Here is a 72,089-nt window from a genome sequence, read left to right on the forward strand (position 1 = left end):
GGGGATACAAAGCAGCCCTGGAAAAAAAATCTATGCCAGCCCCATAAGTCATTGCGCCATATATTGCCGCATGTAATATGTAGGGCTATGTCTTGCCACCCCAGATGATTGAGTTATATATATATATATATATATATATATATATATATATATATATATATATATACGGTCACTGGAGGCGCTTCCTGTGTCAGTGCAGATTGGCTGAGATCATCAAGCTTGATGATCTCAGTCATAGAGGCAGAGACCAGCACAACGTTGGAAAAAAATAAAGGTGATTAAAACACTATTTTGAAAAACACACACAGACACCACAACTGACACACACACACACCACGACACACACACACACACCACGACAGACACACACACACCATGACAGACACACACACACACACACCATGACAGACACACACACACACCATGACAGACACACCATGACACAGACCATGACAAAAGACAGACACACACACCATGACACCATGACAGACACACACACACCGTGACACAGACAGACAAACACACACCATGATACAGACACACTGTGACCCAGACACACACACAACACAGACAGACACACACACCATGACCCAGACAGACACACACAGCATGACACAGACAGACACACACACACACACACCATGACCCAGACAGACACACACAGCATGACACAGACAGACACACACACCATGACACAGACAGACACACATCATGACACAGACAGACACACACAGCATGATGCACACACCATGACACAGACACACACACACGACACAGACAGACATACACACACACACCATGACCCAGACAGACACACACAGCATGACACAGACAGACACACACACACACCATGACACATACAGACACACAGCATGACACAGACAGACACACACAGCATGAAACACACACCATGACACAGACACACACACGACACAGACAGACACACACACATACCATGACACCATGACAGACACACACACACCGTGACACAGACAGACAAACACACACCATGATACAGACACACTGTGACCCAGACACACACACGACACAGACAGACACACACACCATGACCCAGACAGACACACACAGCATGACACAGACAGACACACACACACACACCATGACCCAGACAGACACACACAGCATGACACAGACAGACACACACACCATGACACAGACAGACACACATCATGACACAGACAGACACACACAGCATGATGCACACACCATGACACAGACACACACACGACACAGACAGACAGACACACACACACCATGACCCAGACAGACACACACAGCATGACACAGACAGACACACACACACACCATGACACATACAGACACACAGCATGACACAGACAGACACACACAGCATGAAACACACACCATGACACAGACACACACACGACACAGACAGACAGACACACACACACACACACACACCATGACCCAGACAGACACACACAGCATGACACAGACAGACACACAGCATGATACAGACAGACACACACACACCATGACCCAGACAGACACACACAGCATGACACAGACAGACAGACACACACACACACACACACACCATGACAGACACACCATGATAGACAGACACACACAGCATGACACACACACAGCATGACACACACACACTCCCACTGACATACATACTTTTTGGTACCTGTGGGTGGGCAGACTGTCTGATAGCTGTGCTGGCGGCAGCAGGGGAAGCTCTTCTTGCGACCGCTGGGGGAAGCAGGCTGTTCTGTCTCTGCTCCCCCTCCCTCGCGTGCAGCTTAATGAGACCGGGGCCGGAATATGACGTCATATTCCTGCCCCGGTCTCTTTCTAGCGCGCGAGGTAGGGGGAGCAGAGACAGAACAGCCTGCTCCCCCAGCGGCCGCAAGAAGAGCTTCCCCTGCGGCCGCCATCCAAGCTTTCCATGCGGCCGCAGGACACCCACATGGCCTACCGGCCCCAGGTGCCGACGGCCCACCGGGAAATTTCCCGGTATCCCGGTGGGCCAGTCCGGCCCTGCACACATGACACAGACACCCACACCATGACACAGACACACACCCTGACACAGACAGACAGACACACACACACCATGACACAGACACACACCATGACACAGACAGACTGACACACACACAGCATGACAGACAGACACACACACAGCATGACACAGACAGACAGACACACACACACACACACCATGACACAGACACACACCATGACATAGACAGACAGACACACACACAGCATGACATACAGCTAAAAACTATAGCTTTCAGGATGCCTCCCTGAAACTTCATAACTTGCTTTTGCTCCTTTTCAAGTGTATGAGAGCAAAATAAATTATCTGGACATCCAATAAGCTTTAAGGTTGTGGATTTGGACAGAGCATAACAAAGATGCATTTACTGAGTATCAAACTCTGTGCTGTATTAATGGTCACTAGTGATCATATTTGGGGGGGGGGGAGCACACAGTTATAGTCAAGAAAGAGGCAAATGGCCCTTTGGTGATACTTAAATATAAAAAAGTACAGTATGTGCCAGCATAAGTTGGTTGTAATGTCAAGTAATCTAGTTACATGCATTGTAGATGGCCCAAAATTGCAGTATTTGTGCCGATACTCAACATTATCGAAAAGAAACTGACTCCAAGGTTGCAACCAACAGATGGGTAAATGTGAGAGCAGGTTTGTTTTTTTCTAATTACATTACTTTTTCCAAGTTATTTTGCACACCTAGAATTAAAACTACAATACACCTTTTGTAACAAAATAACTTTTACATTTCTCGTAAGTGCCTATATTTGTAATATTCAACGATAAATGGCACCACACGCATCATTACGTTAAAGTACTTTTAACACGCTGTTATTATAGTACAAGAAGAAACGGAGTGTAAATGTATTAATTGCAACACTGTTGATTTGAATTACAGCTCAATGTGTTCAATTTGCATAATAAGGTTTAAATATTTTACCGCTGACTTCTTCTTAACCTCCAAGCAGTTCAACAGAGTTCTTAATGCTAATAATGAATACTTTATTTTAATTTCAAATGGTGGCTAATGAAGTGATTAAATTCTGTCACAAAATAACATTTTATCTATGTGGCTAGTTAGAACTCCTATGTTAAATCCCCACAGTAAGGACTAGTGCATAGTGTGGAACTTTGCAGAATTTTTTATGAGCTTATTATTTCATCTTTATTCAAAGTTTTCTTTACTCAAGTGCTCCATTTATAAGTGCTGTAATAGTATATTCACAGAGGAACTAATCAGAATGACAAATGAATTGGAGAATACAGTATAATGAGTGCACAGAAGGTCCTAAACACAGGGATTCCGACACTTACGGCAGAATGACCTTATAAATAATCAGTTTGACAGCCTTTTGTTTCCAGCCCACTCAAGAAAGCGCTGTTATTACACAGAGAGAATAACTATTTGTTTTGTTACAGGTTTTGTATATTCATAAATATTGCACAAGGGTGTTGGTAATGTGTAAATGTCTGATGAAATATGTTTGAGATTCCAAATAATTAGATACTTTAGTAAATAACAGTTGTCTGCGGTGAAAAGATTTGGTTCATCCAAGTTTTTGTTTTTGTTTCTGGTGGTTTGAGATTAGTCCATGTACTGTTTTCGTCAAGCTAATTTTGTTCATGCAACCTTTTTCGGGAAAAACTATTAGAATTAACCAAAATGGCAAGATAGGCCAATGAGTGTACTGCAAAATATAAATAATAAATGCAAATTCTCGGATTATGTTGTTCACAGATCTAAGAGTAATAAATGGAAGGAAAAGGTGGAGAAGCAGTAAAATAAAAACATATATATATCTCAAAAACTAAAAAGGTTATGGTGGGGAAAGAATTGTGATTGAAAACCCCTTCCACCTGAAGTCTGTGGATAGTCAATACATTGTTAAACACAGATCAGCCCACCAGTCAAGCCATAAGACTTGCTTTTCCCACAAATTTTCAGTTATGTTACTACCACAAAGGATTCTGGGTGGGATTGATGATTTGCATTAACAATGAAACAGCTGTCCATGAGTGGTTCACTGATTTTGCATCTTTACCTAAGTTGTGTTTCAAAGCTGTTGTATACAGCAAACACAGACTCAAAGGAATCCATGTTTAAAATGGAATAAGGCAAAAATGTGATTCTTTGTTAAACTAATTTGCATATGCCCACCCAGAATCCTTTGCGGTAGTAACATCACTGCAAATTTGTGATTTCTGTGGGAAAAGCAAGTCTTATGGCAGATTTTTGTTTAACATTGTATTTTATATGTATATATATATATATATATATATATGTGTGTCCAAAAAAACCCGAATGCACTCCAGGGTCTTTGTAAAGTAAAATGTAATTATTTTGTTTTGTTATATATATATATATGGTTATATTTATGATATATTTATATAGTTATATTAATTATATATTCATATTGAATATAGGATATATAAATATATATATAGTTATATTAATTATATATTCATATTGAATATAGGATATATAAATATATAATTTATTTTATTTTGACACAGATGGTTTCATGCATTATCTGTTTTGTTTATTTCGTAGGTCGTCCATACAGCATTTTGGATTATAGACAAAACCACTGATGAACTGAAATTCAGCTGAATCACAATCCATGAGAAACTGAATATACAAGTCTAGTGAATGATTGTATTTATTTACCAAATGATATACACATATGATGTATTTATTTACCAAATGATATACACATAGGAAAAAAAAATAATTTATTCATAACATTGGAAAGTTGGTGAATCCCCTGGTCTCTCTCAGTCTAAAAAATAGTTTACTTTTCTTTTTTTTCAGGTCATCATCCACAGCACCTTTAGCATAGGGTTAGCTTTTCCTCTTCAGCCTAGGACAGAATATAAGATTAATCAATTTATCCTATTATACAAGTAGCCCTCTCCCCTAGTGTTTTCAGTTTTTTATGAAGCTAGAAGGGAGGGAATTAATGATGCCATGGATGGAAAAAAAAATTCTGGTGTATGCCTGACCTTAGAGTAATAACAAAGCTAAGAAGGTGAAAAGTCAGGAACCATTTTTAGTATCGCCCTGTCTGGATAGATCTTCATTAACGGTTCTTGGCAGGATAAGGCTTGTAGTTCTGATATTCATCATGGTGAGGTAATTGCTTCCAAAAATGTTTTCAGCCCATATGGAGCTTGTGAGTGTGGAAATAGGAGACACCTGAATCCAGAGAGAAATAAGGCTTAATTCTTCTCTACAAAATAACATAAATTCTTCTCTAATTCTGTTGTATGAAGTTGAAAGCTCATTATCAATATATTTTTCAACCTTTAACCAGTCACATAATATATTCCATCAGGGCCAGATTAAGAGTCAGTCGGGCCTGGTGGTGACAATTATGGTGGACCTAATTATCGAACCTTGAACCTTGAATAAAATGTCATGATCCCTTTATACTTTCAACTTTCCATTATATCTGTCTGAAGAACCCTTTACTGGTCTAATGCAAGCCTGTTGGTAAAATATGCTTTGGTGTTTTCCTTCATCTTGAAGGTACATAAACTTTACATTTTTTAGAAGCCACAGGAAGAACTCTCATATGAGTTGTGTGAAGAATGAGGTGAGCCTTAGCAAACCAGAAAAAAGGGAAAACAGGAGAGATCAGAGATCATGAAGAGGAATGTGTCAGGGTACCTTGTATATTGCATGCTTGCAGGGGGAGGCCTGCATGCTGTTTGAGAACTTCCTCGTGGTCCTCCTTCCCCCTTCAGACTTCCAAATGCCATCCGCTGTGACTCTGCCCCCTTTTTTGACGTGGCATGTGAGCTGACGTCATTGTGGCGAAAGTAACCTCGCCACTGGATTTTAGAGAGGCCTGCTTGCCAGCCTCTTGCCCTGTGACTATGGCCCTTGGGGTGTGTGAAGAAAACCCCTGTTTTATGGACTTAGTTCAACTATTTTATTCCCCCCCCCCAGAACACCAGTTAAACCCTTAATACCTTGTTACATTCAAACACCGTCTGACCCAATAACTCATATTTTCAAACACTGTCTGACCTTTTTAACTGTCATTTTTGTTTTCCTCAGAGCAGGAGTGGTTTTACTGCATGAATACTATTGCTTTGTGTGCCATTAAACAGATCTCTACCCAGCATTAAGCCTTGGCTCATGCTTGGGGGATGGGATAACTACACTCTTGGGGATTGCTATAACACAATACTCCCCTGAGTATAAGCTCCTGTAAGAGCTTGTTCCTGATACGCTCTCTGGATTAGGTCCAGGGTGGGTGAAAGATGGCGAGACCCCGGCACAGCTGCATCGCTGGAAGTGGGGTCTGCAGTGATTATGGTGTCTGGTGGAGTGCTCGGAGTCCTCGGCAAGCACTAGGAGCATCGATTGGCGGAGGTACTCGGTCTGAGTGCAAGCGGTTCATCACAGTCATGACTGACGATGTCACTCACTGCGAAAATCTGAACATTTTAACATTTTGGGGGCACGGCTACCTAGTTAAATTGCCATACTTTAAATGGTTTGTTGTTGAGGTTCTGTTTTGCTTCCCAATAGCACGTTCTGCACCTCTTATTGTTTCTCTGGTTTTGATCTAGGTATTAGTGACTATTCTCCTATTTATACTCCTTGACTCAGCTATCGTATCTTGCTATTTCTGATTTCTGGGTTCCCTGACTCTGGCTTGCCCCTGACCATTCTCTTTCTTCTGTACATTAAGGCCGGCCACTGTGAGATCCGGTATACGTTTATACCTGTTTCATAATTTACACACTGCATGTTGGGTCTCCTATTATTCCTAGCAGAATGACAACCATGGATGAAGGAGAAAAGGCCCCAACACTACTTGCCTGCCAGTTGGTCTATGCTGAACTGAATATCCTTAAATATTTACCATTGATACACCTATGTTCTGATTAAACAAAAAACTTTATTTTCTTACAGTTTCTGTGGTGAACTATATGTATAGCTCACCACAGGAAATTTCATATGAGGAAATAACGTTTTATATATATTGGTCACCACATGAACAGTTATTGTATGAGAAAATAAAGTTTTATGTTTGATCAGAACATAGATGTTCTGATTAAACATAACTTCCGTGCAGTACAACAGTGTTCTTAATGCTAATAATTAATACTATGTTATAATTTCAAATGATGGCTAACGAAGTGATTAAATTCTGTCACAAAATAATATTTTAGCTATGTGGCTAGTTACAACTGTATGATTTCAAATACTATATATATATATATAGTTCAACACAGGAACTGTTGTTGTATGAAAACATTTTTTTTTATGTTTAATCAGAAAATAGATATATATGTGCTAGCGCACATCCAGTACATAGTTGCTGGATGCTATATGTTAGAAGGAGCAGCATACACCGAGAGAGACAACCAAGTTGCTGTAATTGTGTACCGAAACATATGCTCAGAATATGGGCTGGACCTGCTGAAGTCCAGATGTGAGATACGACAAAGGCTTTTTGAGAATGACAGGGCTAAGATCCTGTGGGACTTCCAGATCTAGACAAGCAAGTACTGACCAACCAACCTGACATCGTGGTGGTAAACAAGAAACAGAAGACTCCAGTGGTGGATGTGGCAATACAAGTAACTACAACATCAGGAAGAAGTAACATGAGTAGATGAACAAATACCAAAGACTGAAAGAAGAGCTATAACGATGTGGGAAGTGAAGGCAGTAATAGTCCCAATTTTGATAGGAGCACTCGGGATTGTGAGGCTTCAACAGATTCCAGGTGGGACATCTGAGATCGCTGTCCAGAAAAGTACAGTTAAGATACTGCACAGAACCCTCAGACTCCCAGGCCAAGAGAATGGAATAAATATACCACCCAGGAGGGGTGAGAAAATGTGTGTGTGTGTATATATATATATATATGTGTGTGTATATATATCCAAGAGCCAAGAGGCTGCACTTGAACATGTATAAATTATAGGGTGCTGCTGGGGCCAATTCATACAACATACAAGATTCAGCGCACTCGCTCATTTACTAAACAGCGATTTCAAGTCTCACAGAATGTAATAGTTTTATTTAAAAACACCTCAACAAAGCAAAAAATAATGGGGTTTAGTTACAGTATATGATCATACATTGCATAAGCCTGAAACAACTTCAATGTACCCCATCCTATTCTAGCAACCTAATGCCTGCTCCTATTAATACAATTACTTGGGAAATACTTCCTCCTGGGGCTCTCTGCAGGTCAAGGTTAATTAGGACCCTGGAATGAGGCACAGGGAGGGGTGCAAAGCCGGGGAGTTGGCCCTTACCCCCAAATAAATATAAAACCAAGACGCTGCACTCACCGGAACATGGGTTGCCTAGGTGAGGAATATAAAACAAATTTAAAAGGGTGTATGGTAGACTTTGCAGGTTGTATCACTCAAATTAGTAATATTGAATAATATTGGACATATAGGCAAATTAACAAGCCATTTCACAAGTTTTAAAGCATATCATCCCAGATCATTGTTGTCAGATGTCAAAAACGAACATCTTGATATAAATCCCTCACACAGAAAGATCAAAAGCATTGTGCCAATGCATCATTTATTTGTACCATGTTTGAGATTTGTGCAGATTTTCAAAGTGATCTATTATTTTATATTGAGGCTACTTATGTCTACAATCTTAAATGTGCAATGAAAAAAAAGAAGTGGCAATACATAGGAAAAATAATATAATACACTGTGAACAGAAACTACATTTGTTATTACTAAGGACAAGTGAGAAAGGTTATCATTTGTGACATTTCTTCCAGAATGGCTTATAGAGTGACCTACTGTACAAGACAGAAACATAGTTCTGTAGCTAGCAGTATCCTTGTTCTTTATTACTTGCTCGTTTTCCATTAGTTTGGAAAGCTTTCTGTTTGTTCTTTCTTATCAAGGCGTTTGTTATATCGTAACTCCATTGTTGCGTCATCTCCAATCCCTTTAATTATTTTACAGAGATTTTCAATAGGAAATCTAGAACACAGATTTAGATGGCAGATTATTGCACATTCCCAATCTAATAAACTAAAGCTTTGTTTATTTTGTTTCCAGCTGAAGGTAACACAGTATCTATGATTTTATTTTCAACTGAAGGTAGCAGAGTTTCTTCTTCAAGGAGTGTGTGAATGTGTGCATTTGTGTACAAGTAAATCAGCGATTTTAATGCAGGCTAAAGTAATGTTAATTTAGAGAAACATAATATACTGCTAAACTAATCTATAGCTATGTATACGTTTACTGATACAAAATCATAAAAAATTATAAATAATTGAAATGTATGGATAAAATAGAAAATATAATGGCTATGGGACTGAGCAAATATTTTAATTATTATTCATTTGTTAGATTTAAGTTGTTGTTGCTGTGAGTAATTGTGCTTGATGCACAGCTAACATATACTTTTTGATACTGGTTGTATATTAATTTGGCTTCAAAACATGTATTTTGTAATATGATATATCTAAAATTTTGATTAATATTTTATTTGTCACCAAAAGAGTTTTGCTTGAATGTATGATACACGAGTTTTAGGTAAGAGATGCCGTGTGATTTTGGTGATGAAGTATATGTTATCTGTGCATTTACAGATTAGCTTATTTTAGATGTTATTCCTGGTGTGGATAGCAGCAGTCTGGATATTATTTCATTGTTGTGACATTAGGAGTATACGTGTATGCTAATGATGATAGTAGGGGCACAAGGAGCTCTAGTGTTGGCAGAAGATGTGCTAGCGTTCCATGTAAATAATTATTAACATATCATATTAAACAGAATTTCTGACTTACAGTGGCTTTTTAGGACATGACAAGTCCATAGGAATTTACGGACTTTGAGTGGAAGTCAGCCTGCTAAAAGCACTTTGCAATTACAATTACTTATAGAGCACCAACATATTTTAATGCACTGTAAATAAATATAGTCAACAAGACAAATACTAAATTCTAACAACACATGAGTGACATACTGGAACAGTAGGTGAAGATATATAGCTCTTTAGTATGTTCAATAAGAGAAGGATTCCAAGCCTACATGGGCACACAATACCCAAACTAACCATGATACACATGCTCACCAAGAATGTCAAGGACCAATGAATCAGTTTACTGATAATTATCGATTGCAAGCAGGCTGCAATGATATTTACTTTGTCATACCGCCTTTGTTTAATTCAGTTACATTGAAGGGCTAACAAAAAATCGAATGACAATGAATACGCCATGGCAACGTGGTCTTATGTATCCATCTAACACATAGAGTGACTTAAGAATAATATGTCTATCTACCACACCATGACTCAGGATGGGAACCAGACTTGAGAATGGGGGAAAAAATGGTTTGTCCAAATCAATTCGTACAACATCAATAAAAAAAATAGATAAAAAAGTTCTGGCGACTTGGGATTGATCTATGTGTCATTTCACTTCTGACAAATGTCATCCATACGACTGTTTCAGGAAAAATAATTCAGACGAACTAAAATAGTGTGAAAATTTGCCATTCAGTGTTCGGCAAAATATAATTAATTAAAAATAAATGTACTAATATATTATATAAATATAGTTTTTGTACTGCTTCTCTTTTTCCCCTCTATTGTTCACTTGTCCCTTGATCTGTGAACAAAAACAACATTTAGTAGCCACCCCCTAACCATTGTCCATTGTCCATTATGTATTTTTCCATATTGCTTCATGAAGTTCAAGATTTCGGACCAATTGTCGATTGATCAAAATTCAGCCCAATTGCATTATCATTGAAACCAAATTCACGCGTCCAGTAGGAGCATGGATCTCACAAAGACAAAACAACACACAACAAAAAAAAGTATCTTTCTCTCCTAGTATGTCATCTAGTTTAATGAGTTTATACTTACTTTCTGACTATTAACTTCACAATGTATTAACATATGTTTAACCCATATGGTGAGATTAATTGAAGAATGCAAATATTCATCTTCTACAGACATTAGACATTTTATTTGGTAATAATAACACAAATAATGATTTGGTTATTAACAAGTTCAGGTATAGGCTGACTTGAAGTAAAATAACTTTATTTTGTATGTAAGTGATGAAGAATGTAGCAACAATTGTACTCAAGTTTGTATGATAACAAATGAGGGAGAGATTCATCCAAGGTGGAGCAGAAAGAAGAATGAAAAAAAAAAAGGAAACACATTAAACATAGGAAAAGTCCCCCCAAAAATAAAAATTACAGAGTTAATCACAGTGTTTGTTGCAACAAGGGTTGCTAGATATTAAATAAGCAAGAAGATCCCCATCTGTATTTAAGGCTTATGGTAGTGAAGATAGATGTTATAGGTCATAGAGTCTTCCTCCATTGCAGAGTTGTGCCGGAGAGATCAGAGAAAAAGTTGAGGCGCAGCTCTTCAAAGTAGTACGGGGTCTTCCCCCTAGTTGCATTCAGGAAAGCAGCCTTATTCTGCCCATTCTGTAGCGGATGCCGTGTTTGGTTGAGGTTTAGGCAAGCGAACCATGCATCAAGTATTATGCCCTTCACTTATTTTAGGGATAGCCACAAACAGCCTGCATAGGAAATGTGGCAACTCTGCTGTAGTGCTGCTATCAGACAGGCCTCTGATCTCAATGTGTTTCCACCTATCCTCCAATGCAGTTAATTTGTGATTCATGTTAACCTTGGCTGATGTAATGTCCTGGATCTGCTTCTGTAGCTCAGATATCTGTGAAGTATGTGACTCTCAGGTCTGTTCCACAGTCAGATGTGCAGTAAACTGACATCTTCCTTTGTGCAGAGAGCGTCTGCCTGAGATCCTCCAGAAGACTAGTGAGTATGGCTGTTGGGACAGGTGGAAAGATTCCTTTTTTCGGTGGAGAAGGCTTGGATGAACCCTTATAGCCCAAGTCCTACATACTGTGCAGAGGTAAGTCATCAAAGGCATCTTAAAAAATCATTGAGGTGGGCCACCATGTGGGCCTACCCTTGCTATGTGGCCTCCTTAGCAGATTGCTTTATCAGCAGAGAACCTGGGTCATTCCAGTCTCGGCTTGTTGGTCTTCCTCCCCATCGAGGTCTGAGCTAATGCAGACACAAAGTGTGTTTTGGGTGCCCCCTGTGTAGCCAGTATCTGGTCAGTTTTAGTCCGTGTGCAAGCCACAGACTTGTGAGCTCTCACATTGGGACTTAGCTCTGCCCCTGCCCTCACCTTCCATTTTATAATTTTTGCAGCTTTAAAAGTGGTGAATATATATCTGTGATGTAACCCAATAATGTTTAGAGAAAAGCAAGTGCTTTGAGGTCAGGGGTGTATACAGAATTTCACATTCTGGAAAATATTTTCTGTTTAAAGTAACCTCAAGCTAATTAATTCCTTGTGGAACTATAGTCTCAATGGCTTGGTTTATAAATGACTGTAAATCTGGACACCAGAGAGTGGAGATATCATATATATATATGTTGTTTATTATATATATATATATATATATATATATATATATATATATACTGGAAAGACTAGAGGAAGGAGTGATAGACGACAAAGTCTATTTTTTCTTAAACCCTTTATTTAGAGTACAGCTAGTGGTACTATACTATATCAAAGTGTCATCTGCGTCAAGATACAGTAAAACATCTCACCCCTGCTTGCGTTTTAAAATAACTAGCAAAAGTAAATTAAATTAAATTAAGAGTGAAAAAGAATGCAGAGGAACATGTCGAAGATAATAGATGGCTGGTAGGTATCAAACAGAGTCCTATCTAAGGCAACTGGAAAAATCATTTTTTTTTTTTTTTTTTTAATAGAGTCTCTTTATGCCAAATTCTTCAATATAAGTTGAGTTTAGGAATGTGGTCCCCCCAATAAAGCTTGTTGACATGGTTCAATCAATTAAGATTCAGATAATCAAAGTTCATAGAGAATCCAAATGGAATCATTTGTCTGTGTTAGACAGAGTGATAGGAATTTCCTACCAACAGGTAAAGTTTAAAGAAACACTATAGGATCAGAAACACAAACATGTATTCCTGACCCTATAGTGTTTTTAACACCCCCCTTAACCGTTATTCCAGTCTGCTACTGCTGGCTCTGACTCTGATCTGCCTGCTTGGCTGACATCATCAGAAATGATTGTCTCAGCCAATCACATAGAAAAGAATTGGATGAGAATGTCAAGGAGGCAGATCAGGGGAAGAGCCAACACAAGTCAAACACAGCCCTGGCCAATCATCACCTCCTCATAGAGATGCATTGAATCAAGGAAAGTACAGTGTTGCAGATGGTGGAGACATTGAATGGCAGTGCTGCACACTCTGCAGCACTACCCCAGCAAGCACCTCTAGTAGTCCTATGAGGAGTGGCCAGTTGAGGTATCCCTAGGCTGTAATGTAAACACTGTTTATTCTAAGAAAGGGAATGATTATACTGACCAGAACAAATATCATAACCTGTAGTTGTTCTGGTGACTATAGTGATGTTTTAAACTTCATCAGTAACCAGAATGTAGGAAAAAAAATAGCAAGCAAACGTAGCTGCTTCATGGAAGGTTGATGTAGACTACATGCAGGAAGATAGACGTTTAGAGAACCACTATTGCACTATAGGATACGTGTAAAGTAATTTCTCAGTGGCATTCAAGGGTCATAGGCAGTTTTTAGGAACTCCATGTTGCAAGACAGATATCAAATATTTATAGGTTTTTAGGTTAAGTCCAATGCTGTAACACAATACAAAGGCACCAAAGTTTGTGACAAGTAGGAGACTAATCTGAGCTGCTAAAACCCAGGCCCAATAGAACAACAAACAAAAAATAAATGGTATGAAAGAAAATCCTTGGTGATTGACAGAAAAAGAGCACTTGAAGAATAAACAATTTAATCAAGTGTTTAATTCATGATTTCTCAATAGTAGCATACAATTTTAGTTTTTTTTGGCTTCGGATTTTCATTGTGTCTGATTGTGTCTAAAAGTATTCAAATATAGTTTTAATTCTATTGTTATTATGAGTAAACAAACGTATTTTTTTTTAATATTCTGTGAAATAGACATATATCTATAAATTGCATTAGCTGGCGTACTGGTCGCTACATAGTATAATTATTAATTTTACATATATTATTTTCTCATTTTCTTCAGATGTTCTATCTTTGATTATGTGTGATCTATTTGTCAGTTTTGTCAGTCAATACACATATGTATCTTGAACACACACACATACACACACTCTCCTTCCCAAGCGTTTTCCCCCAACTCGGCAAGACATGCATCAGTAACAAGCAGAGTCTTGCTCACAATATATGCTATTCATGTCAAATTAACCTGCTTTAAGCGTTTATGTGTCCCTGTCAAGTATTGGAAGTGAATAATGCTGCTTAGCAAGGTTGTATGGTCTTTCAATTGTGTTAAACCACACTCATGAAAATGACTGGCTGTGCTATTTTAGTACAAGTATCTTAACGCTTTTTTTAAATTGTAATTTTCCTGCGCTGCTATGTGTAAAGGTGACCGCTCGACAGTGGACCCTGTGCAGTATCTACTCGACAGCTAATCAGGTTGATTCATTTGGTGAGGTGGGTTACATGATCTGTGTGTTCTTTGAAAGGAGCACTGACATTGTACACTCTTTGCGATCTATAAAGGAAGAGTTAATATATACCATTTCCTTTTACATCTTGACACTTTTTTATTGTTTACATAGATGTATGGATGCTTGACAGCACTTTACTTTTTGAAATGTATTTTAATGTTTTATTAAAACTGGAAAACTATGCTTGACGTTTCTAGTGTTCTAATGCTTTTATTTGTTTTAAAAAGGCACTCATTAAAACTCATGAATTTAACATCTCAAATAAAAGTGCAGATGCACCAGAGCTTATACAAAACAATCTGTCAGGCTGATAATATACAGGTAGATAATTTAATATATCTATATAATATTATTTCTCCAGAACATTGCATTGTTTTACCATAATACATGATTTATGATATTTATTGGAAAATAACATGCCTCCAGAACACCAAAATAGCATTATTTTATCCTAATACATACTACACCATCATGTAAAGGGACACTATAGTCACCAAAACAACTTTAGTGGCTTACACAGCCTTCCTAAACACTTCATGTAAAGAAAGATCTCACGTTTAAACTTTCTTTATTGCACATTCTGTTTAATTTAGAAAGTCTTATCTTCTGCTCTAATAGCCTTCTAGACCCTACAGGAGCCTCCTGTGTGTGATTAAAAGTTCAATTTACAGAGCAAGAGATAATTACTTCTGAAGCTTAACCCCTCAAGGATGGCAGTCGTCCTTGGGGACCTGGCAATAAAAGCCGGCGGGCTGCATAGCACGTCCACACCGCCCTTTTCACTTGGAAAAAAAAATCAGAGTTAAGGGTCAGCGCTAATTTGCCACAGGGAATAATAATACAAAGGGTGTAGGTATTCCACCTATGGAGAGAAGGGTCCCCTCTAGTCCCCTCACAATAAGTGTGATTAAAAAAAAGATAAGAAGAAAAAAGGTGTGCCATAAAAGAATAATATAATATGTAACAATACTTATTTTAAGTGAATTATATGATAAAGTCCAAGTAACTCAACAATAGTCCAGAGTAAGGTAATCCACGGCAGTAGGGAGAGATCTTTGTGGAACAACAGGTAGGGTTGATGGTCACGAGTGTAGACTGGTTGTCCGATGGAACATGTAAGGAAGAAGCAGAAAAGGACTCCAATGGTTAAATATGTAAGTATGAGCAATTTTAGGTTATATTAATAAGGAACTACTCACAATATCCAGAGCTTAAATCCAGCTCTGGTTTGGAATGCGTGAAGTGGAATGATCCCCACTCAAGGATATGTAGGATTCCTCTGGTTTTTAGATATATGTGACACCAGATTAATCCAACTCGGAAAGAGAGGAAATAAAATATAGGGCTCAATGTATCTCTATTTTAAAAAGATAAAAAGTCTAAAATATACTCACAGTATATTGAGCAGGCTCACTGCTCGATGTACAGCGTATGGGTGGTACAATCCCCACCTTTGGATTCTTTGAGCTTCTTATAGATGATAAAAACAATGATGTCAGGCCAGGATATTAAAATAGCGTAAAATAAAATAAAATTGAATAAAATAAGAAAGTGAAAAAAGGGAATATGTCAACAGTATTGTATATAGCCAAAAATGTATTTATTATCACAAAATATAAAAGGTTTCTAGACGCGTTTCGCCTCAACAGGCTTCTTCAAGTACCAGTTTCTAGAAACCTTTTAGATTTTGTGATAATTAAGGGATTTTGGGTTCTTTTTGTCATATTTGTCCAGTTCATGTTCAGTAAGACCACTTCAGGCTTAAGAGGTAATTTTATTTAAGTTATTTGATATATTATCTTAATTACTTCTTTCCAAAATTTGTCTATGGGTGTGCACTGCCACCAGATGTGGATCAAATTACCTTCATTAATATTGCATTTCCAGTATATGTCTGATACTTCTGGGAAGATTTTCTTTAAGTGTTTCGGTGTTAGGTACCATCTATTTGATAGTTTAAATTGGGTTTCTGTAAGGTTTAAGCAGCGTATATTTTTATTTAGTTTGTTTAAAGAGCTTATCCATTCTTCTTCTTCTGTATGTACTTGTAGTTCTTTTTTCACATTTATTAATTAGTGCTATCAATTTGTCATGTCTCCATCTATATACAACTTTAGCACATTTTGCCAGTAGATTTTTACAATTCTTTAGTCCAAATAGGTGTATAAGATTTATGGTATCCCCCCACCCCCTTTTGTTTTTATAGAGGTGTTCTGCTGAGAAACTCTTAATTCGCAGATAATTGAACGTTTCACTGGGGGGGAACATTAAATTCCTTCATAATTTGGTTGAAGGGTTTGAGATTATGTTCCACTACTATATTTTTAAATTCCCTTATCCCCCCATGGCATCCAAATGTCTGTTTTCATATTTTCTAACATATCTGAAATACTTAAGAATGGGAGCGCATCTAATTTTATCCTTTGTTGTTTGTTAATTTATCCCACCATCTCGTTAACTCTTTGAGTATCTGGGATTTAGTTGGTGCCTCTCTAACACATTTTTTATTCACCTCTACAACTCAAAATAATGAGGAAGTGCTATATATTAACCCCTTCATGACAAAGTTATAGACAAATCATGTTATATCATGAAGTGGTTAATATATCATGTGAATACGTATTGTTATATATACATTTTAAAAGATAGGCTCAGGCTCCTGAATGTCAGTTTCATTTGACGTAGATTTTAAAGAAAACTGTAAATATTCTTTAGAGATCTAATTATGTACCGTTCAAACTGTCCACATGGGGGCAACCATAAGTTATATTTGAAAAAAAACTGCTAATGTTTACTAGTTAAACCAGTGGTAGTCAACCTTTTTCTAACTACCGCCCACTAATGCATCTTTTTGGTTGAAAAAATTTCCTTACCGCCCACCAGTTTTCGCGCAAGTGCGGAATATTTTTTTCGAAAGGAGGGTGTTTTAAAAAAAATAAATGTACGTACATTTATCTTTTTATTTGCAATTAATGCATGTTTATAATGTTTTTAACTTTATAAAAAGTTTAATGAGAAAACAATAAAGTAAATTGAAATTACCTTTACTAGTGATTAATGAGATCCTTGAGGTTGTAAGGAACAAACGAAGGTCTCCTCTTTCGGTGATATTCAGACGACTTCTCTGTTTGCGCATAATATGATTTCTCATCTGTGCGTCAGCTCCCCCTCTTCTCCCTCCTCAATTCCCCTCCCCACCTTTTTTTCCCCCCTTTTTTTAACCTTCCTTATAGCAATGCCCAGTAGGAAGGCTGAGCTAGGTATCCCACTATAACAGACTGGCACACATACATACAGACATACATACAGACATACAGACAGACAGGCACACACACACACACAAAGACATACATACAAAGACACATACACATACAGACAGACACAAGAAACAGACACACATACATACACACATATATACAGACAGACACACACACGACACATACAGACAGACACACACACACGACACATACAAAGACATACATACAAAGACACACACACACACACACACACACAAGACATACATACAAAGACACACACACACACAAAACATACATACAAACACACACACACAAAACATGCATACAAAGACACACACACGACATACATACAAAGACAAGACACACATATATACAGACATACACACAGACACAAACAAGACATACATACAAAGACAAGACACATGTATACAGACACACACACACAAGACACATACATAAGACACACATACAGACACACACACAAGACATACATACAAACACAAGACACATGTATACAGACATACACACAAGACACATACATAAGACACACATACAGACACACACACACAAGACATACATACAAACACAAGACACATGTATACAGACATACACACAAGACACATACATAAGACACACACAAGACATACATACAAAGACAAGACACACATATATACAGACATACACACACACACATAAGACACACACAAGACATACATACAAAGACAAGACACATGTATACAGACATACACACACACACATAAGACACACACAAGACATACATACAAAGACAAGACACATGTATACAGACATACACACACAAGACACTTACATAAGACACACACAAGACATACATACAGACACACACAAGACATACATACAAAGACACATACACAAACAAACACACATATTTAAGTCACCCTCCTGTTTCCTACCTTTAAGGTGCAGGAGGGTGACTTTCCCTGGGGTCCAGTGGTGGCTCAGGTGCATGGGAGTCAGAGTTCCCACTCTGACTCCCTCCTCCTCCTTCCTCCCGCGCGGCTCTCTGTATGCTGGGAGGAGTGACCGGGGAATCACTTCCTCCCAGCAGATTTGATGTCATCACAGGGGGCCCGGTCGCGCTGTTAAAGCGCCCAGCGCTGACCGGGCCCCCTCACAATCCACATCCATCGGGTGGCCCTGACAGCATGGGCCACCCGATGGACCCCTCCATATGCGGCCCCGGCGGTTTGCCGCCGGGGCCGCAAGTGGTGATGGCGGTACCCAGTCACAGTGGTACCGCCGGCTCGCGCCCGCCCGCCCGCCTGCCCAATTTATAAAAAAAAAATTGAAAATCCCTACCGCCCACCTGGAATCCTGAAACGCCCACTAGTGGGCGGTAGGGACCAGGTTGACGACCCATGAGTTAAACATTAGTAAGATTATATTGCATTTCAAAAATTCATCAACTTCTTTACTTCATAGCAGTCATTACCGACATGATATGCCAACTGTATGATAAACCTTCTAAAATAATGTATTGTTTCTATAATAATGATAAAAAATGTTTTCAATATGAAAGCAGTCTCTTATTCTGTTATTTACAAGAAAGTATTTCAATATAAAAATGTATGAAATAATATCTATGAAGACCTCCACAACTCTGATTTTGATTGCATTCTATATTGCTTGCTGCGAAGATTATAAAATATTGTATTAAATGAAACCTAAAGGCGATTCTTTTGTTAAGCTTGCCCGCTTTCTTGAGAACGGGATAAATCGTGATGAATTTCTGTGATTGCTATCTATGGTATTAGCAATATCCTTTTCACAGGAAATGGGTAAAGTAGACATTTATGATAAAGATTGATTTAACCCTTGAGCAATAAATAAAATCTCGTTAGCAATGCATTTTCCCATTGTTTGATATTAGTGTCAAATGCTGTGTTTTTAAGTCATGATATCATAAAACATGGTCCCATAAATGATTATGTCTTCATAATCTTTAGCACCTTCATAATGTGTAAACGGGATGTGTTTTGTGGCCCCAGGCTATGTGATTACAAAATGTGAAACAATATAGTAGTTTTTGAAGGTTCTGGGTTTCTTAACAATGTGTGTTACAAAAAGAGTCAACATTTTGATAGTTAACTTTTTGTGTGCCAATGCAGTGTTAATAATAAGAATAAGTAAGTAAGTAAAAAACTAAACATTATAAGAAGCTATGTCAATGCAAGTAGCTGTAAACTACTTAAAATATTATCTTCAACAATTGTTTGTCTTTGTTAATGACAACTCAGCCTGTAACATGTAAGGACAGATTTATAAAATACACAGTGGAATTAGTAACATTTTGCAATTGTCTCCATTTATAATATTGTAAAGCGCTGCGGAATAAGTTGGTGCGATATAAATACTAATAATAGTATATTTTAAAATTAATTGCATATGATAAAAGTGATATATCCTGAGCTCACTGCAGCACAAGACATGTTCAGGCCTCAAGATCACTATCTTGAAAAATAAATTTTTTTTTGTTTTTTTTTTAAGTAACACCATATTTCATCCTATTCGAAAATGTTACACCCAAAAAAGGTAAAATTACTTATTTTCTTTTTATGTTCTTACTATTATTTTTAATGAAATATGATCTAATTAAATTATAATTAAAATAATCGAATATTTCGATTTTAGAGGTTAGCATTTTGGTGATGCTAAAACCCCTTTACCAATTTTATTGGAAAACATAAAACAAGCTCAACAGTTAAGAGTGGCCTAGTGATGATACAGGGGAAAAGATCAAAAGATCAATTAGTGTATATTAAATTCATATTATTCATTCCTAAAAATGTTTTTTTTTAAACCAAATATATGCAAAAAAGTTAACTTTCAAGCATAACAAAATATAATGAAGATTATGTACAAAGAGATAATAGGCGCTCACTATAGTATTAAACAAAAGATACAAAACATGCAGTAGTAAACAATACAAGGATTCCCGGACCTTGAAGATGAATACAATACAGGAGAAAAACGAGTAAACCTTGCCCAAGGTGTATGTACAGAATGTTATACGTACATAGGTCTTCAAAGGATAATACACCATGGGCCTCAAAAAAACAAAAACAAAATGATAGTGAAATACAGTATAACTGAATGTGTAAATGATAGATAATCTTGTGTCACTTCCACTCACATTTTTTGAGCTAGCTTAGAGCTCTGTTGTGTTGTGCATGGACGGAACAATCCCCGTCTAAGGATATATGATGATGTAGTTAGAATAAGGTACAGAATGCAGGGCGTATGTGGAAGTAAATACAGGGAAAAAAAGGAAATACAAATGGAAGTACAAATAAAAAATTGTATCCATCGATTGCTTCCTGGCACCATCACATCCTCAGATTGGGATTATGCCACCAACGCTGTTTACACTAGAGCAGGTTCTGCTCTAGCAAATGTGATGACAATACTTTACTTATCCATCTGACCTTCCATTTGTACTTACTTCACTATTGGAGCTTCCTTTTTTCCGCCTGTATTTACTTCCATATACGCCCTGCATACTGCACTTTATTTGAAGTACCTGGGTTGACTAATCATCATATATCCATGCGCAACACAGCAGAGCTCTAAGCTCTGAGCTCTAAAAAATGTGAGTGGAAGTGACACAAGATTATCACTTACACATTCAATTATACTGTATTGCACATTTTGTTTTTCTTTAGTTTTTTGAGGTCCATTGTATATTATCCTTTGAAGACCTGTGTACGTTTAATATTCTGTACATACACCTTTAATATTCTGTACATACACCGGTTTACCCTGATTTTTCTTGTAGAATGAAGATTATACAGCAAAGATTTCTAATATTTAAAACAATAGATTAATGTTTGTGGTCAGGGTCGCAGGCTATGTGGGAATGAAAAATTAATCTATATGAAAGCTCTCAGAATATGCAGGCATATGTTATACTCAATAGTTTCTACATTAGCTCTTGGTACAAGTTTAAAAAGGTGTAAACATGTATAAAAAGCTTGTCACTCAATATACTAAGTAATACATAGTGGGTGACCCAAAACCTGTGTAATAAGACACGCCACATTACTTTACTGTTAACTATAAATGTCAAAAAAGATATATTTCATTGCTGCACTGCTAACGAGGGATTGGGATTTTTCTTAGTTACACTATACCAAAATTAACCTCTGCTAATTTGTATCAATATCGCATGATAACTAAAAGCACTTATAATATACTTTAACATTTCAGATCTGTTCCCGCAGTCCAAGAATTTTGCAGGCAGTAATTAACAACAATGTTAAATTAAGCCAAGACTCTGCCACTTGGACTTAGCTTCAATTGCTTATAGCAATAGGTAGCAACTGACAGAATAAAAGGGGCTTATATATAGCCACAGTTTCCCATTTCGGTTCTTGTAGTGTAAGAATATGTGTCACTCAATGCATTTAAGATATACTTTAAAATGTATATCCTTCTAACTTATTTTCAGTAAGACCATTCAATATTAACCTTTAAATCTTATGTCTCTGACAAACGGTATTGTAATCTGGACTTTGATTCTTATTCGCCATGAGATGGAAGTCCCTCTTGTTTGAGTTAGCACATACTAGATTTTATAGCTCGGCAGAATCAACAAAATCTATTTGTTTCCTGTCTTAGCTAAAGTGGTTTAAGTGTTTTGAAGTCGTAAATTGAATTAGATCAATGTTTAATCAGGCATTTGGGTGTCAATGAACAACTTGCTATGTCAACTTTTCTCAATGTCTGAATTTGTTCCCCCACTATTTGGTTTTAAATAGCTAAAAAAAAATGGCTGTGATCCCATTTTTCTTAATTGTCACCCGTAGTGTGTGTTTTAGAATAATCTTCATATTTTCTGGAATAACATTGTCAAACAATTATCCCTACACAGCTCAGCCTGTGTTTCACTCAGAGGTGTCATGTATATCTTCTGTTTATCTTCCCTATTTACACAAATTGTCGACACTCCCTTTTTGGGTAACTTACTCCTAGATTGTGTGACTAGTGTCTCCATGATGGAATTCACAGATGATTCATGATATGACAAGTATTGGCCTCATGCTCATGCTGTATTTTTTGTCAATATTCATTGTGCAATTGCAACTCCACTATAATGGAGTCATATCAGTGGTATTAACAGTAACAAATAATCTTATATCCTGTGATGATGCCGTGGGATATAGAATTGTTTCTCTTGTTAGTCTTTTTAAATTTGAATTGTAAATTCTAAAGTTGTGTGGGTGATTATTGTGTTAGTAAAGACAAAAGGAAATTGGGAGCACACCTAAAAACATGCATTTTTCAGGAATGGTGTTGCCTTAGTGACCACAATTTATACAAAATACAGAGTAAGGAACAGCACACACATAACACTGTTAACATTTTTATAAGGCTACTTAAAATCACCTATCTCAGCAAACAAATATGGGGCGTCAGTTCTACCATATGGCCATATTGTGATAAGCCCACCACCGCTTCACAGTACCAATACCACAATATTGGTGGGTCTTACACTAATTCCATCGTGGGAGAAAAATTAAATAATGCTAGTGCTAATGCTAAGGTGTTTTTTTTTATAATCTGTTGTAAGAGCATTGTGAATATATACGATACAACATTAATGTGATAAACACAATTCAAAAATGCAGTGTCAAAACTATACAATTAAAGTGATAGTGTTTTGATGACAGCTGCATTTTTTTGAATTGTGTTTGTGTGAGGGGCAAATAAGGCCGTATAGGAAGTAAAAGGGAAATAAGTCGGTTGAGGTGTGCCGGAACCAACGTCGTGGTAGGCCTGTAATAAAAGAGGGCCCACCCATAAGTAGTAATGAAAGTATAGAGGGAGTGGAGGGTGGGGACAAGCGAGTCGCTAAAAAACGGACGGGATGGAGGAAGGTGAGTAGGGGGGTTTAAATAGGCACCATGCCCCTCCCACAACTGCAGGCCAAGCCTTTACATTTGTGTGAGGGGCAAATAAGGCCGTATAGGAAGTAAAAGGCCTGTAATAAAAGAGGGCAAAAATTGGGTACCTGTCAGAAACAAAAACAATCAACAAAACCTAATTGCCTAGCTGTATGGTAAATGCCGAGCAAGGAAATAGTTGCCCCGCACTTTAACCGGCACTCTTAATTGTGCAGGGGAAGTAAGGTATATTAAACGTGTTGGCCCCCTAGGGTAGACTAAATGTGGGGTAGAGAAGGTAATCAATAGACTGCATGAATAGGTGAGACTTCCTAAGAAAATGCTGCAATAAGGACATGGTGGCTGTGGGAAAGTATGTGAGACCCAAGAAACTGTGGAAGCGGAATAGTGGCTCAACAACTAGATTACAAAGTTAAAGTGACTAGTGCCCATCAAGTACAGCCTTCCTCACATTTGTGTTTAAATGGTTGATCCAAAAGAAGGCGAAAAACCCAGTTTGAAGCACTGCCAATTTGCAACAAGCTGGGAAAAAATTCCTTCGTGACCCCATAACGGCAGTCAGATTTTCCTTGGATCAAGCAGTTATTGCCCTACATTGAAGGTTGATGCCCGGTTCATAGTGACAGGCATTTAATAAGTCTGATAGTGAATGAGATACTTGATGTGAAATCTGTAAAAATTCCCTGGAACCTGAAATGCCTTGAGTATGCTAATATTCTGGAATGAGGACATGAAACTGCGTATGAATGGTAAACCTGTACAACATGTGGAGTTGTGAATTGGATAGGTAGGGGTAATGCAAGTTAGAGGTGGCTAAAGAAGCAAAACAAAAATGCAGACAACATAGCTACAGGAACAGTATCGGTATACGTGAAGAAGGAGCCTCAAAGGGGAAGAAGGCCCGAGCATAGGAAAAGAGCCAGACGTGAAAAACGACGACCACGCGCTAACCAGGCTGGCTGCCCATGGTCGGGACCCCGAAAGGTGCTTGAAGCCTGGATCGGATCCAACCAAAGTGGTAGATGCCAGTTACCCCAAACTGCCATCCGACACTGCCCCGTAGACGACAGCAGTGAAGACAACCAGGAGGCGAAACGGAGAAGTAAAAGCGAACTCGGGGGCCCCAACCAGCAACAGCGTTACCCCACCCATACTCCGCAGCAAGCGCCACCCATACTCCGCAGCAAGCGCCACCCATGTCCCGCCTCCATGCACCACCTCCAGCCGCACCCTACACAATCTTTAGACACAAGGAACAAAAGTGCAATAATCCCTTCAAGGCCCCAGTAGAGACTACAATTGAGGGTTAATGGGCCATGGAGGGGGGTCTTTCTAGCAGAGGCTATCTCAGTGTCCTTTAGAGAGTGTGTTAGAAAGAATACCCTCCAGGCCCTATTAGAGACTACAATGGAGTCTAATTGGCTTGGAAGGGGTTCTTTCTAACAGAGGCCATCTCAGTGTCCCTGCTGGAAACAGTCGCCTCCAGGCCCCAGTAGAGACTACAATTGAGGGCTAATGGGCCATAGAGGGGGGGAGCATTCTAGCAGAGGCTATCTCAGTGTCCTTTAGAGAGTGTGTTAGAAAGAATTTCCTCCAGGTCCCATTAGAGACTACAATGGAGTCTAATGGGGCCTGGAAGGGGGTCTCTCCAACACTCTGGTTCCTATTCACAATATAGCAACACAACATAGCTCGCTGATACCTAGGCCAAGTTGGCTCCTTTTACCTTAAATACTGTTGCTGGCTGGCAGTCTGTGGGCTTGCTGGAAGGCTGTGGGCTTACTGGCTGCGGCTGGCAGGCTGTGGGCTTGCTGGCAGGCTGTGGGCTTGCTGCTACTGCCGGCAGGCTGTGGGCTTGCTGGCTACTGCCGGCAGGCTGTGGGCTTGCTGGCTGCGGCTGGCAGGCTGTGGGCTTGCTGGCTGCGGCTGGCAGGCTGTGGCTTGCTGGCTGTGGCTTGCTGGCTGGCAGGCTGTGGCTTGCTGGCTGCGGTTGGCAGGCTGTGGGTTTGCTGGCTTTAAGCCTAACTGGTGGCCTGTGGGCTGGCTGGCTGGCTGGCCTGTGGGCTGGCTGGCTTGCTGGATACTGGGGCACTCGTGTACTGGGGCGTGTGTATGGGTGGGCAGTGTATGTGTGTGTGTGAGGCAATGTGTGTAAATGTGTATGGTCTGTGTGGGGGCAGTGTGTATGTATGGGGGGCAGTGTGTGAATGTGTATGGTGTGTGGGGGCAGTGTGTTTATTGGGCTAGAGTGCACTCTCACCACTGCGACCACCAGGAATACCTGGTGGTCACAGTGTTGAGAGTGAACTCTAGCCCGTAGCTCCAGGGCTAGAGTTTACTCTCGCAAGAGCCGTAACGTTGCCGTGGTAACCGCGGCAACGATCTGTGCTCGCGCAAGAAGGACCCAGAGGAGCTGCAGGCTGAGCTCCCGGGTCCTCTCTTCCTCCATCCCTGCCGGCTGCCCGCACGGTGCCTGCGGAAAGGGAAGGGGGCAATTGCCCTCCTCTTACTCCCCCCTCCCCCTCTTCTTACCCCCCTCCCCCTCTTCTTACCCCCTTCTTACTCCCACTCTCTTCTTACCCCCCTTCTTACACCCCCCTCCCCCTCTTCTTACTCCCCCCTCCCTCTCTTCTTACTCCCCCCTCTTCTTACTCTTCCCTCCCCCCCTCTTCTTACTCCCTCCTCCCCCTCTTCTTACTCCCCCCTTCCTCTTTTACTCCCCCCTCCCCCTCTTCTTACCCCCTTCTTACTCCCCCCTCCCTTCTTACTCCCCCTCTCTTCTTACCCCCCTCTCTCTCTTCTTACTCCCCTCCCCCTTTTTTTTACCCCCTCCCCCTCTTTTTACCCTCCCTCCCTCTCTTCTTACCCCCTCCCTCTCTTCTTACCCCCCTCCTCTTACCCCCCTCCCTCTCTCTTCTTACCCCCCCTCTTCTTACCCCCCCCTCTCTTCTTACCCCCTCTCTCTCTTCTTACCCCCCTCTCTTCTTACCCCCTCCCTCTCTTCTTACCCCCCCTCTCTTCTTACACCCCCTCCCTCTCTCTTCTTACACCCCCCCTCCCTCTCTCTTCTTACCCCCCTCCCTCTCTCTTCTTACCCCCCTCCCTCTCTCTTCTTACCCCCCTCCCTCTCTCTTCTTACCCCCTCCCTCTCTCTTCTTACCCCCCTCTCTCTTCTTACCCCCCTCTCTTCTTACCCCCCCTCCCTCTCTCTTTTTACCCCCTCTCTTTTAACCCCCCTCTCTCTTTTAACCCCCCTCTCTCTTTTAATCCCCCTCTCTCTTTTACCCCCCTCTCTTTTAACCCCCCCTCTTTTAACCCCCTCTCTCTTTTAACCCCCCTCTCTCTTTTAACCCCCCCTCTCTCTTTTAACCCCCTCTCTCTTTTAACCCCCCTCCCTCTCTCTTTTATCCCTCTCTTTTTACCCCCTCTCTCTTTTTACCCCCTCTCTCTTTTTACCCCCTCTCTTTTAACCCCCCTCTCTCTTTTAACCCCCTCTCTCTTTTAACCCCCCTCTCTCTTTTACCCCCCTCTCTTTTAACCCCCTCTCTTTTACCCCCTCTCTCTTTTAACCCCCCTCTCTCTTTTAACCCCCCTCTCTCTTTTAACCCCCCTCTCTTTTAACCCCCCCTCCCTCTCTCTTTTACCCCCCTCTTTTTTTACCACCCCCTCTCTTTTTACCCCCCCTCTCTTTTTATCCCCCCCTCTCTTTTTACCCCCCTCTCTTTACCCCCTCCCTCTCTTTTTACCCCCTCCCTTGTAGCGTGGCCGAGCTGCTGTGCGGTCCGCGGTGCCCGGCCGGAGTTTCTGTTTCCTGTACCCGGCCGGACTGACAGGAAGGTGCACACTCAGTGTGCACCTTCCTATCACTCCGGCCGGGCACCGCGGACCGCACAGCAGCTACAAGGGAGGGGAGGTGAGAAGCTGCAGCCGCCTGAGCACTCTTAAGAGAGCGCTCAGGCGGCTGAAGCATTTAAAGGGGCGGCCGGGCCCCCTGATGGCGGGCCCCCCTCCCGGCCGGGCCCTCGGACCATGTCCGAAGTGCCCGACCGGTCAGTCCGCCCCTGACTGCCACTGTATATTTTTTCCCATGTTGGAATTAGTGTAGGACATTCCAATATTGGGATACTATGAAGTAGTGATGCGCTTAACTCAATATGGCCATATGGTGAAACTGAATCCCCATATTTGTTTTTATGTGTGCGCTGTTCCTTAATCTGTATTAGAGTGTTACTTGACAGATAGTAAAACACACATGCCAATACACATTTAGTGTCACCGGGGTGGAGGAATGAATTCTATTTTCTACGGGTCATTCTTGGACTAATTTTTTGCCAGGTGGTGGGTCATCCCTCACTGGTTCTGTTCTTTTTGTTGTATAATTATTTTAGGAATGCAAGTGCAACATTCAAGCCAATGTATCCACAATTAGCGCACTGTTTAGCAGTGTACTTGTTTGGAAAATAGAAATCTGATCAGAGAACCATCACTGTACTGCAAACCACACCACTGAATAAAACATTAAAAAACTTTTTTTTTTTTGTTATTCTGTTTTTATTGTCAGTCAAAAGGTAAACCATGCATGACAGAAAAGAAAACAGCAATGCATGACAAAACCAGCATAGCATATCATATATGACTTATGGGTTGCAACTGGACTGATGGTTTTACAGTAAGATACACTGAAGAAAATTATAAACGCAACACTTTTGTTTTTGCCCCCATTTTTCATGAGCTGAACTCAAAGATCTAAGGCTTTTTCTATGTATACAAATGTCTATTTCTCTCAAATATTGTTCACAAATCTGTGTTAGTGAGCACTTCTCCTTTGCCGAAATAATCCATCCACCTCTAAGGTGTGGCATATCAAGATGCTGATAAGACAGCATGATTATTGCACAGGTGTGCCTTAGGTTGGCCACAATAAAAGGCCACTCTAAAATGTGCAGTTTTATCACACAGCACAATGCCACAGATGTCACAAGTTTTGAAGTAGCATGCAATTGGCATGCTGACTGCAAGAATGTCCACCAGAGCTGTTGCCCGTTAATTGAATCTTCATTTCTCTACCATAAGCCGTCTCCAAAGGCGTTTAAGAGAATTTGGCAGTACATCTAACTGGCCTCACAACCGCAGACCACGTGTAACCATACCAGCCCAGGACCTCAACATCCAGCTGCTGCAAAAATTGGTTTGCATAACCAAAGAAATTCTGCACAAACTGTCAGAAACCGTCTCAGGGATGCTCTTCCGCATGCTCGTCGTCCTCATCGGGGTCTCGACCTGACTGCAGTTTGTCATTGTAACCGACTTGAGTGGGCAAATGCTCACATTCAATGGTGTCTGACACTTTGGAGAGTTGTCTTCTTCACAGATGAATCCCTATTTTCACTGTACAGGGCATATGGCAGAGAGTGTGTATGGCATTGTGTGGGTGAGCCGTTTGCTGATGTCAACATTGTGGATCAAGTGGCCATGGTGGCGGTGGGGTTATGGTATGGGTAGGCGTATGTTATGGACAATGAACATTGAACATTGATGGCATTTTGAATGCATAGAGGCATTTTGAATGTGACGAGATCCTGGGCCCGCTGATGTGCCATTCATCCATGACCATAACCTCATGTTGCAACATGATAATGCATGGCCCCATGTTGCAAGGATCTGTACACAATTCCTGAGAGCTGAAAACATCTTAGTTCTTGCATGACCAGCATACTCACCGGACATGTCACACATTGAGCATGCTTGGGATCAGGGGCGTATTAGCCGCGAGGCAAACAAGGCATTTGCCTTGGGCGGCATTTGCCTTGGGCGGCATTTTCCAGGGGGCGGCAAAAAACGCCGCCCCCAAATGCCCAAGGCAAATGTCTTGTTAGCCTTGCGGCTAACAGACATGCTGGGCTGGTTGCTGGGCGGCCGGCGAGGGAGCTCTTCCCCTGAGCTCTCTGCTCAGCTCCCTCGCGCGCCGCCCGCAGAGTGAGACTGGGAGCCGGAATATGACGTCATATTCCGGCTCCGCCTCCCAGCCTCACTCTGCGGGCACGCGCGAGGGAGCTGAGCAGAGAGCTCAGGGGAAGAGCTCCCTCGCCGGCCGCCCAGCCTGCCCGCCAGTGCCGTCCTGCAGCCACTGGACCACCAGGGAATGGGAGAACCCCCCCACCCCCAGCATTCCCAAAGGTAGGGGGGGGGGAGTAAATTAAAAAAAAAATGTGTTAATGTGAGTGTGTGTGTTTGTCTGACTGTGTGTGTCTGATAGTGTGTGAGTGTGTGTGTGTTAGTGTGTGTGTGTGTGTCTGTTAGTGTGTGTGTGTGTGTCTGTTAGTGTGTGTCTGTGACTGTGTGTGTTAGTGTGTGTGTGTCTGTTAGTGTGTGTGTGTCTGTTAGTGTGTGTGTCTGACTGTGTGTCCGACAGTGTGTGTCTGTTAGTGTGTGTGTGTCCGACTGTGTGTTTGTTAGTGTGTGTGTCTCACTGTGTGTGTCTGTTAGTGTGTGTGTGTGTCCGACTGTGTGTGTTTGTTAGTGTGTGTGTCCGAGCTCTCCCGGTGGTTACGGAGTTGTTCCGTTGGGTAGCTTGGACAAACGGGTGGATTGTGGCCAGGTCCCATGTTGTCAACTGTGGCCTGGACGCTGGTGGTTGCGACCCCATCTCAGCTGGTGGGAGCCCAAGTTGTTGGAGAATGTTGCCCAGTTCAGAAACCTTTGAAAGTCCCAGACTTGCGAGGGATCAGAACGCATCTAGGGCATCTTGTGCTGTATCAACATAGTGGTCAAAGGTCTCAGGGACCTCCACCAGTCCATGGTGGCTCGAGATATATGAGGCTACAACAACAAGGAATGTTCCTCAAATTGGTATGGAGAGGTGTTGCGAACTGCAGACAGGAAAGCTTGCTTGTCTGGACCGTGTTAAAAAAGTATAATAACATCCCTGCTGGTTTGCTGGGAGGTTGCCTGAGGTTGTGATAGCCTGTAGCACCCATCCAGAATCATTTGGGAGAAAATAGACTGGAGTACAGTCTCCGAATGAGGTGGGGGATTTCAGCCAAAGTAACACTCTCAGCCAGTCCCATTATTTTGACATTTTTCTATCGCCTGCGATCCTCCATGGCTGTGACTTGTCTCCGGGTTTGGGTCAGATCTTTCTTAATCGCTGTCAGCTTGTTCTCGAGGCCTATAATGCGGGCCTCATGTGCTGCAGTGCTGATTTCTTTGTCAGCACTACAGCACATGAGGTCATCTAGGAGGGCCTTCAGTCTATCTTCAGTGACTATAGGGCTTCCCTGCACCAAAGACTTGCCTGCTCTCCGTGTCTAAGCCATCAGTTCCAGAGAGAGATTCTTCACTAAACGTCCGGTAGGGTGCATCAGAGAGCGGCGCCATGACAGGCCTCAAGGATGCCATGCGGCCTCCACAATAGTTCACCGATATCAGGCTTTTCCACACAGTATTTTTTACTCTTGTGCCCCATTACCTCGGCAAGGCAGGATGTGCAGGATGTGTGAGCTGATGTGATACGTATAATAGGAGATATCAGCGTTTTTATCCCCGGCTAGAATGGAGTGCACAAGAGACACGTCCATTCCGTGTGGCTGCTGAATCCGCACCCAGTGTTAATATTTTTTATGTGATGCTGCATTTCATTTTAAATATAGACATGCAATATACACCCCACACATATATGTGCAACCATGGGATAGAATATCTTTCTCTGTGACATATTTGAGTTTGTATTAAAGCTTATTAGGGTATAAGGACAAGTGACCTTCTCTTTCCATATCATATCAGAGGATCTCAATTAACCTTTAACCATGCACCAACCTGATGTTTTTTTTTATTTTTAACTATTTATATAGAAATAAAACCCACTTACAGAAAAGATTATGGGACACTCCACACACCTAAAGCAGTTTATGTGATAAGTGTGTTCTCTCCTTTTTTTCATTTTTTACAAGAAAGTTCAGATTTCAATAAAACTTGAGAAATGTATAAATTAACCTTGTTACAACCCACTGGCTGTCAACCAGACAACTGGTTCTTTTACATTTTGGTAGTTTCGCTCAGTGGCGCCAACAGTGCACTTTGAGATGAGCATTGTTGGTGACAGAGATGGTCTAGTTGAATGTAGATGAGCTCTGTACATGGTGTGGGGAATTGATGAGGGCAGAAGGCCAATCATCCAAGCCAAATCCTGTAGTGTGATCTATGACCCCCAGAAGCATGTGACAAGTTTCTTTCCTGATTGCTGCAGTCGTTGAGGATGGAAGTTAGAGAACCATTAGCACCAAATCCATGATAAACCCTAGGAACTGAACCGACTGAGATTGCTCAGCTCTGATTGTTTTTCATAGATCACAAATCCAAGATCCTGCAGCAGACAAACCATCATGGTAGTTTTCCTCCAGAGTGTTACATGATCCTGACCCATCAGGCGATGTCATCAGAAAAATGGTGAACTGGACCCTCCAAGCTCTCAGACATGCAATAACAGGTTTTAGTAGCTTTGTAAAGAAACAAGGGGTTAACCTGAGGCCAAAGTGAAGGCATGTGAATTTTAATAGTTGGATGTTCTTCTAAAAGGAAGTGTCTGTCATCCTGATAAATTGGGAGCATCAGATAGGCATCCTTTAAGTATAAACAAGATAACCAATCACAGTTGTATAGTAAGTCTCGGAGGAGATGATCTCCCTCAAGTCCAAAGTGTCTTTTGATGCCTTTTGATGCCTTTACATTTTGGTAGTTTCGCTCAGTGGCGCCAACAGTGCACTTTGAGATGAGCATTGTTGGTGACAGAGATGGTCTAGTTGAATGTAGATGAGCTCTGTACATGGTGTGGGGAATTGATGAGGGCAGAAGGCCAATCATCCAAGCCAAATCCTGTAGTGTGATCTATGACCCCCAGAAGCATGTGACAAGTTTCTTTCCTGATTGCTGCAGTCGTTGAGGATGGAAGTTAGAGAACCATTAGCACCAAATCCATGATAAACCCTAGGAACTGAACCGACTGAGATTGCTCAGCTCTGATTGTTTTTCATAGATCACAAATCCAAGATCCTGCAGCAGACAAACCATCATGGTAGTTTTCCTCCAGAGTGTTACATGATCCTGACCCATCAGGCGATGTCATCAGAAAAATGGTGAACTGGACCCTCCAAGCTCTCAGACATGCAATAACAGGTTTTTGTAGCTTTGTAAAGAAACAAGGGGTTAACCTGAGGCCAAAGTGAAGGCATGTGAATTTTAATAGTTGGATGTTCTTCTAAAAGGAAGTGTCTGTCATCCTGATAAATTGGGAGCATCAGATAGGCATCCTTTAAGTATAAACAAGATAACCAATCACAGTTGTATAGTAAGTCTCGGAGGAGATGATCTCCCTCATGTCCAAAGTGTCTTTTGATGCCTTTCTTCCTCTCTCATATATCCTACAAAAAGCCTTTGGGATTGCGAATCTCCTCCACAAAGTTTTAGAAAACTCTGCAATCTGTTCTTGGTCATGTGTTCCCTTTCTTTGTATTTTCCTAGATAGCTTGTGGTGAGACCTGGGCCCCGGAAAAGGGGTGCTGATTTGGATGGCATGGAATGCGGTGATTATAGTCTTCAAGGAGAAGATGACTGGGAGTCCTGTGCCTGTCATTAGAATAATAATGTGGGGAAAATATAATCAAGCAGTTTCTGGGACCAGGCCAATAGTCTTTGGGCAGGAGGCTAGCATTCACACCTCTCCAGTGGACGCTGGAATTAGTAGCACAGGAATTGTGCAATATGGCCAGGAATGGCCCGTAGGATGCATCGATCGAATAGGGGTTGACCCCTAGAATCCAGGATCTCCACTAAATCATCCCTTCTCGAGGCCAAAGTAGCGGGTTGGTTTGTGTAGGATCCCCCACTACCGTCTTTCATATATATTTGGAGTTGTGGACATCAGTGGCCACCTTTCCCCAGGGAAATTTAGCATAGGAGTTGCCAGAGTAGTATTTGTCCACAACATCATAATCAGGATCCCCAAAGAAACTGTCCTTGTCACCTTGAAGAGAGTTTTCCTTATTCATTGAGACACTATGGCCCTTCCAAGGGCATTTGTGACTGGAGCCCGCTTCTGAGAAACCCGTCAGAATCCAAACCCCTTTGTCTGGGTGTGGGGGGTGGCGTCCAGAGAGAGTGCAGCCAATGCTTTAGGAAGGAAATCAGGCAGGGCTGCGGGTACGTTGAAATCCATATCTTCTGACATTTTCAGCAGAGAACTGAAAAAGATAGAGAATCCAGGTTTTGTCTTTCATTGCACTTCATCTAAATTTCTATGTCACTTTCTCTATATATGATGCAATATTTTATATTTTATAACATTAATCTTATCTTAGGTTAGTTATGATATTCGTCTTTCCTATGTCTGTATGTTTGTCTGCCTTTCTGTTATAACCTAATGACAAATAAAATATTGCGTAATGCAATGTCTACAATTTTTAAAGCTGCGTAGAAATAAAGATGACTTGATAAAAGGAAGTAAAGTGTAACAAATTGCTCTTTGAATGTGTGAAGATAATATATCATTATTATAGGGAAGTTTGTTAAGATGTATAATAAGGAGTAAAAAGTGTTTGGTCTTGCTTTCAGTGATGACCCATGCTGACCTTTTATTTTCTCTGCAGGCACTGATGCAAAGTGTGTCCTTGAGTAGGTGTGAGTCGTTGATCGTTCGGGGAAAAAAAATCAAATATATCGTCTATAAGTGCTGTCATTTCCATGGCTTTCAGAGTAAAAAGAACGTGAATTGGGTCATCAAGTTCATTGACTCTTGCTTTCATCTTTTTTATAGTTTATGTAAAAAATATGAAACATGAATTATTTATGTCAGCAATATACTGTACAAAGGGATGTCGGCTACAGCTGTGATTGGATTTATGCTTATTTCTCAAGAGAAGTGCGCTATAAGAAAATCACTTCTTTGTGAGTGTTATAAGTCCAGGCAATCATATGTCTCATTGTTGCCTTGAAAGAAAAAAAATCAAAAACCATGTTTACTCAATAAAATATATATGTTGTGTACACAGAGAAAATCATTACATATCACTTTCTTAGAGGTGAGTCTATTGACAGAATCTAGAAAAGCTGAGTTTAGGTGTTTCCTTATCTCCCACCGAGCAATCGATCTGTGATTTCACTTAAGATGTTATTTAATTGCATGTGCACCTTGAAGAAAAGTTTTTGGTCAATTTGTATTTCTATTGCAACTGTATGTATGTGTGTGCTTTGTGTGTGTACACTGTTATATGATTTAGAATTCTTCTAATAATCTAATTTTGAAATTGTATTGTACATTTTATACATTGCTTGATAGTAGAGTGATAGTAACATCATCACTTAAATCGAGGCATTTATTTGAAATATCTGGAGATAAGTTAATAAAGGAATACAGGACAATCTGCAGGAGGACAACAGCCTCGGTCATTGCTTATAAAATGTAACTCCCGAATCGTGACATTTTTGAAAAGTTTTAAAGATTAATCAATCCCTAAAAGGTCACACATGTTTGCAAACTTTTATCATGATTGAGGCATTCCAATAAATGCATGATTCCCTGCAGCCTGTTAAATGTCGATTTTTACAAAAATCCAGTGCATTGTGCTAGACTTAGAATAATGGTATATATTACATCTCTTCCACATCTCATCCAACAATGGTCCATCTGTCCATGTGGAAAACACAAGTTTGAAAAATGTCAGCGAAACTGGCATAGAAACACATATTTCTCACATTATTAAAAACTTTAATTCATCCCACTGCTGGGGGGCACGTGGCAAAGCAGCAATCAAAATAAATCTACATGTTTTGTTTATTCTATACTTTCTTAAGACACTCTGAAGAATATTAAAGGGACACTATAGTCACCAAAACAACTTTTGGCTTAGAAAGTTTGGCTTAGATTATGTCTCTGCAGGCTCACTGCTCAATTCTCTACCATTTTATGAATTAAATCACTTTGTTTATCCAGGTCTTGGCACACCTCCCTGCATGTGACTTGTACAGATTTCCTAAACACTTCCTGTAAAGTGAGATCTAAAAGATAAAATCTCTCAAAGTAACGTGACATCTGATTGAAAATGAAACAATTTTTTCCTGCATTCTGCCAGCCAGGGAAGGTGTGGCTAGGGCTGTATAAACATAAGCAAATTTAACTCATAAATGACAGAGAATTGAGCAGTGACACAGAATCATGATCTTTGCAACAAAACTTCTTCAGGAAGTTAAAGTTGTTTTGGTGACTATAGTGTCCGTTTTGGAAAATATACACTACACACAATGTGTTGATCGATTTGGATTGTAGGTTTGCTATATCTGCTAGGAAGTGGAGCTTGTATGGTATATTTGGGCTGCAGATTTTATGGGCTAATAGAGGACAAGTATACATTATTGTGTCAGTGTCTTTGACATTTTTTAACGTTGCAAAGCTTAGATTGAGGTCAGTGTCTTTGCAGTCCTACATTAATCTTTTTTACCTGAGCAATGGGCATTTAGTCAAAGACAAAAAATAGACTTACAATGCAAAAAACAACAGTTAGTACATAAAATCCAAATATAATAAAAAGCCACACTTTACATGTTTCACCTTGCGGTTTCATTTAGAAGTGTGAAGGTTCTGTTCACAAAGTTAGTTTATATAGGTTGAACAGCTATACAAAAATGATATCAGCCGTTGCTTCAAGTTCCTGATTGACTAAAAAATCTATAAGAAAAGAAATGAGATCGAGCCAATATTCAAACTGGTACACTAGAGATGGGGGGTAACCCCAGATAAGAAACTAATATGAGTGTACAAAGAGTAGTGTACCAGTGGGGACTGGGATATAATGTACTTGAATTAGACTGCCCGCTAACTTCCAGACTAGGAACAGTTAAATGACTTCCAGACTAGGAACAGTTAAAAATAAAAAATAAATAAATTGTATTAAATAATATAATGTAAAGCTCATTATATATAAGGTACTCATGTACAAAAAGTGCATGAACCAACAGGTGTGTGATAGATAGATCAAACAACCAGCTACTTTAGTAACGTAAAATTCTGCTATTCATGTAAAGTTAGTCTCAACATATCAAAATTGCCTGTTTGCAATGATATTGAACGGCCTCTTACTGGTAGTATGAGGATAGGTATGTGAATAGCAATTTGCTAATAACGCGTTAATACTGGTTGATGCAAATGTGCTAGGTAACAAAACAACCTGTTAAGGGATCATAATATGTGATTGAACAAAAACTGATATCGATATTACCTTGCACACGTCTGTGCCAGGGTTATATCTCAGTTAAATTCAGCAAGAGGGTAATACATATCAATAGGAATATACGTGGGGGGAGAATTCGGGAGTAGTAAACTAAGTGATTAGTCAGAGTAGATGCTGAATCTATAAACCAGCAGAGTGGCTATCTGACTATGCGAGAGGAAGATAACCAGTGTAACCAAGGCCATATACACAAATTTTCTGACCGATAGCTTTCATTTGTATTGCCGATTTGAATAGATATTCGAGTTGTGCTATTGGAACGGAATAATAAGTACTAAGATCTTTGCTGCTTTAGTGAGCTCTATGAATTCCCTTCCATGCCTAAACCAGCACCTCTCTCTATTCCCACACTCGATGTAAGGTTGTCAAATTAATTATCCCGTGCTTACAAGCGTGGTCACCACGCCACTCTTTGCCAGCCTCCTACCCTGTGACTATGGGTCCAGGGTTGGTGGAGGATGGCAAGTTCCCAGCCAAGCTGTAACACTGGACGTAGGGACATTACTGATTCTCTTTAGGTGCAGTCTATTTTTTGTGTAATTGTTTATAATGTGCATGTTTATTCTGTTCAATGTTTTGCCTGCTCTCCTGTACTGCTAAGGATTGCTACCAAGTAGGTGAATTTGGCTATGGAGCCTGTGTAGTGCCCTCTGTTGGTAGCAACAGCAATATGCACTGCCTGAATAGCAAGGCAGGAGAGATATTTCTGCAGGCAGGAGATATATTTTCTGTTAATTATTGTCTTCCCCACCTCTTTATAAATATGTCACTGTGTTATAATAGGTTGCTGTATGTTGTTTGCTATGATTTGACTATTTGTATTTTTATTAAGTTGTCACAGCAATCTTTATGCAATATTCATCTGGGCTAGTCCCAAGAAAAATAAAGTTTTGTATGTCAGTTCCTTTTGGAAATTGTATCCTGTGTGGATTTGTAGGGAATCCTAGTGACAGAGTCTTCAGAACTGTTTGCTGGTTGCAGGATCCCTCTAGCCCTGGGATGAATCAACTGAGCTAGGACTGAGAGCCGCAGTTGCCTTTGTAAAGGCAATAACTATAATCACTGTAAGCAGAGGGGACGATACCTGCCTGGGAGAAAGGCTTCAGTGGAATAGGCAGAGAGGGCGATACCTGCCTGGAAGGAGAGCTTTGACCACTGAAAGCTGGACCAAGGACCTTGGTCCAGGGTGGGAAGCTACGGCGAGACCCTGGCCAAGCTGCGGCGGCTAGAGGCTGAAGTGCTGATGGCGTCCCAGTGACAGCTAGGAAGCGTGTTTGGCGGAGGTACCCAGTCGAAGTACCAGGCTGTCTGCCACAGTTAGCACCTAGCTTTTGCACATTTTTAGTATTTAGTCAATGACACCACTTGAATTCCCAAATATTACTACTAAAATATAATATATACTGATGAGCAAAAACTAACAGATTAACCAATTTTCCCATCTGTCCATGGTAATTATTAACTATATATATATATATATATATATATATATATATATAGCAGCTATGTAGCAGCCAATTATCACTCAGAAAACTAGACCCGACCTGAGATATCATTTAACCAATGTTTTCTGTGAACAGATGCTTGTAGAAGACAAAGACTAGTGGGGACAAGGTCATTGTAGAAAGCTACCGTTTGTGAGCTATGTCAGGTGCCAATGTTGCTATGACACCTTGTGCGGCTACAGAGCTTGCACTCCCCTAAGGCTGGCCCTGACTGTAGGTGGTTACATGGACACAAACCATCTCTGTAGAGTATGGAGAAGTAAAACTAAATTTAACTTTTCAACAGCAAGTATGTCTAGGGCAGGTGTTCCCAATTATTTTTTTTCGTGGAACCCTTTGACATAATGCACTAACAATGTGGAACCCCCCCAAAATGTGGGTGCCGTAGCTCAGATAGTAAACAAATAGTAGTACTTAGAAACATAGAATGTGTTGGCAGATAAGAACCATTCGGCCCATCTAGTCTGCCCAATTTTCTAAATACTTGCATTAGTCCCTGGCCTTATCTTATAGTTAGGATAGTGTGAACAGAAAAAAGAAGGAAACCGCGCCCTAGACGAAATATATAGATGGTATACGTACACAATGGTAATGGTAATGGTCTCTATACAATTGACCTCAAAATAAAGAACATAAAGAATAATGGTGCAGTAGAATAAATACAATGGGTGTGTGAATGGATGCTTAAGTATTTTCACACTCACATTTCCCAGAGCTAACTCAGAGCTCAGCTGTTAATACGCGTGGATGGAACAATCCCCGTCTAAGGATATGTATGGAGCAGTAGGTATCTTGGCAATCTCAGGCAGATAATATGTGGAGAGACAGAAAACCCAGATAGTGCAGTATGTACTGATAAAATGGATAAAGGAAAATATAAAATACCGTACTCACATTTGCTAGAACAGAACTTGCTCTAGTCAGTATAGCGTAGGTGGTATAATCCCCACCAAGGAATAGGATGGTAACCAGGAAGTAAAAAGAAATTTAAATACAAATAAGTATTTAAATTAAAAGGCTATTTATTAACAAAAATAATAAAAATGCTGTATAAAAAGTATTGTAAAATCCACTTGACGCGTTTCACCTATAAAAAGGCTTCTTCAGAAGTGTGGATAAAGTCCTGGTACCTTTCGTTTATATAGGGAGTTCATTAATCTTCTCCTGGTGTCGTGTAGAGATTGCTTCCTGTTTCCTGTAACCACCGGTGAAATGCTCCTTGGTAGTATATGCGTTCCACGTGTGGAACGCAAACAGTGCCACAATGGCGTCGCTGCATTCGAGCAGAATAATCAAAGGAGTCCATGATTAGAAGGAAAAAAATAGCCTAGCTATGCCAATCTTTATATGGCCGAATGGGAGGAGAGATACATCTGGAGTGGACATGGCTGGGTAGCGAACCTGGTGTCCTACTCAAGATATATTGATGATCTTATGTTTGTTTGGAAAGATTCTATCACAGATGCACAAGATTTTATTAAGTTTTTAAATTCCAATCAAGAAGGCATAATTTTAACTTCAGAGATCAGTAATAGTGAAATTACATACTTAGATCTGAATATTTACATTAAGGACAATACTATTAACACCAAAACTCCCTTCAAAAATTTACATGTTAACAACTACATAGATACAAAAAGTTGTCACAATAAGGTTTGGCTAAATAGTATCCCAAAGAGCCAGATCACCAGATTAAGAAGAAATTGTTCGGATAATACTATTTTTATTGAACAAGCAAATAAAATAAAAAATAGTCTATTAAATAAAGGTTATAATGATAAATTAATAGAATCCACCATACAACAAACACTTGCAATCAGTCAAAAAGACCTTATACACAAAGAAAAATCAGAAGGGCCGAACACTGCCTATAATACTAGAATACAATGACAAGAATAGACATTTAAACAAATTATGAATAAACATTGGCACCTTCTAAAGGAGGACCCGATTCTTAAAGACATTATCCCGGAAAGACCAAAAATCCTATTTAGAGGTGCCCCGAATTTGAAAAGACACCTCACAAAAAAATTACACTAAAGACATTGAACAAAGTATTAATAATGATCGTTTTTTTTATCTCTTAATAAAGGTTTTTTTAAATGTAATAGTTGTGCAGCTTGTAAAAAAACGAACCCTACTGAAAAATGAAGAACCTCATCCCATACACTATCAAAGAAATTATTACCTGTTAAAGTAAAAATGTTATCTATTTACCGGAGTGCCCTCGTGGACTCCAGTATATTGGACATACCATAAGATCACTAAAGATACGAATAGCTGAACATTGCAGAAATATAGAAAAAAATTATACCAACCATTCGGTATCATCCCATTTCTGTAAACATAATAATGATCCTAAACATCTCACTTTCATGGGTATTGCCACAGTAAAAAATCATTGGAGAGGTGGAGATCTTATAAAAAAACAGGACAAAAAGAGTGGGTTTTTAATATGGACACCTTACACCCTAATGGGTTAAATATTGAATTTGATCTTTTTAATTTTCTATAATATATTTTTTGTTGCTATTTTATATATATATATATATATATATATATATATATGGTCTTACATTTTTAAGTCAACTCTCCATAGTCCATCTACTATTTGGCACATTCTTGCTCATTTCCAGTTATACTTATCTCTGATTAAGCTCCTGCCTCTCCATACTTATAGGGTGTTATTTATGTACATATCATATTCTTTGTAATCTATATGTTGACACCTCTACTTGTATATACTGGCTCTTACAGTTGCTTGTTTTTGAATGTATGTTTTGTATCACTTTTAAGCACATACTTGCTGTCATTTTATATGTACCTTTGTAAATTCCAATTCCATTTTAAACCCCCTATCAGGACTTTATATCCTGTTCTATAAATGTTCTTCCCCTTTTTGGGATTTCCCTTCATATATATATATTTATATATATATATATTGTATACCATTTATTACTACTTTTTGATTGGAATTTAAATTATATTTACTACCACCTCTGTTTATTATTATAAGCAATTTTTTTAACTTTTATTTTTTATTTCTGTTTGTATTCCAATTATATGCCTTGTTTGGCGGAATCCACTTTCTCCATGACCATGAGCAAAACTGAACATTGTTAATTCATAATGTAGGCTCACAGTAGCCCACACTCAGCTAATTTTGGACTATTTTTTCCTTCTAATCATGGACTCCTTTGATTATTCTGCCCGAAGGCAGTGACGCCATTGTGGCACTGTTTGCGTTCCACATGTGAGCGCCGCGTCAGAGCGCCGCGTCACTTCTGGTGTGACGCGTGCATTTCACCGGTGGTTACAGGAAACAGGAAGCAATCTCTACACGACACCAGGAGAAGATTATCGCTAATGAACTCCTTATATAAACGAAAGGTACCAGGACTTTATCCACACTTCTGAAGAAGCCTTTTTATAGGTGAAACGCGTCAAGTGGATTTTACAATACTTTTTATACAGCATTTTTATTATTTTTGTTAATTAGTAGCCTTTTAATTTAAATACTTATTTGGATTTAAATTTATTTTTACTTCCTGGTTACCATCCTATTCCTTGGTGGGGATTATACCACCTACGCTATACTGACTAGAGCAAGTTCTGCTCTAGCAAATGTGAGTACGGTATTTTATATTTTCCTTTATCCATTTTATCAGTACATACTGCACTATCTGGATTTTCTGTCTCTCCACATATTATCTGCCTGAGATTGCCAAGATACCTACTGCTCCATACATATCCTTAGACGGGGATTGTTCCTTCCACGCGTACTCTGAGTTAGCTCTGGGAAATGTGAGTGTGAAATTACTTAAGCATCCATTCACACACCCATTGTATTTATTCTACTTAACCATTATTCTTTATGTTCTTTATTTTGAGGTCAATTGTATAGAGACCATCACCATTACCATTGTGTACGTATACCATCAATATATTTGGTCTAGGGCACGGTTTCCTTCTTTTTTCTGTTCACACTATTCTGTTACAAGGGTGGGGTTCCTTGTATTGGTTACTGCTGCCTAAATATCACAGTTTGTATTTTATTATACTGAGCGCCTAATCCCTTTGTTTCTATATAGTTAGGATAGCCTTATGCCTATCCCACGCATGCTTAAAGGACCACTCTAGTGCCAGGAAAACATACTCGTTTTCCTGGCACTAGAGTGCCCTGAGGGTGCCCCCACCCTCAGGGACCCACTCCCGCTGGGCTCTGGGGGGAGGAAGGGGTTAAACTTACCTCTTTCTCCAGCGCTGGGCGGGGAGCTTTCCTCCTCCTCCTCTTCTTCCTCGCGACGTCATCGGCTGAATGCGCATGCGCGTCAGGAGCCGCGCTCGCATTAAGCCGGTCGCATAGGAAAGCATTCATAATGTTTTCCTATGGACGCTTGCATGCTCTCACTGTGATTTTCACAGTGAGAAGCACGCAAGCGCCTCTAGCGGCTGTCAATGAGACAATCACTAGAGGCTCTGGAGGCTGGCTTAACCCTCAGTATAAACATAGCAGTTTCTCTGAAACTGCTATGTTTATTAAAAAAAGGGTAAAAGCTAGCTGGACCTGGCACCCAGACCACTTCATTAAGCTGAAGTGGTCTGGGTGCCTAGAGTGGTCCTTTAAAATCCTTTACTGTGTTAACCTCTACCACTTCAACTTGATGGCTATTCCATGCATCCACTACCCTCTCAGTAAAGTAATACTTCCTGGTATTATTTTTATACCTTTGCCCCTCTAATTTAAGACTATGTCCTCTTGTTGTGGTAGTTTTTCTTCTTTTAAATATAGTCTCCTCCTTTACTGTGTTGATTCTCTTTATGTATTTAAATGTTTCTATCATATCCCCCCTGTCTCATCTCTCCTCCAAGCTATACATGTTAAGATCCTTTAACCTTTCCTTGCAAGTTTTATCTTGCAATCCATGAACCAGTTTAGTATCCTTTCTCTGAATTCTCTCTAAAGTATCAATATCCTTCTGGAAATACGGTCTCCAGTACTGCGTACAATACCCCAAGTGAGGTCTCACCAGTGTTCTGTACATGGCATGCCTCTCCCTATACAACCAAACATTCTGCTAGCATTTCCTGATGCTCTATTACATTGTCTGCTTACCTTTAAGTCATTAGAAATAATTACCCCTAAATCCCTTTCCTCAGATGTTGAGGTTAGGACTCTATCAAATATTCTGTACTCTGCCCTTGGGTTTTTACGTCCAAGATACATTATCTTGCACTTATCCATCAGTTGCCACAACTCTGACCATTTTTCTAGTTTACCTAAATCATTTGCCATTTGTCGTATCCCTCCTGGAACATCAACCCTGTTATATATCTTAGTATCATCAGCAAAAATACATACCTTACAATCAAGACCTTCTACAATATCACTAATAAAAAAATTAAAGAGAATGGCTCCAAGTACAGATCCCTGAGGTACCCCACTGGTGACAAGCCAATGCTTCGAATATACTCCATTGACTACAACCCCCTACTGCCTGTCACTCAGTCACTGCCTTACCCATTCAACAATATTGGAATCCAAACTTAAAGATTGCAGTTTATTGATAAGCCTTCTATGTGCAACAGTGTCAAAAGCCTTACTGAAATCTAGGTAAGCAATGTATGTTGCACCCTGATCTATTATTTTAGTTACCCAATCAAAAAAATCAATACAATTAGTTTGGCATGATCTCCCTGAAGTAAACCCATGTTGTCTCTGATCTTGAAATCCATGTGATTTTAGATGTTCAACAATCCTATCCTTTAACATGGTTTCCATTACTTTCCCCACTACTGAAGTAAGGCTTACTGGCCTCACCATAATCTTCAAGCCTGTCTCTATAATACCACTACACTCGGTGCCTGAAAATGTCTCCACAGCACCACTAGCCTCAGTACCTGTGCCTGTTTCTACAACACCACTACACTCAGTACCTGAGCCTGTCTCAACAACACCACTACACTCAGTGCCTGAGCTTATCTTTATAACACTACTACACTCAATGCCTGAGCTTATCTCCTTTAGGAGCAGGTATGCTTTTGTGTGTACAGTTGGTGTTTGTATGTAATGTTTGCGTTTTGATACAGGAGTGTTTTTGTAGGTAATGTTTGCATTTCTGTGCAGGGGTGTGCTTGGATGTAGTGTTATCTTTTAAATGCGGATGTACATTTGTGTGTAGTGTTAGTGTTTGAGTGAAGGGTGTGTTTGAGTGTTTGTATATAAATTTGAACATTTTAATCCAGTTTTTGTATGTAATGTTTGTGTTTACAGGAGTGTGTTTGCATGTTGCGTTGGTGTTTGATTGTTGGGATGTATGCACATATGTGTTTGATTTCTAGGATGGTGTTTGATTGCTGGGATGTATGCACATATGATTGCTGTACGTATGCCACGTACATACATATACAAACAAACTAACACACATATAAAAACATTGACACACACACACATATATACACACTGACATATATACACAGACACAAAGATACACACCTTGACACATGCACAGACCTTGACACACATATAGACACTGGCACATACACACACACACACACACACACACACCAATACACACATACTGACATACACACACACACTCAGATACACACAGTGAAACATACACAAACCTTGACACACATATACACACACTGACACACACTCAGATAAACATACTCTGACAGACACACATACACTCTCACTGACAAACACACATACTCTTTGACAGACACACATACAAATACATATACACTCTCACTGACAAGCACACATACACTCTCACTGACAAACACACATACATACTCACACACAGGGACGTTTTAGTGGCATTTGCCTTGGGCGGCATTTTCCAAGCCGCCCCCAAATGCCCAGGGCAAATGCCTTGTTAGCCTTGCGGCTAACTGACATGCTGGGCTGGCGGGCGGCTGGCGAGGGAGCACTTCCTCTGAGCTGTCTGCTCAGCTACCTTGGCACCGCAGAGTGAGGCTGGCAGCCTCACTCTGTGGCGCGCGAGGGAGCTGAGCAGACAGCTCAGAGGAAGTGCTCCCTCGCCAGCCGCCCGTCCGCCCATCAACCAGCCCAGCAGCCCGACCGGCAGCCCCACTAGACCCCAAGGAGATAGAGAACCCCCCCCAGCATTCCCAAAGGTAAGGGTGGGGGGTAAATAAAAAAAAATGTGTTAATGTGAGTGAGTGAGTGAGTGTGTGTGTGTGTGTGTGTGTATGTCAGTGAGTGTGTCTGTTAGTGAGTGTGAGTGTGTCTGTCTGTGTGTGTGTGTGTCTGACTGTGTGTGTCTGTTAGTGAGTGTGAGTGTGTCTTTTAATGAGTGTGAGTGTGTATGTTAGTGTGTGTGTGTGTCTGTTAGTGTGTCTGTTAGTGTGTGTGTCTGTGTGTGTCTGTTAGTGAGTGTGTCTGTTAGTGTGTGTGTGTCTGTTAGTGAGTGTGTGTGTTTCTGTTAGCTAATGTATGCATATCTGTCAGTGAATGTGTGTGTGTGTATTTAGAAGGCTGTGGGGGGGCGGGGGGCACCTGAGTTTTGTCCTGCCTAGGGCAGCACAAAACCAGGATACACCACTGCTCACACACTCACTGACAAGCACACATACACTCTCACTGACAAGCATGCATACACTCTCACTGACAAACACACATATATACACACACACACTCACTGACAAACACACATACACTCTCAGTGACAAACACACATACGCACAAACTCACTGACAAACACACATAAAAACTCCTTAACAGACACACACACAATGTATTTATTTTGTAAAATTTCACTCCACCCAGCCTCCCTACCTTAGGGAGTGCTGGCATGGAGTCTCTATTTACCTGGGGTCCAGTGGGGCTGCTGGGCTGATCGGCTGGTGTGCAGTCCCTGGGGTTCAGTGGGGCTGCTGGGCTGAGTGGCTGGTGTGCAGTCCCTGGGTCCAGTGGGGCTGCTGGGATGAACAGCTGGCATGCGGGCGTACTGTGCAGGTGGCGAGGGAGCAGTGATCTTCCTGCTCAGCTCCTTCACGTGCTTCTTAGTGATGCCGGGGCTGGAGTAACATCATATTCCAGCTCCAGTATCACTGCGGTACGCGCGAGGGAGCTGATCGGGGGAGAGTGCTCCCTCGCCGCCCGCCTGGTACTGTTATACTCAGGAGACTTTGCTGAACACATATATTAGTGTTTCAAAACAGTAAAATGTATTACAACGATGATATCGTCAGTGAAAGTGAAATTTTTTGCATTTTTCACACACAAATGGCACTTACACTGAAGATATAATTGTTGTGATACGTTTTACTGTTTTGAAACACTAATATTTGTGTTCAGCAAAGTGTCCCGAGTATAACAGTAACCCCATGTACAGGTTTTATGGTGTTTTCAAAAGTTACAGAGTCAAATATAAGGCTTGCGTTTCAGTTTTTTCACATTGAAATTCACCAGATTGGTTATGTGGTCTTGTGTGGTATGTCCAGTCTTTTTTAGAAGCCACTTAGTCACAAACACTGGCCAAAATTGGCGTTCAAAATAGTTTTTTACATTTTTTACACACCAACAAATATTAACTCTAACTTTGGCCAGTGTTTGTGACCTAGTGGCTACTAAAAAATATTGAACATACCCCATTTGCAATACATTGTGTTGTCTACTATTGCAAAGTGTATGCCATCATCGGGGTTATTCTCATTTCTGGGCTACCATACAGTCTCAAAGGCAACGTAACCAATCTGGCTAATTTCAATGTGAAAAAACTGAAAAATTTAACATGTTGTATTTGACCCTGTTACTTCCCAAAACACCATAAAACCTGCAAATAGGGGTACTGTTTTACATATGACACATCGCTGAATACAAATATGTGTATTTTATTGCAGTAAAAGCAAACAGTATTATGACATTCACAATTAAAATGTCACGTAGAACTTAAAAAATTACAAAATTTCTTATTTTCTCCCATTTTTTATATTTCTTTTCATATTAATTTATGTTTCATAGCTAAATTTGATGTTAAATGAAAGCCCTGTTTCCACTGAATACAATGATATATAATAAGTGTGGGTGCACTTGATATGAAAGAGGTGAATTACAGTTGAACAGACATATAGTCAAATTCCAGGTTTTGTTTACGTTTTGTTTTGATCACAATGTGTACATTTGGCTCAGTCCTTAACCCCTTAAGGACAGAGCTTCAGAAGCTTGACTTACGCTTAATGACACAAGCAATTTTTGCATTTTCTTGCTGTTTGCGTTCAACTGCAATTTGCATCTCTCTCATTTATTGCACCGACACATATTATATACTGTTTTTTTTTCAAATTCGTATTTTATTGAGTTTTCAAAGTATGAAATTGGGGGGGATACAGAAAGGAAAAAGGGGAGGGGGGTATCCACAAACATACATATCCAAGTTTCGTGTTACGGTAGATACAGATAGTTCGTTACAATTGTGGTATTCCATAGACATAGTCTATTATACAAGCATAATATAGTATAGACACACTACATTGCATGATTGTTGATGCAGAAACACTGTAGATCTAGTTTTGACAAAGCCAGAGAGTGAAATGCCAGTTGCTAAAACTCATATTAGTCACAAGTGGGCAGATTGGGAGGGTTATGGGGAGAACCCATAAGTAGATTTGATTTAACACTTAACAGCATACAATGTTTAGCGTAACAGACAGGGATTGAAAGCATAACATTCTAGCTAGTTGCACCACACCTGCAGGTTAAATGTGGGTACATTGCGTTTACATAATAAAGAAGGCGCATTTTGACGGGAAATAGACATTCAAAACATAAGATTGCGATCAGGAAAATTCATCTGTCTGGAAGCGCCATGTGTATACAGCATTATAAATGGTATTTAACGGCGGGATTGAAACAGATATGGGTGAGTAACCCTTCGTTATCAGTTATGTATTGTATGCCAGGTTTATGGATAATGCTTACTCTCTTATGTAGTACCAACTGGGCCTGTACGGCAGATCATTTGGAGCTGTGATTTTCGGTTATGTAACGGCTCCATCTCAGCCAGTTATTGTGCGCTATGTCTCTACGTTTGGACGTAGAGGAGGTCAATGTTTCATGTTTCAAATATTGTTGTATTTTGTGGTGTAACTGTTTTGGTGACGGGCAAATCTGTTGCTTCCAGTGGCAAGCAATAAGGTTCCGTGCAGCTAGGATTAGCATAATTAACAGGTGTTTGTCCTGTGGAGGGACCTGATCGGGAAATATTAGGAATATGGAGTTGGTGGGTGTAAGTATTTCCCTTAAAAGTCCCATGGAGTTGCCCAGATGTTGGACCTCTGCCCACAATGGTAGGATAGTGGAACATTCCCACCAGATGTGACTCATAGTTCCCATCCCATTAGTACATCGCCAGCAAGTTAGTGGGCTATTCGGATAAATCTTATGTAGTTTGTGTGGAGTGAGATACCATCGATACACTAATTTTTTATGTGCCTCTACATGAGTATAGCATGATGTTGCACCTTTGAGTGCACCAAGTGATTGCAACCATTGGTCATTGGTGAATTGTGGGTGACCTTCTTTATGCCATTGAGTCGCAAAAGCAAAACTCGTCAGAGGAGGATGTTGCTGTAATGCGGCGTATCCTAAGGATAAAGCTTTGGGCCTGAGTGGTGCTTTGTGGCACCTATTGTACATGGCTATAAGCTCCGTGTTCGGAGTGTTAACATCTTGGCTTGGTGTACGTACCCTGTCTATAATTATGCTTTTAAGTTGGAGGTACGGGAATATATAGCTTGACGGTAGAGCATACTTAAGTTGGAGATCAGGGAATGGCACTACGGTCCCATGTTGGTACACATCATTAATATGCGATATGCCCTTTTCTTTCCATTTGTGGAAGAACAACCATGGTGATATGGACTGAAGCGCTGTTATTGGGGCCCACGGGGAAAATTGTGTAGTGTTCGTACGTTTCTTATGTAGGTAATCCCACATCTGGATCGTGAGTTTGGATGTAGGAAGCACCGAGGTATTTTTATCCCTGAGGTGTTTGGGCGTCCATAGCATGTCTGCTACTGAGGAGTTTGGGGAGTAGCTGTTTTCCATATCTACCCATTGAAATAGATGTGGAGGGGCGTGCAGTTTTATTGCTGCTTCTAGTATCGCAGCTTTGTGATAAAGTGCAATGTTAGGGAGGCCTAATCCCCCTTTGTTTGTCTGCCTTTGTAGAAGCACGCATGGAAGGCGTGGTTTCTTGTTATTCCATATGTAGTTGTTTATAAGGCGTTGGAGTTGTTTGCTCAGTGATGGTGATAAAGGGAGATGCAGCATCCTAAATACATACAGAAGTTTGGGAAGGACCACCATTTTTACTGCATTAATTTTCCCAAGCCAAGACAACCTCACATCTTTCCATTTGCGTAATGTGTGCAGGCAGAGGTTCGGGAGTTGGGATAAATTGAGGGTATTGATTCCTCTAAGTGTGGGTGCAATTTTTACTCCTAAGTACATAACATGTGTAGTTCTCCAGTCAAACTTGTGTTGCTGTTTAAGCGACTGTACCAACTCGTGCTGTAGCCGAATTGGAAGGGCTTGGGTCTTTGATTGGTTCAGTCTATAATACGAAACTCTGCTATATTCTTCGAGGGTATTCATGAGATAGGACAAAGATTTATCGGGGTCTGCCAGGGTTATGAAAATGTCATCAGCGAACATAGCCAGTTTGAATTCGTCTGTTCCCACCCGTATCCCTCTAATTTGGGCATGGTTCCTTATCATGTGTGCTAAGGGCTCGAGGGAGAGCACAAATAGCAATGGAGACAATGGGCATCCCTGTCTCGTCCCATTTGTGATGGTGAAGGGGCTCGAGACAAAGCCTGCACTAGTGACTCTGGCTGAAGGCTGTCGATACAATGCCATGATCCCCTTTATAAAAGATGATGGAAAACCATATTTAAGCATCACTTGTTCCATGTAGTACCAGTTCAGTCTATCGAAGGCCTTCTCCGCGTCCAGCGCTAGGAGAAAACCTTCCAATCTGTTTGTGTCCATATGGGCCAAGATATTTAGAATTTTTCTAGAGTTGTCTGACCCTTGCCTCGATTTAATAAAACCTGACTGGTCATTATGTACAATGCGCGTTAAGATCCCTTTCAGTCTCTCCGCTATAAGTTTTGCATATATCTTAGTGTCACAGTTCAAAAGGGATATAGGTCGAAAATTTGGGCATACGACTGCAGGTTTGCCCGGCTTCGGTAATGTGGAGATATGCGCTTGAAGCATCTCTTTAGGCATACAACCTTTGGTGTAACAGTGATTTATAAGCAGGGTCATATGTGGGAGTAATGCTTTCGTAAATGTTTGATAATACAGGTTTGTAAACCCATCTGGGCCTGGAGACTTATGCGTGGGTAGATTTTTTATTACTGCCGCTACTTCTGATTCTGTGAATTCGCTCGTAATCATTGTTATTTCCTCGTCTGTGAGAGTAGGTAAGGTCATTTTGGATAAAAACTCTTGGACTTGGGCAGGGGTGGGGACGTGTGTACCCTCTGAGTCTTTGAGGTTGTATAACGTACTATAATATTTAGCGAATTCATCCACAATGTTTTGCGGGTGCAGTATTTTTTGTTTGTCGGCCGTTAGGAGGTAGGCTATTTTGGCATTCGGTGAACGCTCTTTAAGTTTCGCCGCTAGTGTAGCGCCGGATCTATTACCATGCGCAAAAAATTTATGTCGGAATGTGTGTAAAATATAATTAGTTTTTTCTGTCTCTATATCACTTAGTTGTGTTTGAAGAGATTTAAGAGTTTCATAGTGGTCTTGGGAAGGGTTTGACTTGTTCGCGTGAGTCGACTCCGTTATTCGTTGTATGAGGTTTGTATATTTAGCAGTCCTCTGCTTATTTCTATAGCTGGCATGTTTGATCAAATTACCCCTGATTACGGCCTTGTGGGCCTGCCAGTTCGTGGCTATGGAAGTCTCTCTTGCATCATTTATAGCAAAGAAGGTGTGGATATCGTCTTCAATGCTTTTGACTATGTGTGGGTCGTGTAGTAACGTTTCGTTGAGTCTCCATGTGCCTTGACCCTTGTGTGGGAAGTGTTCCTGTATTGTGAGTAGCACAGGTGCATGGTCTGACCATGTCATTATCCCTATCTGTGAATTGATGATTTTTCGGGTCAGAGCAGTGGGTATTAAAAACCTGTCTATTCTGGAGTATGAATTATATACCTGCGAATGAAAGGTAAAATCCTTTTCAGAGGGATGCAGTATCCTCCATATATCTATAAGGCCTGCATCATTTATTGTCTGTCGTATTTGCTGTGTAAGGAGAGTGCGTTTTCGCGAGGTCGTTCTATTTACCCTGTGGGCGGAGGTTGTGTCGGCATTGCTGTCGAGAATAAAATTAGTGTCACCTCCTATGATTAGGTTCGTGCAGGTGAATCTATGGGCTAAGGATATGATTTTGGACAGAAAATCTCTTTGATTGCTATGCGGGCCATATATATTCAGTAGTGTGTATGGGTCTTCATTTATAGTGCAACATAGTAAAAGGAACCTGCCTTCCTTGTCTTTAATTGTTTTTTGGAGCTTAAAGGTAACATCCTTGTGTATCAGAATAGAGACGCCCCTCTTTTTCTTCGTGTACCCAGAATGGAACCCTAGGGGGAATTGTGCGGAGGTGAATTTGGGCATTTTGGTTTTAAGGAAGTGGGTTTCTTGAAAAAACGCAATTTGGGCTTTAAACTTAGTAGCTTCAGCCAGAGCCAGTCTCCTTTTATGAGGGGTGTTTAGGCCTTTAGCATTTAGTGAAAATATAGTTAGGGTCGTCATCTGTGGGCGTTGGAAGCCGCTGAAGGTGCCCTAATGCGCCGTCGGAGATTATTGAGTATATACCAGTCATAGGTGATAATGTGACTGTGTGTTGCCTCTGCATTTATGGTGCCTGGCTTGTTAGGCCTTGTACAAAAAATTCCAAAATGAGCTGTTATATGGGTTTTCCACCATGGGTTATTTCCGTGGGTACATTTATAGCGTGTGTACATCAAGGGTGGTCGGTGTGGTCGAACAACATACACTGTTCTCATTGTGTGCCGTTTGACTTGGAAATTTAAAGTCGTATTTGGATACCTCGGGGGATTCAGGGAGGGGGGGGAAGGGTGTAGGTTAAACCAATGCTCGAAAGCAACTATATACAACATGGTTTGCAGATCTGAAGCGTCTGCCGTCTGTTAGAAGTATGCGGCTCTGTAGAGCCAAGTGGGGGGAGGGTATACGTTATATATGTTTAACCCTACTTTCTTGAGCTCACCATGTTCCCGGATTTAAGTCATTTATCACAACCCTTCAAATATTGTTAACAGACATATAAAGAATAAAAAGCATATGTCAACAAAACTATACCATAAATCAATACAATCTCTAAGTGTAATTACTACGATTAAGCAGTTGTATATGCTCACGTATCCTCAGGTGATGTTTGCACGGATACAGGTTAGCTGTGCCGGAGAATAAGAGAAATGTCCTTCACTTGTGATTGGATATTGTGAACCAGTCTTTGGATACCATCTTTGATGATTGGCGATGAGTCCCATCCTCGGCGTCCCGTTCTTGCGCAGGTATAGGGAGATTCCATTCTTCGAGAAAACGGAGACCTTCTTGTACTGTGCGGACTTGCTGTTCCACTCCATTTTTCCTTATTATGAGGCGGGTGGGGTACCCCCATTTATATTGAATTCCTGCATTCCTCAGAGCTGTTGTGAAGGGCGTAAATGCCTTGCGCTTCGCTAATGTGGCCGCAGACAGGTCAGTAAACAGTTGAATACCCGCAAATTTGTCTGGTAGTGTGCCCGGATTCCTCGCTGCCCTCATAATTTTTTCTTTGGCCACAAAATAGTGTACCCGCGTTAGCACGTCTCGCGGAGCTGTGGAGGCCAGAAACTTAGGGCGCGGTAGGCGGTGTATCCTGTCTAGGTGCAGTTCTTCTTCCTTGAGATCTGGGCACAAAGTTTTGAAAAGTTCCGTGGTGAAGTTTTGGAGCTCAGTGGGAGTAATCTCTTCTGGTATACCGCGCAGGCGGACATTGTTCCGTCTGTCGCGGTCTTCGTGATCCGCTACTTTCGCCTCGAGTGCATTCAATCTTGTGTCAAATGCTTCATAGCCTGAGGCTAGGTTGTTGTGTGCAGCGATTATTTCTTCCGTCTTTTCTTCCAATTGGGAAGTGCGTTCACATATCGCTTTTATGTCCGTGCGGACATCTCTGGCCAATTTAGAAAATTCAGCCTGTAGATTATTCTGTAGGTCTTGCATCATTCGGTGCATGGCTGTTTCTGATGCCGGCATCGTGGGATCTAGTGAAATTGAGGTGCTGTCACTCCGTTCAGAGTAAGCTGTAGGGGAGTTTGGGCCTTCGGCGCCATTTTGAGGCTGACCTCGCGGTGGTGTGAGTGCCGCGATTCTCAATTCCGCCGGTCGGAGTTTCGTTTTTTTTGCTGAGCGGTGTGACATGGTCGGTGTAGAGCTCACCAGTGCCGGTATGAGTGGGTTTTTTCTTCGGGTATGCTATTATAATCGCTGATATGTGGTTACCCCCGACGGAGCTGATCTCTCACGCGTCCAGTTCCGTGAGCAGCCAGGCCACGCCCCCCTATATACTGTTTTTTAAAGGACAGAAAGGGCTTTAATTTGATATAACATATAAATATATAAATGCTTACTTATTATAAAAAAAAATACAGAAAAATGCACAAAAAAAATGAAAAATATTGGTTTTTTTTACAGTTTTTGCAATCATAATGTGTGCATAATTAGTGCAGGTTAAGGGAAGTAATTAAAAATAAATTCATTTATTTGTTCTGATTTACAGAATATATAATGTGTCTGGGATTTTCAGTTTTTTTTGGTAGTTACAGGTCACAAAGCACAAGGAGTAAAATAAAATTTTAATATGGAGCGATTTTAGAATTTGGTATGTTTGTCTTGTAAGCCTAATAGCCATAAAATAAAACAAAATTGCCACACAAAAGTATATATTTATATAAAGTAGACATCACAGGCTATTTACCTAAGGTTGTTTTGACACTTTCTACGTAGCCATTTTACCGCCAACCTCTGCTAAATATTGGAGTAAAATTGTGTTTTGGGGGGGTTTTCGCACACAAACGTATAACAAAGAACTTCTCATGTGTATTTTGTAAAGTTGTTGTGTGCTATTCCTGTACAAAGTTTTATTATGTGTTCAGTTACTTCTGCTGAGTACAACGGTACCCCCATTGTATGTCTTTGGCACTATTTTGTGAAGCTACAGTGACATATAGGAGACCTGTCCTTTTCAGTATTCACAGTAGAATTTTGAGAGACGGATATAATGAGCCTATGCTTCCATTTGGGGTATTATAACAGTTTGACTGTTCAAAAACTCCCACAAAGGCCTACCATTTGTAAAAGTAGACACTCCAGGGTATCTCATAAGGTGCATATTGTGCCTTAACATGCCCCCATTTTTTTACCATTACATGCCAAAGTATGTGGTAAAAAATAATTGTGTGCATTTTTTACATATGGATTGCATTTTTGCTGGGCATTTTGTATATTTCATATGTGCCACTAAGTTCAAACCCCCCAAATTATGCTCAGCTAAGTCTTCTGAGTAAAAGGACACCCCCATTGTATGTCTATGGCACTATTTCGTGAAGCTACAGTGCCATACAGGAGACCTGTCCTTTTCAGTATTCACAGTAGAATTTTGAGAGACGGATTTAATGAGCTTATGCTTCCATTTGGGGTATTATAACAGTTTGACTGTTCAAAAACCCCCACAAAGGCCTACCATTTGTAAAAGTAGACACTCCAGGGTATCTCATAAGGTGCATATTGTGCCTTAACATGCCCCCATTTTTTTACCATTACATGCCAAAGTATGTGGTAAAAAATAATTTTGTGCATTTTTTACATACGGATTGCATTTTGCTGGGCATTTTGTATATTTCATATGTGCCACTAAGTTCAAACCCCCCAAATTATGCTCAGCTAAGTCTTCTGAGTAAAAGGGACACCCCCATTGTATGTCTATGGCACTATTTCGTGAAGCTACAGTGCCATACAGGAGACCTGTCCTTTTCAGTATTCACAGTTGAATTTTGAGAGACGGATTTAATGAGCCTATGCTTCCATTTGGGGTATTATAACAGTTTGACTGTTCAAAAAAAAAACCACAAAGGCCTACCATTTGTAAAAGTAGACACTCCAGGGTATATCATAAGGTGCATATTGTGCATTAGCATGCCCCCATTTTTTCACCAATATATGCCAAAGTATGTGGTAAAAAATAATTTTGTGCATTTTTTGACATACGGATTGCATTTTTGCTGGGCATTTTGTATATTTCATATGTGCCACTAAGTTCAAAACCTTCAAATTATGCTCAGCTAAGTCTTCTGAGTAAAAAGACATCCCCAATGAATGTCTTTGGCACTATTTTGTGAAGCTACAGTGGCATATTGGAGACCAAGCCATATCAGTTTTTACAGAACTTTGAGTTTTGACGCTGGACCTATGTGCAATTTCCAAGCATCTTCGTAAGTTTTAAATTCAAACTACCCCACAAAGGCCTACCATTTCTTAAAGTAGACACCCCAAGGTATTTCAAAAGGCATATTTTGAACCTTAGCGTGGGATAATTTTTCCGCTAGCTTGTACCAGGTGTAGTGGTAATAAGCGTTTTTTCTGCCTTTTTGACACACAAAGTGAGTTTGCACAGTATATTTTGCAAACCTTATGTGTACCACCACTCTATAATACTTTATATGTTGCTCAGCTATGTCGGCTGAGTACAAAAATACCCCCGTATGTACCTTTGCCAGGTATATGTGGACATCGGAGGGGCACATTTGGGACACAGCCATTCCATTTATTTTCAAACTTTAAATTTTTACGCTGTGCCCATGTCCCATTTTAGAGTATTTTACCAGGCTATATAATCCAAATACTCCATAAAGCCATACCATTTCTTAAAGAAGACATCCCAGGGTACTTCAAAAGGCATATTTTGAAAATTAGTGTGGGATCATTTTTCCGCTAGCTTGTACCAGGTGTAGTGGTAATAAGCGTTTTTTCTGCCTTTTTGACACACAAAGTGAGTTTGCACAGTATATTTTGCAAACCTTATGTGTACCACCACTCTATAATACTTTATATGTTGCTCAGCTATGTCGGCTGAGTACAAAAATACCCCCGTATGTACCTTTGCCAGGTATATGTGGACATCGGAGGGGCACATTTGGGACACAGCCATTCCATTTTTTTTCAAACTTTAAATTTTTACGCTGTGCCCATGTCCCATTTTAGAGTATTTTACCAGGCTATATAATCCAAATACCCCATAAAGCCATACCATTTCTTAAAGAAGACATCCCAGGGTATTTCATAAGGCATATTTTGAACCTTAGCGTGGGATCATTTTTCCGCTAGCTTGTACCAGGTGTAGTGGTAATGAGCGTTATTAAATGTATTTTTTTACTTTTTAAAACTTTTTTTACTTTTTAAAACTATTTTTTAAACTTTTGTTTTGCTTATTCATTTTTTTAAAGTTTCCTAAACTTTCGTAAAACTTTTTTTTACAGATTTAACATTTTTCTAAGCTTTTTCTTTTACCGTTAACCCCTAACTAGCAGTAAGTAGCACTAACAGTAAATTCCCCATTTTCCCATAACTCCCACCCACCCCAGCTAGCAAAATATTTAATTATACAATATTTAAATTAGTTAATTAAATTAATTTAACCCCTGAGGGTTAAAAAATAAATAAAAGTTAATCGTCAGGGGTTAAAAAAAAATTAGATCACAGTATAATACTGTGATCTGTATTTTGATCACTGTAGGCAGTGATAGACTGGCAGGCAAGGGGTTAATTTTTATTTGGACTGGGTAAAGGGTTTATTTTATTTTTTTTTTTTACTTAAACGTTATTAAAACTCTTTATTTTACTTATTTTTTTAACTTTTCAAAGCTTATTTTAAAACTTTTTTTAACGTTAACCCCTAGTTAGCCTAACACTAAATCCCCCAATTCCCCACTAACTTTCACCCTCCCCAGCTAGCTAAATTTATAATTTTAAAATATTAAAATTAATTAATAAAATAAATTTAACCCCTGAGGGTTAAAAAAAAAAGAATTAACCCTCAGGGGTTAAAAAAAAAAATCAGATCATATTAAAATGTAATCCCTGCCAATTGATCACTGTAGTCAGTGATCAATTGGCAGGGAAGGGGTTAATTTTTTATTAATATGGGTAAAGGGGGGTGGGATTTTAATTGAACTTTTTTTTTTTTTAACACCAGGTGGCAGGATCACTGAAGATCTGTCTCCCTGCACTTCACACTGAACCCGGAAGTGCAGGGAGGCGGAGGTGAGTATACTGAGCACATGTGCCCGCTCTGACATGCTGTCAGAGCGGGCACATGAGCTGGGACAGCCCGATCCGGTGCTCCCGGTCTGCCTCTAATGCAGAGGCAGACCGGAGCACCATTAACCCCACGATCGCCGCGATTGCGGCGATCTGGGGTTAATTTTACCGCGTGACGGACGAGGTCCGTCACCCGTCGTTAAGGGCATCCCCAGGATGATGGACCTCGTCCGTCACCCGTCGTGAAGGGGTTAAGGGGTTAAACATGAAATCTCAATACAATCTTTGTACAAAATGCAGAAGATGCAGCTTGTGATTAATGGATTTAAGGGTCAGAAAATTGTATGTATTTAGAAATAATATTAGTTCAGTATAGATATTGGCATAATTTTTTGAGCACTGTGGGAGAAATCTCTACATAACCTCCTGTTTCCATTTGTTGTCATAGATGCAAGCATATACAATGTAAGGGTTAATTACTTGCTTTGAAATTGCTGACTATTGACAGGAGAACTAAAAATGTATAGCCTAATGTGGCCGAGTTGGATATATTTTCAAGTTTTGCTATTTTGGTCTCAAATTTACAATTGTTTTTCAATTCTTCAAAATTCTCATTTTAGTCAGTATCCTTGATCATACTCCTGACAACTGTAAAACAGCTATGTAGCAGCCGATCATCACTCAGAAAACTAGGCCAGTGGCCCTCCAGAGACAAGGCAGGTGCCATAAGGACAAAGCAGAGACTGAATGGGCACTCCACATTTAAAAGAACTCTCCCTTTTCCCTTCCATGTATGCTAAAACACGTTCTATGCAGTACAAACATTTTAGCTATTTTTGCGAATTCTTCAGTGAGGCATGAACAGCTCAGATGCTGACACTTCACATTTATTGAAAAATATATTTTTTATTAAACATGACCTTCCATATACGTTAAAATAAATACTGGCAATACTGGCTAGCTATAAAGAACTATTTTAGCTAATTCTTTACTCGAGCGACAGACAGAAATGCTGACACTCTAAATCCAAAAGGAGTGTGTTTTTCATGACCTGATCATCCATCATGTATGTACTAACTAGAAGAACTACAACTGTTTTATCTCATTCTTCATTCATGACCTGAGTTTGAAAATAGCTGATATTTGAAAATCAAAACAAGTGCACTTTGGTGTCCTTTCCATCCATGTATGTTAAAATAAATACTAGTTACTGTACTATGCTACTTTATCTAAAGAAATAGAAATAAAATATAGCAATATTGTTAAGCTACCTGGAGTAGCATCAAAGTGACTTATTCTCAGCCAAACCACCACCAAACTTGCTTGTCCATTGTAACGGACCGTTTCAGCAGACAAGGGGTTAAAATCCATTTAGGCGATATGCCCCTTTCTGAGAGACAGGCACAGCTACTGCAGAACACCAAACTCCCGAACTGGATACAAAATAGCACTCCAAACTGGAACCTCACAAATAGCTGCTAGCAGACGAACAGGAAAAGCAGACATCAGCTTACACTCCTAGCAATCAATCTCCAACAGCATACAGTGAATCCCCCCAAGAACGAGACAAGGCTCCATGTTAAGGGTCAAGCGGTGGTCTGTTTATTGAGGGCTACCTGCCCCTGTATTTATGCAGGTCTCCCACCTGGTGGACACTCCCCTAGGGGACCAAATGGAAGACTGTAACAAAAGACAGACACTTAGCATTTCAGGACAAACAGAAGTCAAACATCCCCACAATGCATCCTGGCTTCCTCCCTTCTGCCCTGGAGATAATTGGAGAAGTAATCCAATTATCTCCCAGGGCAAAGACAAAACTCCATTACACACGTGGGGACACAAAACAGACTATCACTTTAAAATATATAAAGACACATTTTATACACAAAACACAGACATGTTACATATCCCCAGATAGCTCAGGTCTGGGTGCACATTATTAGGTGAATGGCACCCAGACCACACGAATACATTTTAATTGCCATGGAGCCAAAGTCTTTAATTCCACGAACAGGCTCCATGGCAGGCTAGCTGGGTACTTCCACATAGATTGCGATACAAATTCAAAGTCCTGAATAAGAACCAGGGGGCTGGAGGCTCAGCGGTGCCTGCACGCAAAAGTGTCCGCTTATAGTGCAGGAAAGCCGGGCAGACAAGCGCTGGCTGCCCGGGGAGCTCCAGAACACCGCCATCATGTGGCGGCTAGGTGTAACCGCGACCACCCAGTAACAATCAATTAAGCTGCGGTTAACCGCAGCTACTGGGTGGTCAATTGCTGGCACACGCTTGTTAAGCCGCGGTTAACCGCGGCTTCAGGGAGGTCAATAGGAGGCACACTCCAGCTTCTGGGTGGCCCATTAACAACGCCGGCCGGCTTCCCACGGCTCTGGGGAGGCTGAAAAGAAGCTGATTGTACGGTAGATAGAATCTACCGAACGGCTGTGCAGAAAGGGAAAAATAAACCTTTCTGCACAGTAAAATTAACCCTTTAGCTGCCGGTCCATAATCCAGAGGCAGCAGGCGGGCAACCAGGCTCCTCCAATACAATGTGGCGAGATTGGTTTCGTCACATCCATGTAGGTAAAATAGAGCTAGCAAGCTACAAGCAGGCTATATTCAGCACAAGAGCTGACACTCATTTGTCAGGGTGTACTCAATATATATATACACATAAATATATATAAAATTGACACTATTGTGTTGTAGCCGTATTACTTCAGTGATGCAGATGTAAAATAACAGATGAAATTAGTATCATGTAATACCTTTTAGTGGACTAACAGAATTTTGAAATGACAAGGGAAAACTTGGAAAAAACTCCCTTTCTCAAGTCTAAAGCTTTTCTGAGCAAAAACAATAGTTATTATTATTATTATTATTATTAAAGCGCCAACAAATTCCACAGTACTGTACAATGAGTGGACTAACAGGCAAGTATTTGCAACAAGGCGAGCTGGACACACAGGACCAGAGGGTATAGAGGACCCTGCTCAAACAAGCAAGTTGAGTGGTAATACTGGGGTTAAAGCAACGAGCAATGAGTACAGATAATACAGTGCTCTAATAGAAAATAGACACCATTTTTATATAGGGTCATAAATATTTTGTGTATGCATCACAGAGTGCGAGGAGAGAGAGTAAAAACAAACACACAAACAGTACAGTAGACGGTATTAGAAGGGGAGAGTTAAAACAATGTCATAGATTAAGAATGCATGTATCACATCGAAGAATCCAGAATAAGTATGAAGGCATATACAACCTATGTATACATTTACATATACACACATATGCATATGTACATGTATATTTATATATATATATATATGTATGTGTGTATGTATTTAAATTGTATGCATACAGAATATATGTAGCTGTGTATATATGTATATGTAGGTTGTATATACGCCTTCATGCATATTTTGGATCTTTTATGTAAGTAAACTTACAAAAAAGTATTTATCTAACTTGATAAAATAAAAATCTCAAAAATGCCTATTTAAATATATCCATTTATGAGGTTCTTGAGTTTGATGTCCACTCCAGCACTAAGTGGATAACACTTTTCAGACACTTTTTAATTTATGACTGCATAGCTCCATTCATATATTCATATATATTTTTTTTTAACATTTTTTTTTTTTCCATGAATGAAGCTACTGCATAAGTTCATTCAAAAGAACTTCATAAAGCTTTGGGAACTTGTAAAGTAAACATGCATCTACTTTCAAATGTATACAACAACAAAAATAAAATATTATTAGTAAGTTTCCTGCTGTGGTATATTTGAGCATGGATGTGGGCTTATACCTGCAGAAATGGTTCCACACTGGTGCAGTTATAAGCTACTAAATAAATAGGGACATTGGAGTTCCTTAGCACCATAACCATACTTAATGTTTTCCTTTAACGTTTCCTATGTAGTAAGCCTATCTAGCCTATCTAAAGTGGACTCAACATTTTATTGGAAACCACTAATACTTTGAATATAATTGCTCTTATTTGTTTTTTATTTTCTAGAAAGTATTTTTATATTGATTTTATATAATTTGTAATAAATTCATCTATTTTTACACAACCAACTGTATCCAGCACCAGTGATTCCAGGGAAGGGGTAGTGTCACCCCACAAATTGACACTATGGCCTACATACTTAGAGCCAGTTACCAAAAGGCTCTAAACAAGGTGAGCATTTTTAACTCAATACTTGAACACACAAAAATACTGCAAAGGATGCTACACTTAGCTCGATAATTCTGTGTCTTTTATATAAAAAAAATACACAATCCGCCTTGGAGAGAGGGGTCGTGTGATCTACCTTTAAAGACACAGACGTGCACAAGTTTAGAGCCTAATTCACTTGAAAAGGCTCTAAGAAATGTGAGTGTAGACATATCTGTGAACCCACTAAGCTAAGATTTTCTATTACAGTACTTAACATACTGCACAATTATTTGTATATATTTTTGTTTTCTTTCATATATTCACTACATTGGAGAGTATAAAGGGTACCTGTCTCTGAACTGCAGGTAATCTATTGTGAGTAAACATAGCGCTGCACTCTTAAAGGTAGAAGACCTAGGAGGTGGTAACACCTATTGGGCCTGAAACCTTTTTTGTATCTTGGTGACTATCTAGCTTACTGACAGTTTATCTATTCAGAATAACGGTCACCTTGGAATTACACATGAAGGGTTACTCTCTACTGGTTAGAAGGTTTTTCAAGGAGTTACCCACAAGCAAGTCAAATATATATTATTTATCTATCTCTGTCCTCTGAAATCCTCTTTCTATAAAAGATGCATAATAATGAACCATCGATTATTAGAATATAAGACCTTTAAAGGGGTTCTGGAGATATAAAAACCACAAGACCAGATGCCAAGTGGTTTAAAAACATCTCCAGATTTTTATGAGCACCAGAGTTTCTTTTTTACTTATTGCATCTATTTATCTCCTCATTTTCCCTTCATTTCTCAATTGCCATGAATTCTATGCATGTACTACTTGGGTTTTAGCTGTGACTGTCAGCTGTTTCTTCCAGCCACTAATGGCCAAATGGTGCAGTATTGCTTCAATTCTGCAATGTTCTGGAGACATAGATTAATTATGCTTGGCCTCTGATAATTCAGTTCAGAGAACACTGCTATATATAATTGAATGGGAGAGTATCCAAACTATCCTATAAACTATAAAAATGTATAATTACAAATACCTTATATAATTCTCCAATAAGCTCCCTTCAAGCACAGCCTCACTTAATGCAGCATTGGGTGTAGATGGAAATTCTGGGATGAAAAAGCCTGGTAAGTGCCATAGCATAGTAGGCCATGACCCTCTATAACAGGGCTGGGAAAAAGGTGAATTCCTAGATGTTCTAGAACTACAACTGTTATAAGAACTTGTTAGACTTTAGAATGGTAAAGCATAATTGAAGTTGCAGTTTTACAACATCTGGGGATCTACCATCGCCCACTCCTGCTCTAGGTCATATTTGTGACCAGTGATGTTTATGATGTGTTTTTCAATGTTTATGATGTGTGGAGCATCGCCCATCTTACCCTGTGACCATCCCACATATATGCTCATATGTCAGGTATACACGTTCCATTTCACCATAGTTAACTATAAGTGCGCGATGTTCAGAGGGATTGCACATTTTCAATAAATTTATACAGAAGTTGCCATGATTTTAGGCCTTTCACTTCTATAGAAGAATAAAATGTGAGATAATTGTTTGCAGTACTTTCTCTTTCATGTTGGTATTATTGTTGTCTACGCATTATAATAGATGTATATTTCATATTATATAAGTTATTATCATTATCAGAACATTGTAGTTGATCTACAAAGAGCAATATGGTGTACATTTTCAGGCTAAAGATGTATTTATTTTTAATATTTATATATTTTACCAAACACATATTATACTATTATTTACTAAAGGGAGAAAAGTCGGTAATTTAAGGTGAATTCAAAGTGAATTTCAAATTTAAAGGCACACTATAGTCTCCAAAAAATTTTAGCTTAATGAAGAAGTTTTAGTGTGTAGACTATGCCCCTGCAGTCTCACTGCTCAATTCTCTGCCATTTAGGAGTTAAATCCCTTTGTTTATGCAGCCCTAGGCACACCTTCCTGCATGTGACTTATACAGTCTTCCTAACCACTTCCTGTAAAGATTCATCTAATGTTTGCATTTCATTTATTGTAAATTATGTTTCATTTAGAATTTCGTATCTCCTGCTCTGTTAATAGCTTACTAGACACTGCAGGAGCCTCCTGTATATGATTAAAATTCAATCAACTTTGCAGGAGATAAAACCTTTAAAAGTAAGGTAACATCTGATTAAAAATAAAACCATTTTTCCCATGCAGAAACAAAAGGGATTTAACTCCTAAATGGAAGAGAATTGTGCAGTGAGACTTCAGATGCATGATCTATACTAAAACTGCTTCATTAAGCTAAATTTGTTTTGGTGATTATAGTGTTCTTTTAAGTCCAAAGTAGATGAACTGGATACATAGTTGACTTGTAGGACAACCAATCAGAACTCCCTGACAGGCTAGTCTTAATACACTTCAAGCAGAAAAGCTGCACTTCCAAACTCCCAACACCACAGAAACTTCAAATCACTTAAGTGGTCATGGTGGTTGAAGCAACCCTTTAATGTAACCCCAATGCAAGTCATTGTATAATTGCTATATTGGCTTAAGCAGAATGTACGACTGTAATACGACAAAAGGTTACAGATCAGGTTGGGCATAATTTTATTTACGAGCAAGTTCTCATGTCCGTGCTCATCTACATATGATGTACGTGAGGTTACAGTCACATTCACCAATGGTTAGTCAGGATGCGTTTACAACACACTTTAAATGACGCACAATCCAGTATTGCAATCTATCCAGATATTACATTTCATGTTATACACCATGTTATCTGACGGAGACTAATTTATGTTTGTGTGTGCAACTCATCAATGAATCAGTCAAGAAACCAATCTTTTTAATAACAAGTCCCACGTTATTTCAAATAAATATGTTTTTCTGTGTTTTTCAGCCTGCAGGTTATATTTCTCATAAAGATTATTTTCTTATCTGCTTCAGTGCATGGAAAAATGCTGGGAGGGAACTCTAATTCTACTATATTTCAAGAGTTCACAAACATGCCCTACTGGGATACCGTCTACGTGATTTAGCCGATGCACTATGCTTCTCAGTGCTGTATTATTATAACAATATTTCCTGGCACCCCATCTTACACTCCAGGACTAACAAATCACCAACAATTTAGGGCACCATCCACAAAAAGAAACTCCTGAGAGACTGCAGAGAATCAAATTACACTGTCAGCAGTGAATCTGTGCTACTGGTGTTTTATACTTTATCCCTCTAGACCTGGCACAGGGATGGTTACTCAAGATGGACAATGATCAAAACAGGAATTTCGGTAAAATATATGATGGCTTGTAAGACATGTCCGCTGGGGGCTGTATTAAGAACAAAGCCTTGTTTTCAATTTAAGTTAAGCTTAAATAGCAAGCTTCTCATGAGTTTCTATTTAAAATAAGTGGTTTCAAACAAGCTTTCAGTTGGCAAATGTTATGATAGCACATCTGTTCAGCTTAGCTCTTTAGAAACTGATACAGCAAAGAGGTTTGCAGCATTATGCTTTGTGTACTGAAATAATGAGTAATTCACAATGAATTGCTGTGAATTGTGCTTCATGCACCTTTGATGAATCTATAGATAAACACCCCAAACAAATGGAAATGGTTGATTAAGCAAGGTATCAGTCAAGTAAAGTGGATACATTCCCTTTTTTTGCCATCTGCTGTCTAGCACATCCAATTAAAACACAATGTGTGCATTTTAATGGCAGTCCTCGTTGGCTTGCAGCCACTGAAATCTGACAGGGCAATATAATTTTATTATCATCATCCATTGTGGCGAATGGAGCAGGAAGATGTCCCAGATAATCTAAGAATTTAGTGATTCTTTTGTAAATTGTAAAAAAAAATGTGTGTGCAAGAAATCTTACATATTACAAGTTGATATTTTTACTTATTCTTAGAATTGAGATCAAATTTTAAAATGGTTTAATAACCATTCATATCTAAAATGATAGCATATGAATACCAGGGTCTGATTTCTTGCAATTTTAACATTATGTGGGCCAAAACGCTCCTCTGCTTAAAAGAACACTAAAGGGCCAGGAAAACAAACATGTATTCCTGACCATTTAGTGTTAAAACCAATATTTAGGTGGCTTGCCTTCAAATTTATTACCTTAAAATTACCTTCAAATTTATTACCTTCAAATTTATTACATTTATTACCAGCTTCGCTTGGGTCTGCCGGTGCTGGCCCCACTCCCAATCATCCTCCTTGGATGATATCTAGGAATACAAATTTACCTACTACCGTTCTGTTCACATTGTAGTTGTGTAAAGTCTCACTTTAATCAGGCTCAGTGAAGTCATTTGTACGCATGCGTGTAGCTACAGCATGTGCATCCATGAGATCCATAATCTTTATCAAATCTGGAATTTTGTACCTTTGATTAAGAAGATAACTACCATCACCATCTTGTCTACTTGCATTTTGAGAGTAAACACTGTTTCCCTTTCTTTTGAATTGTAATTCTTTGTTCAATTGTATAACAGACTCTGCACAGTTCTGTTGTCTTTCATTGGACAAGATCATGCCATCTACATAAACTAATAGATAAGTCCATGTTATATTTCTTTGTCTGGTAAATAGACATGGGTCTGTTTTACTCTGAAGGATGTTTTGTTCAATGTACATTTTATATTGGTTTTCATTTCACGGTCTTGAAGGTTGTTTGAGTCCATATAATACTAAATCTTTATTTTTCATCTATTTTACCTGACTTTGTATTTAGCTGCTTTACATGAAACTGTTCAGATGCATCAATAGTTAGTAATATTCAGAGTAAATCCTTTTACTGCTAGTCTTGTTTTGCAATGGTTCGTGTTTCCACCTGTATCCAGTTTTTGCTTGAATACTGACTTGTAATGATGGCATTTTTTACCTTTAGGTACCTCGGTGAGTATCCATGTTTTCATTTTGTTTAAGGATTCAGTTTCTTCCTATTCTGCTTCCTTCCACATGATGGCTTCTGCAGAACAAATTTAATCAATATCACTCCAAAGTGAAGTTCACATGCTGACACTGGAATTGCGGGGTAGGAACTAAGGGAAATTAGCTGGAAATTAGCTGGAACCCCTTTTTTCTGCTCAGGGCCGGTCTTAGGGGTGTGCCAGCTGTGCGGCCGCACAGGGCGCCCTGGAGCAGTGGGCGCCATGTGGCCGACACAGCTCGCACATGGCCGGAGTGCAGGGGAGCTAAAACAGGTACCCGGGTGGAGGATTAATTATTCTCCACCCGGGTCTATTAAAAAAATTTTTTTATTGCGGAGGCGGGGCTTAACTGCAGGCGGAGGCGGGGCTAATACCCAAAGCCCCTGCACAGGAAGAGGGATGAAAGAAGGACTACAACCAAGTGCATCCACTCCCCTTCCAGCCAAAATGGAAAGAGGTAAGTCTGTATGTCTGTGTGTGTGTGTGTGTGTGACTGCCTGTCTGCCTGTTTGTGTGACTGCGTGCCTGTGTGTGTGTGACTGCCTGTTTGTGTGACTGCATGCCTGTGTGTCTGCATGCCTGTGTGTCTGCATGCCTGTGTGTCTGCATGCCTGTGTGTGTGTATGTGACTGTCTTCCTGTGTGTCTGCATGCCTGTGTGTGTGTGTGACTGTCTGCCCGCCTGCCTTTGTGTGACTGTCTGCCTGCCTGTGTGTATGTGACTGCCTGCCTGTGTGTCTGCATGCCTGTGTGTGTGTGAGACTGTCTGTGTAACTACCTGCCTTTGTGTGTGACTGTCTGACTGCCCATGTGCCTGCCTGCCTGTTTGTGAGACTGTCTGCCCGCCTGCCTGCGTGTGACTGTCTTGACTGCTTGTGTGTGACTGTTTTCCTGTTTTTGTGACTGACTGCCTGCCTGTGTGTGTGTGTGTGTCTGACTGCCTGCCTGTGTGGGGTGTGTGTGTGTCACTGTCTACCTGCCTGTGTGTGTGACTGCCTCCCTGCATATGTAACTGCCTCCCTGCATGTGTGACTGTTCGTGATTGTGTGCCTGTAACTGTGTGTGACTGTTTTCCTTTAACTGTGTTTGGCTCTGTGACTGTCTGCCTGTAACTGAGCATGTGTGACTGTCTGCTTGTAACTGTGTGTGTGTGTGTGTGACTGTCTGCCTGTAACTGTGTGTGTGTGTGTGTGACTGTCTGCCTGTAACTGAGTGTGTCTGACTGTCTGCCTGTAACTGAGCGTGTCTGACTGTCAGCTTGTAATTTTTTGTTTGACTGTCTGCCTGTGCCTGTGTGTGTGACTGTATACAGGCAACATGGTGGGGAGAGAGGCAAGGGAGGGGAGGGGGGGGCGCCGTGAAGTCTTGTCGCACAGGGTGCCTAATGGCCTAAGGCCGGCCTTGCTTCTGCTGGATGAGTGTCTATGAGTTAGTTCTAAATTTTCATCATCCTTATCAGAAATATCTTTCTCAGCAACCATTAACTGTCTGTAACATACTCATCCTCACCATGTGCCGCTCAGCAGCTGTGTGCCAGTATACCTGACTCCCGCAACATGTTGGTGGATGCTGGCCGCTGCGGATCCACGGCATTTTATAGCCCCATGTCTGCCCACGGCAATGTAGATGTCAACTTGCGTATGACATAATAGGGGTCCAGGCACTCCTTGGTTCAAGACAGGCACTTTATTGAGAACCACAACAGCGTTACGCAAAAGATGCACACGCATGTTCTGGGGTCAAAGGCCGGTTGCAGCCAATCGGATTCGTAGGAGGCTTATTTAAACACATTTTTACTTCTTCTCATTGCCCTGTCGTGGTTTCCCTTAGTAGGTTATCTGAGAGTGTGTTCCTGAGCGTTTATTTCTAGCTACTGACTTTGGCTTAGTTTTGACTTCCCTGTATTCTGGTATCCTTGACTTTTGGCTTTCCGTTATCATTGTGTCTCCTTCTGTGAGAGGCTACCAATCCCAGCGAAAGAACAAATATATATATAGTGGAGAGGGTTTCACCCTCTATAACAGTAAATAGCAGCTACAGCCACCAGGGACACAAGCAGTGTCTGAAACGTGGGAGGTATAGCATAATCCTTTAATATGGGCAAATCACCAACCATGTAGGAGAAAAGGTGTAGGGAAAACAGGGGAACAGCCTTAATTCTTCTCTAAAAGATCATTTTGACTAGGTTTCATGTATATTCCTCTTGCCGAACTAGATCATAAATTGCATTAAAGTCTCTGTGTCCAATAATTTTATGCCACAGATAGATACAGTGTAGCGGTACTTACTCTTTCCAGGGGCCGGCCGGGGTCCTCTGTTCAAGCCGCATGCGGTCCTGCTGCGCGGCTCATCCGACGGCTGCAACAGGAAGGCGGGCAGTGACCGCGAGAAGCGGTCACGTGTCCCGCCTAACTCTAAGAGCGCGCCGCGTGTCTCGGGCGTGCTCTTAAAGGGACAGTGGGAGCCTAAATTGGCAAAGGCCTCCCATTGGTCCCTGTCATGCCACACTCCCCATACACTTACCTTTTGGGGGCGTGGATGTGACAGGGGCCAATCAAAATAGATGTTAAGGTATTTATACTCACCTTTTTCCCTTAATTCCTTGCCCTATCGTGGTTTCTGTTTCAGTTCCCTTTAGTGCTTGTTGTGTTCAGTTGTGTTCCTTCGTACTTGACCTTGGCTTTGTTTCTGACTACGTTTTCTCTTTATCCTTATCTGTTCTGTTTGCCGGCTTGCTGTTTACCGTGTACCAGACCCCGGCTAGTCCTAGTTTATGCTGTCTCTTTGTGCCCTTGACCTCGGATCGCTCCTGACTCTGTACTCCTCTCATATACGTAGAGTCCGGCCATTTTAAGGTCCGGTAGACGTATCTCCCCTCTGTGTTGTCTTCTGTTGAGTTGAATCCTGCGTGTTGGGGTATATTTTCGTTACATACAGTTGGAGTAATTCTCGACTATGCTGGCTTCTTCTTCTTGTGTGTTTAATAAGAATACACCATTACTTTCAAAACCTTGTGCATACAAAATAAAACATTTTTCCCCCATTTATTGTAGTTGGAGTTCACATTAAAGGCAGGCCTGGTTAATGCTGAAACACTGAGCACATTATCTGTGAGTTCAGATAAGTAAATTACAATTTGCACTTTGCTGTTCAATGTCTCTGCTTTTGCAACACATTTCAAAAACTTTCCAACACCTTGTATAGTCGGTTTGGTACCATTAGCAATGCTCCCCATTTCTGTAACATCACTGCATAATGTTTTGGAAATTGAGGAAATTAGAATCTGTGCACATGTGCGATATTGCACCTGAATCAATAAGTAAATTATTTTCAATAACTGGATCTGCCTTTTCTTGAACAATACATTTATTTTTATTACATTCACTTCTGCAATGTAGAGGGATTCTTGTCTATGGCAGCCTTTCTTCATTTTTAGTTTCTAGTGCATGAATTAATAAATTGTAGATGTGTAGAAGACTTGATACAATCAGAATCACTTTATCTTCTTCATCAAATCTCTTTCAAATAGAATTCCAATGATCAATTAACTTTGACATTTGATTCAGATGTTTCTCTACGTCTTCCCCTGAGACAGTGAATATTGAACAGTTTTCTTGATAAATAAAATCTTTCATTTAGATTACTACTTCCATGCAATTCTTCCAAGCCTTCACATAACTCCTTGGCTGTCTTCAAGTTTTTAATGTGGCATCAATCACTGTTACTCACATATGCAGAGATCTCAGTTCTTGTTTTTCTGCCATTTTGCTCACAGTGGATTTTTTCTCCATCAGCTGATGGAGAGGACTCTTCCACTATGTTCCAGAAATCCTTTCTCACAAGCTAACTCCACATTCTGAATTTCTATACCAGTCAATTTGTAGATGGGAGAACACGTACAGTAATTCCCATGACAGTCATAGCTCAAGTGAATGTGTCCAACCTTGTAGCTTCTACCCTGGGCCCAGAACCCACATTTTATAAATTTAGCAGAATTGCTACTTTGATTTTCCCTATTAATATTTACACCCACAGTGCCTATATCATCCTTTCCTCTGTAGGAACAATTCTTCTAAACTAACCTAAATTTTATATTTTCATCGTTTTCATTGAAGAATGAAATCCTCTAGCTTATCCTGACAAACCCATTTAACTCAATTTTACACATTCTTTTATCTTTAATTCTTCTACTAGTCCTCTCAAATCTCTATCACATTTCAAATACTCACACTCTGCTACCCTGACTCCTTCACATAGTAACTATTCGGGTTAAAGTTTGATCTGTCCTCAAAAAAGGTGGACAGATCTGACGAACACAGGGGAGAAGGGATGTGAATTATAAGGAGTATAAATATATAAATTAGAAGAATTTATACTGTTTACATATACTCCTCCAACAATAAATGTATATTGAGCAGGCCTGGACTGGGAAAAAAATTCGGCCAGGCATTTTTTAATCACAGCGGCCCGTTGAAAAGGGAGTGGGGCCAGATAGGGTGTGTTTTGTCATCCCCAATGGCAGGCACACCCCATCTCAAAGTAAGCATGTTGGTTCAATGCTCTTCCAGGGCAGACCATGCGCAGAGCCCCGCTGAAGAGCTCTCGCATGAGAAAAAGGCCCTGTATTTGTTCTGCACAGCGCAAGCAAATTTAGTAACATGCTTGCATTGTGTTTGCTTGAAACTTGTCTCTGGTGTCTCCATAAACGGGATACCAGGAGACAAAAATGCCGGGAAAGAGTACTGTGCATGTGTTTGGAGCCTGCTTATGGGATTGTGTGTGTGTAGAGTAAGCTGATTGTGGTGTGGTTTTGTGTCAATAGACTGGATTAAATCATGTTGTGTTTGTGGTGTAATGTAATGTATGTGTGTCTAGGAAGAGAGTGTGTGTATAGGAGGCATAGTGTGTATAAGGGATGTAGTGAATGTTTGCATACAGGCTGTAGTGTGTGTGTATAGGTGATGTAGTGTGTGTAGGGGTTGTAGAGAGTGTGTGTTTAGGGAATGT

The sequence above is a fragment of the Pelobates fuscus genome, chromosome 1, assembly GCF_036172605.1.
Source record: "Pelobates fuscus isolate aPelFus1 chromosome 1, aPelFus1.pri, whole genome shotgun sequence".
NCBI classification, from domain to species: Eukaryota; Metazoa; Chordata; class Amphibia; order Anura; family Pelobatidae; genus Pelobates; species Pelobates fuscus.